The 60948-nt window shown below is 32.4% G+C and overlaps 2 long non-coding RNA genes across 2 annotated transcripts; one reads left to right on the top strand and one right to left on the bottom strand.

The window, feature by feature from the left end:
- Positions 1 to 709: 709 nt before the first annotated feature.
- LOC121214716 (uncharacterized) lies at positions 710 to 13146 on the bottom strand. Its single transcript, XR_005910417.1, has 3 exons — positions 13011 to 13146; positions 11005 to 11107; positions 710 to 958 (listed from the first exon to the last, which is right to left on the bottom strand). It is a non-coding gene; the product is annotated as an uncharacterized lncRNA (long non-coding RNA).
- On the top strand, positions 12700 to 13830 carry LOC107909906 (uncharacterized). The gene is made up of 2 exons (XR_001687398.2): positions 12700 to 13017; positions 13146 to 13830. It is a non-coding gene; the product is annotated as an uncharacterized lncRNA (long non-coding RNA).
- Positions 13831 to 60948: the final 47118 nt, after the last annotated feature.

Genomic DNA, 60948 nt, shown 5'->3' with positions numbered 1-60948 from the left:
TACCTTTAAGCTTTCACAGTGTTTACCTCAAATCCCAAAATAGCAAAAAACCCTAAACCCAAAACCTTAAATCTTAAAACTAACCAAACCTTAAAAATCGTAATCCTAAAAAACCCAAAAATACCTTAAAGAAAAAAAATTGGCCAAGGAGAGAGAAAGTAAAGTGTGTTCAACTGGGCGTGTTTTCCTACCAACTCAGAGGAAAACGCATTCAACTAGGCACACTTTCCTGAAATTGTGCAGAAAATGCGTCTAGCTCATACAGTCTTTTCAAAATCAACTTATTTCCTTAATTTTCAAAAAAAAAAAACCTATTTTTCTAATTACTTTTTTCCTAACATATATGACCCATTTAGCCAAGATTTTATGACTTGCTTCTTTTGATTACATTATTTAAATACCAATATTATTATTTTTCCTAAAATATTTTATGTAAATTTGTAACACCCCAAAACCCAGCCTAAAAGTTTAGACCGAATTTCGGAGGTTTCATTGGCCACCAAAAGTGGCGAAAACAAGAACTCTAATTCAAACCAAGAAAACTTTTTGTTTGCTTCATCTTTAGGAAATTAAATAATACTTAGCTATGTTGTGAAACAGTATATAATTGGCGTAAAAAAATTCAAAAATAAATCAGATTGATGTTTCTTGTACAGTTTCAAATTCAAGTGTTTAAAAACATCACAGTCTCAAAAATTCATATTAGTTTTATTTTCGTAAAAACCATGCATGAACTTCGTAATTTAGGTTCAATATAAAATCCATAGTTTCTAAAGTTTAGTCCAAATAAAATTTTACGAAAGTCCAATATAAAATTTATGCCACAGTTCTTATAAATACTTATAGTCCAAAAGAGTTCACTAATTTAAGAATTGAAGAAAACTTTATTTGATTATATCAAAGCTTATCCATTTGAGACATCTGGCCGCCGAGTCCAACTTTAGAACACGAAATTTACCTGAAAAGAAGAAAATTGAGAGGAAGTGAGCTACACGAGCTCAGTGTGAGATTGAAACATAAACAGATGGCAAAAAATGGAATTTAAAAAAATTAATATTCCCGATAAGGGCACACAGTCAAAGTATGAAAATTGATAAGCTATAAAAGAAACATTTTTTAATTCCATTCTTAACACGTTTTTGGATGATTAATTATGCAAATTAGTTAATTTGATGCTCCTAATCCTTTAAATTCATGTTTCTATACTTAGGAGAGAATTTGGGTTTGAAAGGAGTGAAAAATGAGTCAAAATCGGGAAAAAAGAGTTGTTTTTAGGATCCACATGTGCTGGGCATTTCCACACGGACTAGGCACACGCCCATGTGCCAGCCTATGTCGATTTCGTACTCTGCTTCCCAAATACGCGGAAAAAACAAAATTTGTAGGTTTTTTGAGCATTCTAAAGACTATAAATACCAATTAGAAGAATAGAGAAGATTGAAGAAAACACTCAAAGAACACTATCGGAGTCAACTCGAAAGTGGATCTCCATCAAGATTGAAGATCTCCTTTTAATTTCTTTCGAAGTTTTATTGAGTTTCTTTGTGTCTTGTGGTTTTTCTAACTTTGAGATGTTTTCATTCAGGATTATGAACTAATCCCCTAGATACCTAGAGGAGATGAAACCTATGATGAATCCTTTTATTTAATGTATGTTTTTATGCAATAAATACTTTATTCTTGTTCTCAATTATGTATGCTTATTTCTTGTTTTAATATTTATGGGAAATTAATTCATGTTTAATGTGCTTAATTTAGAGGAGCAAAAGTCCTTATTTAAGAGTAGATTTAGCGTAATTGAGTGGAGTTGCATGAAAGCCTAGAAATAGGATGACATAAATCTACTGTATTAGAGCAAATCTAATAAGGGAATCCATAGATCGAGTTAATGCAATGATAGGGGTTTTAATTAAAAAGAGATTTTAATTAATCAACCTAAAGTCAGTTATGGTTACTTTCGAAAGAGATATTAACATAATTTAGGAATTTCTATGGATCAAGATACAAGTGAATAAATTATTTAATTCAGATTCATAATAGTAGGTGAAGTTTAGGTGAATTCTTTCCTGGGTATTATCTATCTCATTGGTTAATATTCGATTATTTCTTTGATTCATTCTCTGTTGTGTTCATAGTTAGATTAGTTTAGTAAATTTAGATTAAAACACATCACCCTAAATTATCGGCTAAATAATAGAAAAACGGTAATTACTAGTACTTTTAATCCTTGTGGATACGATATTCCTTACACACCATAGCTATACTATTGTTCAATAGGTACGCTTGCCTTTGTCGTATTTATAGTTAGTTTAGTGATCATCAAGTTTTTGGCGCCGTTGTCGGGGACTAAAATATTAGGAACACTTTATTTTTATTAATTTAGCCATTTATTTTTTACTTTTTATTTTTGTTTTTAGTTTAATTTTTACATTCTAATTTTTCTTTTGTTTAGGTTCCTTTATTACTAAGGAGATGGGTGATAATCAAAATAATCAACTACCTCTTGCAGTTGCTAGAAATCTTATAGATCCTGCTTTTATTTCTTGTACTATGTATGATTATGCCAAGCCCACTTTAACTGGGTTGAATCGAGTATTGTAGGACCCACTATTGTTGCAATATAATTTCAAACTAACACCGAACACTATTCATATGATGCATGGGAGAGGTATAAGGACTCATTGAGAAGGTGCCCTCACCATGGGTTACCTCTATGGCTACAAGTTTAAACCTTTTACAATGGTTTGAATCACTCAACTAAGTAACTAATCGATGCAGCAGCCGGTGGAACTCTGACTAATAAAACACCCGAACCTACTTATGAATTTATTGAAGAGATGTCACTAAATAATCATCAATTGTAAGTCATGAGGACGAAGCCGATGAAGCATTCAGTGTCTTTAATTTAGATGCGATCACCATGTTATCAAACTAGGTAGAAATATTAAACAAGAAATTGAATGATTTATATCTTTTTGCGTAGGTAAATCTAGTGATGTAATGCGATGAAAATGGAGGTAGAATAAATAATCCATAATATATACCCTTCGATTCTAGCACGGAGAATGAGCATATCAATTATCTGGGTAATAATTCTAGAACTCAAAATAACCCTTATAGTAATAACTATAATGCTGGTTGGAGAAACCACCCAAACTTTTCATGGGGCATTCAAGGAAACTAAAGATCACAACCCCTTCCGGGCTTACAACAACCTTATCAGCTAGAAAAGAAGTCGAACCTTGAAGAGATTTTGGCAAAATTTATTTTGGCGCCGGAGACTTATTTTCAAAACACCGAGATAACTTTGCAAAATCAACAAGCATCAATTTTTAGGCTCAAAAATTAGGTTGAATAGCTTGCTAAATTGGTTTCAAAAAGGCAATAAGGTAGTTCACCTAGTAATATAGAACCCAACCTAAAAGTGCATGTGAAAGTAGTTACATTGAGGAGTGGGAAAGTGTTGGCTAAACCTGAAATGAAGCTAGAATAGGAAACTGATAAGGCAAATGATGAGGGAGTAAAACATAAAGAAATTCAAACACAAGTAGTTAAAGAATAGAAACCACCAACCCATATCTGGCAAAGTTAAAGAAAGACAGCATTGATGAACAATTTGGTAAATTTCTTGAACTTTTTAAATAATTACATATCAACTTACCTATTGTTGAAACTATTTCACAGATGCCCATATATGAAAAATTCTTAAAAGAGCTATTAACAAAGAAAAATAAGTTTAAAGAACTATCTACTATGAAACTCAACAAGGAATGTTCAGCTATTCTCCAAAATAAACTGCCAACGAAGCTGAAAGATCTAGGAAGTTTTATTATCCCTTATTTCATTAGTAGTTTATATATTGAGAAAGCATTAGCTGATTTGGGTGCTAGTATTAATTTGATGCCTTATAAAATGTTCAAGTAACTTGGTCTTGGGGAACCAAAATCCACTAGGATGAGTATTCAATTAGCCGATAGACTTGTTAAATATCCTAGGGATATTATTAAAGATGTACTTGTAAAGGTAGATAAATTCATATTCCCTATTAATTTTGTTGTGCTTAACATGGATGAGGGTAGTGAGGTGCCTTTAATTTTAGGTCACCCATTTTTAGCCACTACTAGGGTTGTCATTGATGTGGGTGATGGTAAACTTGTGCTTAGGGTAGGTGATGAAAAGATCACTTTTAAAATCTATGATGCCATGCGATTCTCTAGAGAATAAGATGATTCTTGTTATTTTATTAACTCTAATGATCATGTTATTCAAGATTCATTATAGGAAATTGTTTATAAGGACATATTGGAGCTGTGTCTTGTTCAAGGAGAGGAGGTAGGTGACGATAATGTTGTGATAAGTGAGACAAAAATTGATTTAGATTCTAATGAGTCTTCACCGAGACAGAAAAATTATAAGGGCATTGAGGTAAACAAGGAATTAAAATTAAAACCCTCTATTGAAGAACCTCTCAAATTGGAACTAAAGCAATTACCAAATCACCTAGAGTATGCATTTCTTGGACACAATTCTATATTAGCAGTAATTATTGCTTCAGATTTAAAGTCAAATGAGAAAGATGAGTTACTACAAGTATTGAAGGAACATAAAAGAGCTGTAGCCTGGAAGATTTTCGACATCAGAGGGATCAATCCTTCTTTTTCACCCATAAAAATTTAATGGAGGATGAGTACAAACCATGCGTGCAAGCTTAAAGAGGTTAAATCCTAACATGAAGAAAGTTGTTAAGGTTGAGGTAATTAAACTTCTAGATGCTGGAGTTACTTATCCTATTTCTAATAATACTTGGGTGAGTCCTGTGCAGGTTGTTCCTAAGAAAGGAGGCATGAATGTTGTGGCCAACGAGAAAAATGAGGTGATTCCAACAAGAACAATCATATGATGAAGAGTTCATATTGATTATAGGAAGTTGAACGATGCCATAAGGAAAGATCACTTTCCTCTATCATTCATAGATCAAATGTTGGAGAGATTATTTGGTCACATGTATTATTGCTTCCTAGATGGACTTTCTAGCTACTTCCAAATCCCGATAGCTCCCGAGGACCAAGAAAAATTGAAATTTACATGTCCATATGGTACGTTTGCTTATCAAAAAATGCCTTTTAGGTTGTGTAATGCTCCTGCTACTTTTTAGTGTTGCATGTTAGCCATATTTGATGAACTTGTAGAAAACATTATAAAGGTATTTATGGACGCCTTTTTAGTATTCGATAATTCTTTCCACCTTGGGCTTAATTGGGAAAAATGTCACTTCATGGTTCGAGAAGGGATTGTGTTAGGCCATAAAATTTCTAGTAAAGAGATTGAGGTTAATAAAGCAAAAATTAAAACCATCGAAAAACTACCTCTTACTAGTTCAGTTAAAGTTATTCGAAGCTTTTTAGGACATGCTGGATTCTATAGAAGATTTATCAAAGATTTTTCTAAAATAGCTAAGCCCTTAACTAATCTGCTAGAAAAAGATGTGCCATTCAATTTTAGTCAAAAATGCTTAGAAGCATTTAATATTCTTAAGGAAAAATTAATTAATGCCCCGATTGTTGTTACACCTGATTGGAATTTAACTTTTGAACTAATTTGTGATGCGAGTGATTTTGCAGTAGATGCAGTTCTTGAACAGTGAAGAGGCAAGCATTTTCAGCTAATCTATTATGCTATCAAGACTTTGACAGATGCACAAGAAAATTACACTACTACAGAAAAAGAATTGCTAGCTGTGGTTTTCGCATTCGATAAATTTAGACCATATTTAATATTATCTAAAGTTGTTGTTTACACTGACCATCTCACTCTTCGTTATCTTCTAACTAAGCTAGATGCAAAACCTCGACTTGTAAGGTGGATTTTATTATTGTAGGAGTTTGATTTGGAAATCTAAGATAAGAAGGGAGCTGAAAGTCTTGCAGCAAATCACCTTTCACGATTAGAGAATCCCCATATCAAGGAGCTTAATGAAAATGAGATAAATAACTTGTTTCCTAGGGGACAACTCATGGTTATAACCGATTCTAAAGTAATTCGCGATATCCACAACACTTAGAGCAAGTATTATGACATTTTTGTAATGCTCAATCTGATAAGGTCTTTAAGAAGTATAGGGTGCATCATAGAATAGCTACCCTTTATCACCCTCAAACTAACGGGCAAGTTGAAGTTCCGAATCGAGAACTCAAACGCATCCTAAAAAAAACTGTTGATTCAAATAGAAATGATTGGGAGATAAAAGTAAATGACACTTTATGGGCTTATAGGACTGTGTATAAAACACCCATAGGAAAATTTCCTTACAGACTTGTATATGGAAAGAGTTGCCATTTACCGCTTGAACTTGAACATAAAGCATGTTGGGCAATAAAATTTCTAAACTATGACCTTAAACTTACAGGTGAGAAGAGATTGATGCAGCTAAAAGAGTTAGACGAGTGGCGAGCTAATGCTTACGAGAACTCGAGACTATATAAAGAAGCGACAAAGCGATGCCACGATGCTCATTTGAAGTAGCTCAAACAATTCATAGTTGGGGATCGTGTCCTTTTATACAATTCAAAGCTCAAATTATTTCCCGAAAAGCTAAAATCAAGATGGTCAAGTAATTCGTGGTACAAACCATTTTCCCCTACAGTATAGTTGAGGTAACTCATTCTGAATTTGGCACATTTAAGGTAAATAGTACTTGACTTAAACCTTATTTTGATAATAGAATTGATAACAAGAAAAAGAAGCCTCAGCTCCACAAACCACCGTAATCATGCAAATACAAGGTAAGTCGAGCTTAGACTTTAAATAATCTCTTCTCGGGAGGCAACCCAAATGTTTAACTTTTGCTAATTCCTTTAATTCCATTGCATGCTAATTTAAAATCTAAAAAAATATATATTTTAACCCACACGGCTTGGACACACGGTCGTGTGGCATACATGGCCTGGACACACGGGCGTGTCCCAGGCCATGTGCACAATAAGGGTTTGATAGTGAGTTACACGGCCTGGCGACACGGCCATGTGACCCACACGTCTTGGACACACGGGCGTGTCCGTGGTCGTGTGGATCCTGTGACTTAATTTTTCAAAAAATTGAAGGTTATACGGCCTAAAATAGTCCACACGGCTGTGTGACACGCCTTGTGGCACACACGACCTGGACGTATGAGCGTGTCTTAGGCCGTGTGAATCTTTGAGCTAATTTTTTCAATTTTATTTCAAGTTAGAGAGTTACATGGGCAAGGCACATGGTCGTGTACGAGACACGATCGAGCCACATGGGCGTGTAGGATCTCACATGTACGTGGGAGAAGCAAAGGAAATCACACACGGGCGTGTGGGATTCCACACGAACGTGGGAAAAGCGAAGGAAATCACACACGGCCTAGACTCAGGGGCGTGTCCAAGGCCATGTGAAGACTGGGTTTAATTTTTAATTGCACACGAGCTGAAAACACCCCATACGGTTACGTGGCCCAAACCCTAAAAATTCTTCTTCAATTTGTCTTTTTCTTCTTCCCCAAAAAAGCCAACCCCTTTCCCCCTCATCACCCACCTCATTTCTCCCAATAGTTGACCAACCCCGCCCCCACCCATGTACAACACCGCTTTCCACACATGATCCCCCGTCATAACTCTGGCCACTATCTTCTGTCGGTCTTCCCCTTTTACCCTTTCATTTCCTTTATTTTATTTTATTTTTTATTATTTGTTATATTATTTATTTTATTTTACTAATCTATTTTATTTTATTTTTTATTCTTATGCTTATATTTTAATTTTAATTTAATTTATTTATGCTATTTAGTTATATTTCTATTATTTTTAATATTTTTGTTTTACCATTATTCTTACTATTACCTTTAATTTTATTGGTTTCTTTTCTTTTTCATTTTATATTTATATTTATATTTATATTTATATTTATTTTCTTAGACTTATTTCATTTATTATATTAGAACTATGTTTTTATTTTTATTTTTATAATTGTTTTTAATTGAGTTGTAACCTCTTAATCCTCTTCCTTATTTGTGTTTATTTTCTTCTTAGCTTGCACAGAATTATGCACTTCACTTTCAATTGCCTACAATTTCGCTTTTCACCATTCTGGGGATTTCATCCAATATTCAGGGCAGTTTCAGTTTTCTCCCTCTCTTATGATATTCTGCTTATACTGTAATTATATCTGTTTGTACATTGAGGACAATGTACATATTAAGTGTGGGGAGGTTATTCATATAATTATTAGAAAATCCTTGAATTATGTCTTGTGTTTAAGTAATTTTCTCAAACTTCTATTAGAATGATTTTTTGTCAATTTGGGATTTTTTTTGATGTGTTTTGGATTGATTTTTAGATATTTGTGCATTGGTTGATTTAAACTTTAAGACATTAGAGAATCAAGTATGATAAGTTTATTTTCAGAATTAAAAATTTAGGGTGTTTCCCTGAATTAAGGTATTATCTTAAAGTTTTAAATTTGCAAGTTTGACATCAAAAACCATGATTTTTGTGAGATTTTGAGTCTTTAGAGCATACATTTATCTTGTTCATTTTATTATTGGTTATGAGTGTGTCAATTTGATTTTTTTATTCTAGAACTTGCTTCGATTATACATGTCGAGACCACACCTTTGATTTGATATACTGAGATGATAAATGCACTTAGGTTTTAACCCACTTATCCCATAAAAAGCCTATCTTCGTAATTAACCCTTAGTGAACCCCATTGAGTCTAACGCACTGTTTCTTGATTTTTCCATTAATGTTAACCCATAACTCAAATTTTAGTTGAGACTTTTTCCTGTTTTATTGACTCCCTTTCTGTCGAGATTTGATTTGGTTAGTTGCCTAACTATACTCTTTTGTTTGATTTTCTGAATTATTTCTAATTGTTCTAAAGAAAAGATCGAAAAAATATATATATCGAAAAAAAAATATTGATTATTAATTAGTCTTATTGATTGAGCTTGAACAGTTAAAATCATATTTTGAGAAGGAGCTCATTTTATTATTCTTGAATGGTTCTTAATTCAACATTTGCTTATTTTTCTAAATTGGTATATTATCAATTTGATTTTTATTTTAACTAACTTTTTCAACCTTTCTCCACACCCTGAACCTAATCCCCACTACAACCTTTTAAAGACCTTTTGATTTGTGTATCATATCATTTTATAGTGGTGGAGATTTGATTTTCATGCAAGCCTATAGTAATGACTTTTCTTGTTTGACTATTGAGTGCTTATTCTTGAACCTTAAACACTTTGAGTGATTTGAGGGAATTTTTAATGAGGATGTCAATTCTTGTCGATTTCGAATTAAAGATAATTACTTAAATAAAAGGGAAATACCTATGTTTTATTACTTTAAAAATTTTTGACTTAGATTGCTTGAATCTTTAGTGCTCTTTTAGTTGAATTTCCAATGCATGATTATTTGTGAATTATTTTGAGACATTATTGATAAGAATTATAAGTTGAGAAAATTAATTTTAATAAGAGTTGAGGATTTTGCTTGAGCACAAGCAAACTCTTAAGTGTGGGGATATTTGATAAGCTATAAATGTAACATATTTTAATCTCATTCTTAATGCATTTCTGGATGATTAATTATGAAAATTAGTGAATTTGATGCTCCTAATCCTTTAAATTCATGTTTCTATACTTAAGAGAGCATTTGGGAGCGAAATGAGCAAAAAATGAGCCAAAATCAAACAAAAAGAGTTGTTTTCAGGATCCACACGGGCTAGCCACATGCCCTTGTGCCAGTCCATGTTGATTTCGCACTCTGCTTCCTAAATATGGGGAAAAAAACCCAATTTTTAGGCTTTTTGAGCATTCTAAAGACTATAAATACCAATTAGAAGAATAAAGAAGGGAGCAATAAGAGGAGATCGAAGAAAACACTCGAAGAACACCATCAAAGTCAACTCAGAAGTGGATCTCCATCAAGATTGAAGATCTCCTTTTAATTTCTTTCAAATTTTTATTGAGTTTTTTTATGTCTTGTGGTTTTTCTGACTTTGAGATGTTTTCATTCAGAATTATGAACTAATCCCCTAGAAACTAGAAGAGATAAAACCTATGATGAATTCTTTTATTTAATGTCTGCTTTTACGCGATAAAATACTTGATTTTTGTTCTCAATTATGTGCTTATTTCTTGTTTTAATATTTTCGGGATATTAATTCATATTTAATGTGCTTAATTCAGTGGAGAAAAAGTCCCTATTTAGGAGTAGATTTAGCATAATTGGGTGGAGTTTCATGCAATCCTAGAAATAGAATGACATAAATCTACCAGATTAGAGTCAAATCTAATAGAGGAATCCATAGATTGAGTTAATGCGACGATAGGGGTTTTAATTAGAAAGAGATTTCAATTAATCATCCGATAGTCAATTGTTCTTACTCTCGAAAGAGATATTAACATAATTTAGGGATTTCTACGGGTCAAGACACAAGTGAATAAATTGTTTAATTCAAATTCATAATAATAGGTGAAGTCTAGGTGGATTCTTTCCTGGGAATCATCTATCTCATTGGTTAATATTTGATTATTTCTTTGATTCATTCTCTGTTGCGTTCTTAGTTAGATTAGTTTAGTAAATTTAGATTAAAATACATCACCCCAAATTATTGGCTAAATAATAGAAAAACGGTAATTACTAGTACTTTTAGTCATCGTGGATACGATATTCCCTATCCACCATAGTTATACTATTGTTCGATAGGTGCGCTTGCTTTTGTCATATTTATAGTTAGTTTAGAGAACATAAAAAATACAAAACCGATAATCAGAAGCACGAACACATGTACAGAGGCTTTTGAAAGAAACACATACGTTACTCTAAACACGCAGATGTACTAAACACATAAAATTATTATTATGTTCGCAAACAATTTGAAGATTTCATAATTAGAAACAACCATGATATTCCAACAGTTTTTAAATAAAGGAATATTCAATTATATAATAAATGCAATGAATACGAAACCCACCTCACCAGCCGAACACCACTCTGACTCCCTTGCACACCACAACTGGGCCATAATAGACCCATCCACCTTGCACACCACAAGAGTTTTGATAAGCCTATCCATCCTACACACCACAATAGTAGAACTTAGCCACTGAAATAATGATATGCAGCGAAGTTGACATATATGAAATAGTGTAGTCAATTGTTGTACAGAAATATTGCAGTTGAATTGCCCAATCAGTCTTTTTTCTCTTCGCAACCAAAAACCCCGATTTTATGCAATTGCATGAATGCACACCATACACTAATAGACCCACAAAAATAGTCACCCATATTTAGTCAAACAATTTCATAATCGATAGCATTTGTACACATTTCAGAATTACGATAACAGGTAAGCATCTCAAGCTCATTCATCATAACCCACTAATACATTTCCCGGTTATCTAAACTTAACACACACAAACACACATACATACTGTGATTCAAGTCACATCGGATTCCCAAACACAGTTACCAAGGCTTAATCGAGGGTCGAAACATATAAAAACACAAAACGAGCCAAATTTCAACATAGAACACAAATTTGCGAAACAGGGCCACACGACTGTGTGCCCAGGCCGCGTGGGAGGGTATAGGCCGTGTGGAGGTCTACACGCCCGTGTGAAAAGAGGCACACGCCCGTGTAATAAGATGCACACGCCCGTGTGAGTGAGTTACATGGTCGTGTGAGTGGCCCGTGTAACTCACTGTGCATTTTGTACAAAATAAGCAAAATTAATAGCAGAGTAAATATGGCCGTGTAGAAATCTCACACGCTAGTGTGGCTAAAAGACACGACAGTGTGTCCAAGGTACACACTTCTGTGAAAATCGACAAAATCCCCTAACAGTAGCCACACAGCCGTATGGCACTAAAAATCATTAAAACCCTAATTTCCCAAAGTCTTACAACCGTGTGGACACATGCTCGTGTGGCCACCCGTGTAGTCACGAAACCACACCGAAACGGGCTGAAAATAGTGAATTTCTTCAACAAAAGGTCCCTAACCTCTAATAGTTTAGAAACACACCTTAAAACGACACCCCGACACCAAGAACTGATTGATTCATCCACAAAACTGTAACTCCATTACAAGATCATAAAACCATTTTAAAACCTTAATAAAAAATAATGAAGATACTAGAAAAACCAAATCAAAATTCAAAGGCACTTACCCGTTTTCGCACCTAAACAAACTAATCATGCAATTCCTCTATTGAAATGCCAAACTCAAATCTTTAATGCCGAACAAAATTGATGCAAAAACTCCCCATCAATTTAATACTCCAACCAAAAAGAAAAACAAAGGAAAACAAAAAGAATAATGAAGGAAGGAGAAAGAACTGACATGAGAAATAAAAAGAGAAAAGAGGAACGTGTGAAAAAGATTTTGGGCTAACTCTCTCTTTTAGGTTAAAAAATTAAAATAAAATAAAATAAGAATGAATTAAATATTTAAAACTTATAAACAAAACTCGAATAAAATTAATTCCTCTAAAACACTCGGAGTGATTCAAACACAATACCCAAAAATAAACTATCACACCCACAAACACTAAACCAATAAACTCATTCTAACATTAAAACACGAAAATAGGCCCAATTACTTAAACTACTCACGGACCCTAACTACAAACTTTAAAACTTCTAGTGTTACAAAATTCACCAAACAGCAAAATTTTGTATACAAAATACATATTCCCGCAGACAACGGATATTAAGACTGGACTGTCTCACAACACCCTCTCCCAGCAACATTTGAGTGTAAAAAAAGAAAGAAAAAAGAAAAAATACATAGATATATATATATAAAAAATAAGCAAACAGGATCATAAACTAGAAAATAGATGCCTAATAGCAAAGAAAAATGCGAGAAGTGGGGGTAGTGGTGTGACTGAGAGTAAAAAGGTGCAAAATCCAAAGATTTCAGAAGGGAAAATAAGAAGTTTCCGGGAATCAAGGGTCAATATCATGTGACCTCACCGATAAGGTAAGTAGCACCCATAGTTAATATCCCTTTTCTTCCCTCTCTCTCTCTCAATTTTCTGAAATTCTCATACTAAGTTTCTACTCGATTTCCGAGATTTAGAGAACTAACAAAAAACCACTTCCTTTTAGGATTATCCCATTTGGTTTTTTATGATCCTCTCTTTTAGAGTCGAAAGCTACTCCAAGAAACAGCACTGTGTTCCAGTTTGGGGGCGCCACCAGAATTGATCTGCTCACTCAGTTGCAATGACAATATTTAGAGGTGGCATTGGCAGATTTAGTGGTGGAGTTAGAGCTGCAGTTTTCTTCTTGTGGATCGTTATCTTGTTCTTTTCCCAGTTAGGTTTGCATTTTGCTGTTCATAATAATAACAGTAATAAAGACGCCAGTACCAGCAGTGGTAGTCATCAGTCATTCACGTTTCATCCCCCAAGGAAAGCCTTGTCTTTGGACACTGCTTCTTTTCATGCTCCCTCAAGCCTATCTCAGTTTACTGTGAACGAAGATGATCCAGACACTATATATGAAGATGATATGAGAGTAGTTCATACAGGTCCTAATCCTCTTCATAACTAGGGAAGCTTAGCTTTTTTCTTTATTTGTATTGTTATTGATATTAGGGTGAATGAGAGAGTATTGACTTTAGCCTTTTCAGTAATGTTTAAATGAGGGTTTTATAGGGCATTGCAGCTTTAGCAATGGTCTAGACAATGATGAGAAAAAAGGAAAGACGAGGGAAAGGCTAGTGTTAATGCTCTTGTTTCTTCTGTACCTGCTCCTCTTATAAAGCTAAATATAATTTTGCCTTTTACTATGTTCTGCAACTAGTATCCCTTTCCTTCCTTTTTTCTTTATTTATGTCATGGGATTGGAGAGCTTGGAAATTGCAAAACCCTCCCCCAAATATGCATATGCTCCAACACTGGAATCATATAAAATAAGGAGTGCAAATATATGGAAAGTATGGGACAAACCCAAACCATTCTTTCACTCTTTTCAATCAATTTTAATTCCCCAACAAGGCAAAGATAAAAAGTTGAAACATGTTGCAGCTGAGGCATTTCTGACATTTTAGAATACTGCTATTATTAGGGTTTCAGCCTAGAGATAGTGAGTACTGTATCTTAGTTGAAACTTTGTATAAAGTGTATCAATGTGGGTTACTTATGTATATATATGTAATATTAAACACTGAATTCTACTGATCAATAATTAATAAACACCTTCATGGCTTCATCATCTAACTTTGTATTAAGACTATTTGAATGGTTTCTGAATTTTAGCATACTCAAAATGTCTGAGAGTGAGACGAGATGATCTAACGGTGAATAAGTTGGACACGTAGGAACTCAGCTGATGAGGAGAATCTCCATAGCTGGAACTAAGCTAAGGTTTGATAATTTTGGTGGTGGGGGAGGGAGAGGAACTCGTTTGATTGATTATTCCCAGAAGTAACTTAAATGCGTCCATTTTTCTCAAAGAGGAAGCCTGTCTCGCTGATACAACGCGCCTTCTCATCGCATGGGACACACCACGCGTCTTCCATCATATATTAATTCCTACTTATTATATGATCTTATTTAATACTATGCAGTAAAGGAAAAAAAAGAAAAAGACACATAACTTTTGACTCAGTTAAGGTACCATACACAATTTTATTTAGATATTCTAGTGACTCCATGTGTAATTACTATATAGTTTTAGTCCCGTTAATTCAATTTATTAATTTTAATTTGAATTGTATCTATTTTCAATTTATTTGTAATGTAATAGTTTGATAGTTGTGATTATTTGAATTATATTATATTTGTTACACTTTAAAAAATCACTACTTAAAATAAACTAGTAATTATAATGATGTTAGTAAAATTCGGAGTAAAATAATAAAATATTTTATATTAAATATTCAGTTGATATATTTTTAAATTAGATTTTTCAATAATCTCTGTTCTGACTCTAAAAATAATAATCTTACATGTTAAAAATTTGTATTAATATTATGACCTAAAGCTTAGTAAAAAGGAAAAAAGAAGATTGTATTCTATACATTTGAGTGCTAGGGTGCCTTAGAGAAAGTCATCAAAAGTGGGGCGAATTTAAGGGGTTTGGAAAGGGATCGACCCCCTAATTCTTTCAATTTTGTTTTTATTCTTTGAGTAATTATCTACAGATATAGTAAATTATATTTGCTAATAATTTAGTCCTTTTACATTTTTTTAAAAATATTTATTTCTTTTCTATTGTTTTTGTAATTTGATATTATTTTTAATTTAAATCTCATTAGTGGTATGACAATATGCTTTATTACATTTTCAATCAATCATCTGGCTTTTCTCTTGTCCTCAATGGTTAAGTGCTTCTCACTTAACTTTGACATGGTTGGAGAGCCAATAAGCAAAACAATTTCAATCAATTAAACGTCTACAATATTAATTAAAATATCAAAAATTTCATTATATACTCAAAATAGAAAAAAATCAGTACAACATATAATATAAATTTTGATTTGTATAAAAAAATATAAATTCTGATTTTATTTTTTAATGCATGTAGCATTATTCTTTTAATATAAAATAAAGCACACATGTTTTAATTATTTTACTTAATATTATATATTTTTAATAATTAAACTTTAATTCGTAAAATTTTACTTATGATATTAAAAAATTAAAAGTTTATATTTTATTTATATGTTATTACATATTTGAAATAAGCTATATTCTTATAAGGGTTTTTTTTCTATATTTTTAATAAAACTAATATAAAATTATTAAGATTTGAACCCATGCCACTAGCATTTATGAAAAAGAAAATTACCACCTCAACAAAAGTTTTATTTTTGAAATTTTATACATTTCAATTTTATTGCACAAATTTACTCACAATTTAAACTATTTTTTTTGAATTTTGATTTTGTACATATTGGATATGTGTTATTATAATTGTTAGTTTCAAACATTATATTACATTATTTATTGTATATTATTTTTAATCGTATATCTATAATTCAAATGTGTGGTTTCACGTACATATATTTTCATATTTAAATCGTTAATAGTAGGACTAAGTGAAACTGGTATAACAAATGATTTTATTTGTCTAAACCCAATTTAACCTTTGGCTTTTGTTTACTATTAACAAAATATTTTGATAAATTTAAATATAATTTATAATTAAAGGAAAATAAAATATAATTTATAAATATTGTGTACAAAAATTATTTAAATACGAAATAAAATTAATTCAATTTCAATGTCATGAATGCAAAATAAGAAGTTGAAGCTGAGATGAGAGCTATAGTAGAAAGTTCCTTAGTATAAGTTTTTGTGTCAAACTAAACACATAGAGAAAAGAACCCTTTGAAATATAATATTGGCTTGAAAAGAGAGAGATCTTTCTTCTCCAATTAATTAATTAATGTGTATACATAATTATAAAGTTTTGTGAAGTTCAAAAGATTCTCTGGAGGAATGAGAAGAAGCAGATATGAAAGGCAAACTATATTAGTTTCTCCAAGGAAAGTGTATAGTATTCTTCCCCAATGAAATGAATGTTTGCTTGGGAGCCATTATAGAGGGGATGGGAGCATTTAAAACAGTGGAGTTAAAGGGGGGGGGGTGCTTGATGAGGCTCCAACTACCTCATCCCTCAACTTCCATAAACCCCTTGTTTATTACTTTCACCCACTCTTTTCTATAATTAATAATTTATATATTTGCATTGCACTCATATTGTTTTTAAATGTTATATTTGTGTGTATAAAATTTAACATGATATTATATATTTTGACGCAAGGGCTTTGACCTCTTTTAGTTAAGGGATAATTTTAGTTTTAACCCTCCCTTAGTAATTAATTATTCAATTTAAGTATTTTTAGTCTCCTGTTTTACGTTTGTGTATATAGCATTTTACCATTTTGTTAAAATATTGACACCCATATATGATACATATCATTGCTATCGACCTTTTTTATTTTTATCGCCAATATAGAAAGCATGGCTAATAAAAGGAGGTCCTACAAAAGCAGCATACTTAGCTGGAATTGCTAAATTTCATCACAATATCACCGCCCAAAGGTCACCTTGAATTAATTTTAATCAATGTAAGTCGCATTCATGCAGCTCCTTGATGTATTACATGCTGGGTTGGTTGATTTTCGTGTTCATCCTGACTTTCTTTTTCAAAAATCAAAGGGATATTTTAATTGATGATCAGCTTTTCCATGAAAAATCGGAATTATTGATGAGAATGTATGTTTCCATTCTATTGTGAAAGTCTTATCATATTGGCTTAAAATGAAGTTAGGTATACAATGATAGATTTGACTCGCTGTTTATCAAGCAAACACTCAATCACTCATATGCCCAAACTAACGATATTTGAATTCAACCATTATAAAATAGTTACCCATATTTTATTAATAACATAATACACTGCCATGTCTGCCTTGTCAAGGGAAAATCAAAACCATTTCCCCACTGTCAACACCAAAACAGGTTTACAGATATGTTTGCTGAGACCCATCAGCAGTAAACCAAGACATACTGCCCGGGAGATACAAACGCCCAGAGACAATATAAACACCATTACACTGAAATAAAACAAACACCGTCATTACAGCTAGTTCGAAAAATCCGAATTACGTGCCCCAAGTTTAAACGGTTTTGAAGAGATTGTTTAAGTTAAGAAAATAATAAATCCATTCAAAATATGAGGTTAAGCTTGAATATCCAATTTGTTTTTTAATTTTATAAAAAAATATTTTTATAAAATCAAATATAATACTGTAATATAAATACAAAAATTAAGTTGTTTATATTAAAATTTTAATAAAAGAAAAAAGAAATAAAATTAGTAAATAATAATAAATATTTTTATAAATGAATTAATAAATAACATGGTTGAGTTTAAATTAGACTTGTCCATGGATGAGGTGGTTTGCTTAGCTTGACTTAATTTGGGCTAGGCTTGGACAATTTTTTTTTATCCTCAAGCCAACCTAGCTCAGCCCAAATTTAAACTAAATGTTTTTTTAAAAATATATTTGATCATTTTATTATTTTTAAACAATAATATGAGATTTCTTAACAGATCAAGTTAGGTCGGGCTCAAATCAAGGAAATAATTTAACATAAACCCGACCCATTTACACATCTAGCCTAAATGGATTTGATTTGGGCATTTACAGATATGGATAAAATTTTTTAATGGATCATTGTTGTGATATAACAAAACCTCACACTTAATTAGCTTGGGTTTGTGTTGAAACAAGTATTTGAAGCGGTTGCTATGTGCCAATGCAAGTGCCCACTCGTTACCACTATGCCAGTGTAACAACCCGTTTTCACTGGTGTCGAAAACAGTGATTTTGGGATCATGATTCCGACAAGCGATTCAGTGTTTTATCATTTATTTAATGTTTACGAGTATTTATTAGAGTCATACTAAAAATTGGATAAGAAATTTTAACGTTTAGATAGTTAATTAAGTGAAAAGGACTAAATCATAAAAGTTGAAAAAGTAAGTTTTTATTAGTTAAATGTGTCAAATAGTTATGTAAAGGTGAATCACTGGACTTAGTGGGTAAATATGCCATATGTTTAGTTAGTGGACAATTATGGATAAGGTTTAGTTGTAATTTAAGTTAATTAAGGGTAAAATGGTAAAACAACAAATTAAATAACATAAACAAAACAAATGAGGGATCATCTTTTTCCTTCATCCTTTTTGCAACCAAAAATGCCAGAGAAAAATTGGTCCAGGGAGTCGATTCACAACCTTTCTTGCATGGTAGGTGATTTTGATCCCATTTCTAGTGATTTTTATATTTTTGGAATCGTTTTAGCTTAATCTAGCTAATACGAGGGTTAAATTGAAAAAAAATTAAATAATTAAAATTATGACATTGATGATTTAGAGATGCTTGTGAAGTTTTATGGTAGAATATTAAGCTTGATTGATAAATAGGTTTATCTTGTACAATAATTTTTAGTAATTTTAATGTTAAAGGATTAAACTGTTAAAAGAGTAAAATTTATTGGAGTTAATGTGAAATTATGATAAATATGGATTGAATAGGGACTATGTAGGATTTAGGTAGCTGGTATTTTGATTGAATGCGGATAATTTGTAAATTTCGGGATTTTGGACTAATTTGCATAAAGATTAAAATGTCAAGGGTAATTTTGTAAATTCACAAGGGTTATAGGCTTGAATTAATTATGTAAACTATCTTAACGGTTTAACTGAATGAAAATTATTATTTAGGTCAAGAAACGAACCAATCGAATTTAGATCGAGGAAAAACTAAAGTTTCGGACTATTTGTCAGCTTTGTCATCGTAAGTGTTTTCGTCGAGGTAAGTTTGTAAGTTAATTTAATAGTAAATTGATTGATTATTGTAGTTTAATTCTTATCATTATATGATTGATTCATCAAATTCCTTGGATTGAGAAAAATGAAAAAGACCATAATTGAAAGATATTATGACATTTTACCCGAAGTGAGAAAAGACCATAGTTGGAAGATACTATGAAAATAAACTAAAAACTATATAAGACTATAGTTGAAAGATATTATGACATTGAATCTGATACAAATAAGACCATAGTTGAAAGATATTATGGCATCACATCGGTAATGATCAAGACCATAGTTGAAAGATACTATGACACTACTTTGGAAATGCATAAGACCATGGTTGAAAAATGCCATGACATTCTTTGGAACGATGAATTATTCGGAAAGGTACACCATTGGAGTAAATACTTCATTGAACTATTGAGGTTTTTTGTACGAAAATGTATCAAATGAACATATAAATACTTTATGACTCAATGCATAATTAAGTTAAATAATCTTGAATTAGAAAATTATGTTACATACTATACGAGCCTACTAAGCGTAAATTGCTTACTTTATCTGTATTTTTCCTTGTAGATCTTGACAAGATTTGATAGTTGAAAGATCGGGTCGGAGCACACACACTATCCGTTCATCATCTCGATAGATATTTTGATCTTTTGACGTTGGTTACAAATGGCATGTACTAGGAGGAACCTTTAAGCTATTTTGTTAATGTGATGATGTTTTATCCTTCTTTTAGCTATTTGTACATATGTGGTTTAGTTTGGTTTAAAGTTGAATACAACATGGTGTTTTGGTATCTTAATTTTATCTACTTTTGAATGGTTATTTTATGTTTGTGGTAAATATGAATGGTAAGAAAGAATGGTAAGTTTGATATGTGTTTATGTTAAATATTAGGGTTTGGAAGCAAAGTAGTTTAGGGTGATATATAAGTTTGATTTGGAAATTGAATTGTGGTGTGAATAAGGGCACATTGGTTAGACATTTAAGTGTTTAAATAGGTGTTGTCATTGTCTCTTGTTTGGTAAATGAATTTGGCATGAAATAAACTTTTAAAAGATGAGGTTTTTCCATTTTGGAATTAGGTATCGATATTTTAGCATTTAGTATCGATACTTGACCATATGAACAATTTTAAAACAAACAAAAAGCCAAAATGGTATTATTTTTATTTGAGCATCAATACTTTTTCATGAAATATCGATACCATCAAATAATTATCGATGCCCTTACTTTTGCAAGAAAACATAATTGAATTTTGGTATCAATTTTCAGTAAGGTATAGATTCAATACCAAACACTCTTGGAATTGATTTTCCTCCCACTTTTTCACTTTCCTCTTTCCACTTTTTCATTCAATCAAACACACTCTTAACTAATACCATCAAATCAACCTTACTAAGTTGAAATCAAATGTCTTTGTATACTTTCTGTCTTAAAGTAAACATACTGTATAGAAAGATTAGTAAGTAATGTTGATCTGACAATTCTGGTAATAGTTTCCTAGTGTGGATGCCTTGTGCTCAATGTTACCATGTGTGGATCAAAAGCAGTTGACTATATTGAAGATCAATGTTCAAGATTTGGGGTTTCTCCATGGTTAAGCTAAGTTGTTTGGTGGGAAAGTCCATGGCCTTTATTGTTTTTCAAGGATTCATATAGATGGAGCCAATTGTTGATGTCCAATTTGTTGAATATTGGCAATATCCCATATTAGGAAAAAATAGAAAGGGAGGGGGTTTGGTTTGTTATATATAAAACCCTTCCCCCTTAGGTTTTATCATCCCAAAAAATTCTCTTTTGTAATATTTCTAGCAGAAATATTAATTTGGTAGTGTCCAAGGACGTAAGCTAAATTGGCCGAACCTCGTTAAAACTCTGGTATTTTATTTCTTATTTGTTTGCTTATATTTAATAGCTTTATGTTGGTTATATTTATTTAGTTATTATTGCTATAAATATCTAAGTGAGTTCTGTCTAGTTGTTGGGTTTTAAGCGGGACCATTTGTGACCCCTCCAATTTAACTGGGAATTTTCTTAGTATAATTGTTGGCATAATAATTATCTAAATATTTCTGATAATATTGTTATTAATATTATCGTCGCTTCCGCAACACAATTGTGGTGGATAGTTGGAATAAATAAGATAGATGTTTTGGGAAATCTTCGAAGTAGAAAATAAGTTAAAGAGCATTGAAGTTTGTACTCCGGAGCACCCTTTGATGCTTAATTCAATGAGGATTTGAAGGGAAAGAAAATGGTGAAAAACAATCCATTGGTCAACACCATAGTCTTGATGTTTATATAATTCTGTGGGGATGCATAAAGCTACCTAGGCTTATGCTTGGATCTAATTGTTAATTCTTATTGGTTGGTTCATTCCTTAAAATCTTTAAGGGCATTATTCCATACTTCTATTTTGCTAAATGATTGAGCTAAAAAAGCTCATTGTAAAAGTTTCATTTGTTATTTAAGGAGAACATTTAAGGAGAAACATAAAGGGTGACATATGTACATGAATTGTGAGCTTGTGGGGATGAAATCACATATAAGGTTTTTTGGGCATGTTTCCATTTTATTTGGGCTAAACAACCTTTTTGAGTTTTTGTATTTTGAGCTGGCTTCCTCATTTTATTGAGCACATATTTCATTCCAAGACATGGTGTTTGGGTCTAAATCCATTAGGGTTGTGGTTTAACAAATGTAACACCCTATACTCGACCCGATTGCCGGGTCTGAGCTACAGTGTTATCACATTCGGTGCTAGAGAAACTACGATCAATTTGCAATTAAAAAATACACTTTAATGACAATATTAAATAAAATGCATTCCTTAAACATGCCAAAGTAAATCTAAGTTTCATTTATATATATGCACCTAATAACGTACCAAAAATTAACCATCAAATATCTCACATATTTATCAGCTATGAGAATTATAATTGGCATATACTTTTATACATATGCATATCAGCCATATATATATTGCCAAAACCATTTTTTTATTTTTGGAAAAAAAAAATTAGTTGTCGATGAAAATTTGGAGTCGCCACCAATCTTTTATTAAGGTGTGATTGGGTCACCTAAAAACGACTTTGGTCTACGAATTTTAGAAAAAAATGGGTCTGAGAGTCGGTTAAGTATGAGGAAGGATTAGCACCCTCATAACGCCCAAAAATTGGTACCTAGTTAAATAATTAATGTCTTAATGTCGAAAATTTGAAAATATATAATCCTTAGCAAAAACTTAAAAACGTTACGTATTAAGACCCTAATCACTTCAGAGAAAGAAAATGTCACACCCAATGCGTTAGGGCACGACATTCTAATTTCCTCAAAAATGAATTAGGCTAGAATACTCGTGTAATAAAAATTCAAAAGAATATTCATTTATTCAAGATTTAAGAAATCGCGGCCCAATACGTTAGGGCACAATTCCTCCAAAATCCCAAACTCGGAATATTTCCTTTATTATTTTTTAGAAAAAATATTCTTTTCGAGAAATCAATGCGTCACATCCAATACGTTAGGACACAACGTGTTGAATTCCCAATAATGAGTTCTTATTTTTTTTGATTAAAGAGAAATGCTCGATTGTTAGATTTAATGAAGAAAATCGAAACCCAATACGTTGGGGCTCAACTTCCTTGAAAATCCTAAATACAAGTATTATCTCAATTTTGAAAAGTTTGAAATCCAGTAAAAAAAATGATGTGATGCTACATTAAATATACAATACAATAATAAATATTACAATGGCATAAAAATAATGCATACAAATAAATAAATAAAACTAATATACATAAAAAAATAAACAATGACATGCAAAGTATCACATAAACGAGCAAAATAATATAAATGAAAACACAAATAAATAGAAAAAAAAAAGGTACATGAGGAAGGATTTTGGAGGTAACCTTCAAAAGGTTACCTCTTTCCTCATACGTTAGGGCACCTTCAAAAGGTTACCTCTTTCCTTTTTATTTGTTTTTGCTATTTATTTGTGTTTTCATTTATATAAGACCATAGCTGGGCTATGGCATTCTGATGGTAAGACCATAACCAGGTTATGGCACTATGAACATAAGACCATGGTTGCATCATGGCAGTGTATATATATAAGACCATAGCTGGGCTATGACATTCTGATAGTAAGACCATAACCGGGTTATGGCACTATAAACGTAAGACCATGGTTGGACCATGGCAGTGTATATATATAAGACCATAGCTGGGCTATGACATTCTGATGGTAAGACCATAACTGGGTTATGGCACTATGAACGTAAGACCATGACAGGGCCATGGCAATGCACATGTAATGTAACATCCCAAAAATTTAGGGTTAGTAGAATCGGGTTTGTGAATCGAAAGAGAGTGATCATGCCTTAATTTTTTTAAATTATCTATGCATTTTTAGGAAATAAATGAGGTATTGGTTTGTTGGTTAAGTGTTAGTGTAACGTTTCTTGAAACCCAAGTTCAAATCCCTTATCTTGCAACATTTTTATTATTTTGTAAATTTTATCTTAAACCCTAGTATGTGACATGCCTTGTTTTTTTAAATAAATATTTCAAATTATATTAAAAATGAGTTATTGGTTTGATGGTTAAACATTACTGAATTTATCCTTGAGGTCCTAACTTCAATTCTCTTCCTATGCAAATAATTTCATTTTTTTTTACAAAAACCCCTTGTTTTAATGTGTGGGCCATCCAAGCCTAATTAACCTAGGTATAAATATTAATTTTTTTACTAATAATCAGCCTTTAAGCCTCCTCCTCATTGCCCTAGTCGTTCCTCTCCTACTCTCCTTCTCTTTGATTTTAATTTTTTTTTCCTTTCCTCCATTGTTGTCCTCGCCTACACCTAGTTTTGCCATCTCTTTCTTTTTTTTTCTTTTTCTTTTTGCCACAAGATTTGTTAACATATTATTCACCATATTGCTGTCATTTTTTCTCATTAAAATCAGCCCCAAATTTGAAATCTTGAACTCCAACATCGATCCCGAACATTGCCAAGAAAGTGCCATTGCCGTTTCTCTTAACTAGCTTGGGTAAGGTCTCTTCTCTCTTCAATTTCTTAAGTAATCTTGTCCATTAAAATCCTAAATTTATAGATCTGGAATTTGGGGGATTTTAAATTATTTCAAAGGTATTTTTCCAGATTAAGAGATTTCAAACATTTTTAAAATTCAGCCCCAATTTTGGTTACCATGGATGGTAGTGGGTGCGCCTATATGCAAGAAAGGGGGCTGTTTTGTTTCTTGGTTCTTACCTATATTTTTCTAGCATTAATATGAGTTCTTGAACCCTACAAATCAACTTTTAAACCCATTTCAATTAGGGAAAAACGTTCTTGATCGATTGGCCATTCAGATCCCACAAATCGTGAAACGTAAGTGCAATTAAGGATAACTAGTTTGTTATTTTGACATAGTTGTTGGGTAAAGATTATGAATTGATTAAATGATGGAATTTAATCATTATTTAGCTACTGATTTTCCAGTATATTATTTAATTAGGTGCTGACCCAAACGCCCCAAATCATCCATAAAGGCGAAGAACGATTATACGTACAGTTTGCATCAATACAGTATAAGAAATCTAACTAGTTTGGATTCATAAAATAATTATAATTTTAATGATTTGTTTGAACTCATAAGTGGGTGTTTGGGGGCTGGTTTATTGGAAAATTGATTGAATCTATACTGAATTTTGGTTAAGGTTTGTTTAAGGAATTATTAAGGAAAATTGAAAGATTCGCTAATGTGATGCGAGGAAGCGAAAAATAAGGTGTGGGTCCTAAACTCATAAAATTATTTGAAAATGTTAAATATCATGTTATATTTGTTAAATTAGCTTACTGAATGGATTGTATTAATAACCAAATTATTAATTTTGTGAGTGGCCGAACCAAGTATGTTTCGAGCCTTAAAAGATTGATATGTTGGCAAAATTGCTAAATTGATAGTATAGAAGTTTGATTGAGTTTGTAATTGCATATTTGAGTTATGAGATATGAGAATGTTTGACTGAATGATATAAGATATGAGAATGTTTGACTGAATGATATAATGTGTTGAGATATTAAGCTTATGCATGATTTAAACGCATGAGATATTTGTTATATTGTGTACTGAAAATGGTGCAATTTATGCACAATGAAAATCCGTAAATTATGTGAAATTGAATGATATTGATTGATACCAACACAATGGTAATTTGAAAGATTGGAACACTGTTTCCATTTACTGAAAGTATGTGATTATTGAGGACATGCTGAGCATGTCAAATGAATGTGAAAAGTATTGAGATGTGATTATCTATGAGATTGTGTGACATATTGCATATGCATTGGGTTGGGATTTTGTGGTTGAGGGAGGAGTTCTGTGGAGTATCGGCGACATATTAAGTCCGCATTATTCGTAGTCAGTGCACTACAACTGGAGTATTGAGGGGATTGACAATTTTATCGCATATTATATGTTATTTGCAATTGTATCGTACTATTTGATATCCGACAGATTTTCTGCATTATTGATTGGTTTTACCACATCGAGCTATGCTCATAATGTTTTGGAGTTTGGCAGACGGGTTTTGGGGAACTCGTGGTATATAACGGATGGTATGGGTAGGAACCTTTTTGCATTACATCATGTGCACGACATATTTGAATGTTATTGATTTATGCTACGCATTGTATTTTGTTGTATTGAATGGTATCGAAATTAATGATTGTTACTCAAATGAATGGTGACATATGCTCATACACCGTTTGACATCAATTTGATAATGACTATGTAATGACATGAAATTCCTATGATGGTTCTGTTTTCTTCTGTTAATGCTAATATGTTTCACTGTATTTGATGTTTTTGCCCGTTTAAATAATTATTAGATTCACACTGAGCTTTTCATAAGCGCACCCCCAATAGTATTTAACTTTTCAGGAAAACCTCAAAATTAGGACTAGACTCAACATTCGGAGAATCAATTTGGACCTCAAATTATTATTTTTAAATAATTATTATTAAGTCTTTATTGGTTTTGGCTTGTAATTTTTAATTATTTCTGGTCTGTGGCTTGGTAACTTTTCTTTTGGAGATTTTTGCATGTATGAATTACTCAAGCATAATAATCGGATAATGCATGATATCAGGCTTAAGTAAAATTTGATATTGGTCTCTCGTTTCCACTACATTGCAAATGAACTGTTTTTGAAAAACAAATCGATAAAGCAACTAATTTTCCAAAATGACTTGAAAAATGGTTTTTTCGCTGTATTAGTTTAACTTCGAGTTTCTTTTTAAAGAAGAGTGACAAGCAAACAATTTTACTAAAACAACACTGTCAACAATAAATGAATCCTAAGCATACACCACCTAATGAATGAATGCTTTTAAGCTAACTCAAAGTACAACTATAATTTTCTCTAAAATGAGTTTATTTAAAGTCTTGAAAATTAACGTAAGTTAGCTTAGCCATTTCGGTGGCTAATGTAGCCTTCTCAATCTAACCATAACGTCTAGGCCGAGTTTGAGAGGTTACTTGTAAGACCATAGTTGGACTATGGCACAATATGAAATGTGTACCAGGGTTTCAATTGTCTTTACAGTATTCATTGGATGGAAACAAATGAGGATCTAAATGTGATGTGTGAAACGGTATGCGTTTCATAATAGTATATATGTGTGAAAGTGGTAAATGTTGTATTATTATTATATGTTAAAGAGATTATGCATTATGATAGTAAGAAATGCAAATGTTATTGAAATGTGAAAAATTGATTTGAACTAATGTTTGAGCATTACTCACCTATTGGGAGCTATGATTGACAGGAATTCTAATAATAACCTTGTTGAAAGGAACTCTGTAAATTTATCTTGTTATTTGAATATTTATATTTAATTCAGTAAGCTTTACTGTTTAATCGATGAACTTACTAAGCTTTATGTAAGCTTACTCGTGTCTTTGTCTTTTCTTTGTAGATTGCGTTTTGTGGAAATTAGGAGATTAGATCAACTCGAAGAACCACACTATCCGAGAATAATTTTGGTAGATTTTGAAATTAACTTGGCTTATATGGTATATAATAGGATTATTTGCTCATGTACATAATGGTTCGTAAGTATTTTGTAATATGTATGTGTTGTGCTTTGATATTGTGGAATGAATAACTAATATGGTATATATGTTAAGCCCTAAACTATAGCATAATGGATGAATATGGAATGGTAAGTTGGCATGAATTAAATATGGTAAGTAGTGATTGATTGTGAGTCATATGAGTATGTTTGTGGTTTGTCTTTTTGCTAAGGTATTGAAACTATGGTGCTGAACTTGGGGTGTCTTTGTTGACACATTGGTTTAACTTTTGGTTGAATGATTTAGTAAGCTTTGGTTGTTATTGAATGTGTTTTGAAATCTTATGATCATGTGTTATAAATTGGTTTAGGTACCTAAGAATTTGGGTAAAATTGAGCATATTTTGGGTCATTTTAGGCACACACGACCTGAGACACGGGCTGTCACATGGTTGTGTGTCACACACGACAGTCCACACAGGCGTGTGCCCAAAACATGTTTAGGTACAGTGTCCACACGGCCTGCAACACGGCCGTGTGAGGGTATTCTCGAATGTTACACGGCCTGGCCATACGGCCGTGTGACCCCTGTTTTGAAATTTTTCGTTTTTGTCCCAAATCCCTTATTTTGTTTTGAATTGGTCCCTGATTGTTCCTAAATTATTTTTAGGGCCTTGTGGACTCGATTTAAGGCCCATAAACATATGTTTTATTTTAATCATAATTTTTTATGAATTTCTGTTAATTAATTTTGTAAGCTTGGTGCTATCTATTATTGATTGTTTTGATTTGTATAGTAATACCCTGTAACCCTAATCCAATGACAGAAGCATTTATGGGTGTTACAGAAACCTACAAATTAGCATAACACAATATATGGCCTTACTTATAGTCTATTATTGACCATATGACTAGTTCATTTAATAGATATGATACTTTCTACACATTCATATTTCATGTTTTTAATATCAAGTCCATTTGATAACTCTATTGTTAAACCTTTCATATCAATTATACAAACATATACCAAAACTAATGTCCATCTCATAAATAATCTGTATATGTTATATTCCAATTTCAATTGCTTTCCTCAAGCCCTATCTAAGATACATGTACACTTTCTAAACACTATTCTCTTTCAACCATTCATCACATACCAATATCACTAATCAACTAACCACCTGCTAGCATGATTCATACAAATCTATATTTCAAATACTATTTCATATGTTTTATATATATTTCAACTTGTTATACTATACGTCGATAATAGCAGTAGGAATGATCGCAAAGCAATAAGAAAGAAAAATAAGAACATGCAGATTTTACATGGAAAATCCTTATCAAGAAAAATCACGGGCAGAGGAGGATAAATTCACTAATGTTAAAAAAAACAATACAAGAGGTTTTCTACTACACACATTTTAAGGATTAAACAACCTTGTTATAATCAATGCCTAATAGAAGTATAGTCCTATACGAAAGTACAAATAGAAACCTCGTGTCACTCATCGTCGACTCTCAACTTTCCTTTCCCTTTCAATGATCTTGTGTCGGTTTTAGTTATGAATAATAATTCAATAATGATTTAATATCAAATTCTATCCAAATCACATTTAATTACAAAGTTATACACATTTTGTAAATTGTTCAATTTAATCTTCTATCTCAATAATCAATCAATATCATATCAATACTATTGGATCAATCATAATCAAATATCAATTCATTAAATAAATTCAAATTGCGATTCATCATATTCAATTTATCAGTCAATTTATCATTTCTTTACGATTTATTCCATATCACACCTTTTTGTACCTACTTGTAAACAATTCAAAATACAATCACACAAAAACAATTTCATAAATCAAGAATATATTAAAAATACATATAACCATACCATATGAACTTAGCTGGTTAAATTAGTAAATAAGTTGAAGCTTTAAGGACTTTTCAACAAATTTGTGTTTTCCTCGATTATTCCAATATGCTCCAATTTCTGAGCTATACAACTATTCCATTCAATTTATTAACTCCAAAGATCTTATATTATCCTATTATTTGCATGAATCGGTTCAATTTTATCATTCCCCTAAATTTTTTCATTTTATTCAATTTAGTCCCTAAAACCGAATTTGCCATAACTTTCAAATTTGAGCTTCGATTTCAAAATCAATCTCAATTACATCCTTATATGTCTCTCTATTATCTATATTTACAAAAATATTACACCAATTTCAAAATTTACACACATTAGTCCCTATGTTGAAAAACTAACAATTAAACTTTACAAATTAATCTTCTTTTCAGATCTAAGCTTAAAATCTATCAATTTAAAACTAAAACTTTCAATTCTCAACTATAGAAAATTTCAAAACTTTAACAGTTTAACAAATTGAAACATGGGTTAGGTAGATTAAGCTCTCAAGATTTCAAAAATATAAAAATTACAAAAAAAGACTAAATTGAACTAAGCAATTGAAGGTTCAAAGATTGAATCCCTGAGACGAAACTCCCAACCCCTAGCTATGGTGATTTCGATGTTGTGGAGAATATTAGAATACGTTCTCTTTCTTCCCACTTTTATAAGTTTTATATTCTATACCATTTATTTATTTTATATCTCTTAATATTATAAATTTTAATAATACATTTACCGCCCACTAAGTCTCAATTTAAAAGTGTTTAATTACTAAACTGAACCTTTGGTTAATTGGACAATAAGCCCTGAAGCGTTTGGTCAATTAAAGCCTATAGTGATAGCCTTTTTACAATTTAGTCTGTGTATCTTAATTAACTATCAAGTTGGAAAAATTACTAATTAAAAATTTAATTCACCTATATATTAAAAATTTAGTCTGTGTATCTCAAAACTGCTTTTTTTTTGTTACCACTGGCTTTAGGATCAGTCCACTTATACGTTAATTAATTATCAATTAAACAAAATTAATAGACCAAACTTTAATATATTTCTATACTAGTCTCTTAAATATTAATTAATAATATTTATGAACACGATTTAAAAAAATGACAATTTGAAACCATATTTTCTGACACCATTAGAAATCGGGTCAATACAATAAAATTATAACTCATATGGAAAACTCACTTCCTCATATCATAATTTTTTAAACTTAGAACCTTAAAGTTCAAATAAACTTTTCAATACCTTTAAATTAAGTCCTCATCAACAAGCACAATGTTATGATACATATCTAAATCAAACATTTAAGCATGCAGGGAAATACATTAAGTTGTCATTGAATCAATTCGCAATATCTATTTAATTAATCCATTTCAAAATTTCCGACTTCTTTTAATGTCTATTAAATGGTTGATCCCAATTCTTTTTTAAAATTTCAAACTTCTCTTAATATCTATATTAAATTTCAATGGTTAATCTTTGTAGCTTTTTTGATTTGCTCGTTCCATGTTCTATTCAAACGAGAATTATTGTTTTACTTGGGCCATAGAAAGCATCTGACCTTTTTTATGTTAGTTGTTTATGGCTTCCAAGATTGTGGTATATTTGAGAAAACAACAATTCGGTTCGTCTATGACTCTCAAGTGTTTCAATCGATCCTTGTGACGACCATGAGGTTATCAGACAAGGATTGAGTTCTTATCCTTATCTTTTAAAGTGTTTCAAGTTGTTTGGAAACTTGTTTGTGAAGGCTATTGTGAAATAAATAATGAATGATAAACAATTGAATGGAGGAAACTGAATGATAAACAATTGAATGGAGGAAGCGGAAGAAGGATAGTATTCAAGTTGTTCGACTCAAAAAAGAAAGATTTGGATCTAACTTGAAAAGAAAACACTAATTAAATTTAGGAAAAAAATGACAAAAAAATAACTAAAATAAGAAATTTCAAAACAAAGAATAAATAAAAATAATAAATGAATGAATGAAAATTAGAGGAAAAAAAACAAAGTGGAAGATGAATCAAATAAACCGATGGATGTGATGGATAAATGGATAAGTGTTCAATTGAACCTTTTGAGATATAAATCCCAAAAAACTTAATCAACGACTCTAATAAACCCTCCAACAAATAATCCTTGGAAAATTGAAGGATGAAAAATGAATTCCCATGACTCCTTGAAGAAAATCAATAAGAAAACTACTCCTAAAAATCACAAAAAAATAAATCTTGCACAAATAAACTCTCAGAGTTGAAAACTTTATTAATGAAAATAATTGTATATTAAATGAACAATGAAGAAACATTTATATAGGCTACCTAAGTACATAAAAAAAACTCTAAAGTATACCGAAACTCCAGTTAATATAAACAAGAAGTAGTTTGAAACTAAACGTTCTTGTTTGACTAAGAAACATAAAACTGCTAAAGAACTTAAAATACTTAAACAATATCCAAAATTTGGAATATATAAATAATAAAATAATAAAACCTAATAAATAAAATATTAAGATTTAAGCCTAAAAATCAAACCAATATGATTTAATCTTGAATTAAAAGCTCGAAACTTGTAATTTCAATAATAATCCCGTCGAAAAATTTTGCTCACATAGTCTTCACTAAAACAGTCATAACTTGAGCTCCCAATTCAATATCGGGTGATTCAAAGTACATTAATGAAGATATTTTTAAAAGAGTGACACATGTCAAGTTTCACTAGGGGAAACATGGGTCTTGTCTGTAAGTATATATTAGTTAAATGGGCTAGAGAGAGGGATGTTTTATTTTCTTTTTTTCCTTTGAAAATGCTTTTATGGCTTTCTTTGGAAGTCATATAGGGTTTGTTGTCCTTGGGTTGGAACTAAAGTTTGGATCTAAAGTAGAAGCTTCCTTTAAATTCTGTGATGGCAAGTCAGATGGTTGGTTCTGGTATGCTAACTACTTTAGGTGAGGATCGAGTGAGTTTCTCCACTGACCCTTGTATATATATTTTTTTTACTGAAATATATCTATAAGAAATTGATGGTATGTGTGTTGGGTATGAAGCCTAGTGATTCAAAGTTTGTGACGAAATAAGTATTGAGCTAATATTAAGTTTAGGAATAAGTGATCTAATCGACTGTGAGTTCTCTTATATGGGTTCCTGTGAATCTTTTGGATAAGTTATTTATAATATAAGTTCTAGAAATAGTGAGTGAGTGCATGAATGATCGTTAAAGATAGTAAGAACATTTGATAAAGAATTTGACGAGTCTAGTACGTGATGCATTATGCTTGAGTGCTGTGACATTTAATCATGACTATGTATGTGTTCATTTGGAATATATTGTGAAATGTGAGCTATGGGTATAGATGATTAATTAATGAAAAAACTTGAGTATTGATTGGACGAGTAAAACCTAAGGGAATTGTGTAAGAATAAAGTTATTATTTGTAGAAGTTCATGAATAAAAAAGTAGAATAATCAGTAGACAAGTAAATTTTGATAAAAAGGTATAACTTAGACTTGTAATTTGATGAAAGGTTAGACAAGCCCAAGTGCATAGGTATTAGTGATGATGAATTATATCTATGATTGTATGAATGTTTGTTGAGTATCATATGTGTTTCAGGCAATGGATCCTGAAGTTAAAGTAGGGTTGTTTTAGTATGTTTAGAAATACATGATGAGATCTGAAATAGTTTGGGTGTCTATATGTGTCCAAAAGCATGAATATGCCTGTCAGGAGCAAGTTATTGTATGATGGTTCTATGTATGGTGAGTCCCTAGACTGACCCTTACATGTAGTATGTATGTTCTAGGAACTTTTGTGCTAAGTAACCAAATCGTAAAATAGAAACTAGTAAAGTATGATGTAATGGCTCTAATGAGGAATATAAGATTTATGAACTTGCATGTATGGATATCATGAAGTTTTGTGGTCAAAGTATGAAACATGAATCTTGAAGTTGAAGGATGCTAATGTTTGGTTAAGGAAATGTGTTAATGTGTCTGAAAGGTTTGGATGTGTCTGTTACGAGTAATAGAAACAATTGGTTCATGAAAGAGGGGTCTAAGTATAAGGAATCTGCGCTTGTCTCTAGAGTCGTCAAAAGGAGTCTGTTAGGACTAAAAACATGAATCTCTAAAAAGACAAGCCCATGGCCATGACATTTAAGGACCATATCATGTAAGATCGTAACTGGTGAGTTATGACATCATAAGGGAAGAAGACCATATCATGTAAGACCGTAACTAGTCGGTTATGGCATCATATGGAAAGAATACCATATCGTGTAAGATCGTAACTGGTGGGTCATGACATCATATGAGAAGAAAACCATATCATGTAAAACTATAACTGGTGGGTTATGGCATCATATGGGAAGAAGCCCATATCATGTAAAACCATAATTGGTGGGTTATGGAATCATATGAGGAAATTTAGTTTTATTACCTAATTTTGTTCTTTATGTGTCTCAGAATGATACGGGGAAAACCTTACGAAGTATGAGTTTAGGAAAATCCCTATTGTTTAAAACACCAGTTAAAGGAACACCTTTGTGGAAAAACTCTGGACAAGAAATCCTTTGTGGCAAGATTTAAGAAAGGTAAGCCTATGTGGCGAACTTCTTCAAGGAATGAACAGAGAAGTTAGAGTGCGCCAGTAAATGGCGAGCCAAAAGTATTCTGTCTATAAGGTCATCTAAAGTGGGAATGGTTAAGGGAATCATGAGAGGTAAGTTATGATCTTGGCGCGTAACGCGTCACCTATGGCATAATGAATGGAACCATCGACATGTATCCGTTGGAGACAAATCGAAGAAAGGATATAAGGGGATAGAAGAAAATGGAGTTTTCGAATATGATTTTGGTAAAATAAGGTTTACTCAATAGGTTCACATGAAATTACTTCTATGTTTTTATGTCACAGGTAAGCTAAGATGGGACTACTCTAGGAGGGACAATGGCAGGGCTATGCCAATGGTGTGGCGTGCTCAAGTCTGATGAGAATAATGTACAATTGAGGGAATAATTTATAAGGCTTAGGATTGTATACAGACCATGTAAGTAATACAGTCGAGCCAGGGATAACACCTAGAAATAAATGATTATAACTATGCAACTAAGTCATACTATCATTATGTAAAGCGCATCATGGTCAATGTAATTATATATCGTGTGTCAGATGCAAATTTAGTTAGAAGATCTTTCAATTGATTTGTAAAATTTTATAAGTTAGTAAAAAGTATGCAATTGAAAATGTAACACCCGAGATCTGGATCTGGCAAATCAGATCGGGTTTAGGGTGTTACACTAAGAGATATATCTTCGAATGCCATGTAGACATCTCAACCCAAAAATGCATGGATCCCATCCAAAGAGTCATTGCAAGTTAGTCGGTTTCCCAAACATGAAAATTGGCAGCTTTAGTGAATGAAATTTAATAAATTTCACCCCATCTATGCATGTATCATTATCCCTTTCCTCAAAAAGGTTCGTCCTCAAATCTTGTCTTAGGTGAAGCAAGAAAAAATATTTATCATAGGTGGAATGGTTTAATAAAGCTGCTCTCAAAGGATCAACAAATTCATAAAAGAATGAAACAAGTCTACTAGACAAATTCAAGTTAAGGTTAGTGAAAACATAATCATTCCTCTTTTTCGGATACTTTCTCTCTTTCTTTCCATTCTTTTTTTCGATGAGAATTGAACTCTCTAATTTTACCTCATAGGAATTTTCACTCGCCAAAGTTAGACTATCAAATTGACTTTTATTGCTCAAGGTCTCTTCTCTTTCAGTGTTTTGGTATGAACTTTTTAGGAGGTCATTAAAGGTCTAACTTGTCCAAATTCATAGACTCTAAAAAACAATTCTCACTATCAAAATTTTGTAGTTCACTATCATTATCATCATCATAGTTCACACTATTACTATCAATTTTTTTGACATAAACTTTGAAACAAGGTTCAGTGCTATATATAGACTCAAAAATAGGCACAAAAGATCACTTACTGTCTTCACAAATGGTATCACTTAAAGTTTCTTGCTCATTCATATCATTATCATCAATGATAACAGTAAAAAAAGACTCATCAATAAGCTCTGTACCATACACATGTTCTTCTTCGCAAATTTCATCACTGAGTGGATAGTGAATTAAACATTGGGACTGGAAATGATCTTTTTTACCATGCCTATAACATTTCACTAGAGATGAGAGATAAATCCTACTCTCTTTTGCTTGTTGGCATTTAGAGTCTTGGTGGTCCCCCGTGTCACACCGTATGCACATGCTAGCTCATTCTCTTTGTTCTGTCATAAGTCGTTTAAGCTCGCAAAATATGCTATGTGTTTTTTACCAATGCCTTTCTTGACAATTCCATGAATAATAAAAGGTTGAATGACATTGGAAAGAATTAGTCTGTGCCGATTTTTTACAAATATGACATCTATGCTTTGCCCAAGGTCTATTATTGTTAGTTTCCATTCGAGCCAAAGCATGGCTGAAATGTTGTTGAACCGCCACATGATGAAGGACTTGAGCTTGCAACGTGTCAAACTTATTTTCCAAATGCTATTGCACCTATTTGAATTCTTTCTAAAGTTCATCAGATATTGTAGTAATTTGGTCCATGGTAACCATGGATGGATCACGTTCCTTGTCCTTACTACGTGTACATACCACTATTTGAGGCTGAAATAAAAAAACACCTAAAAAGGAAAGTTAATCAAATAAAATTAAACCTCGGCTCTATACATACCATTATTTTAGGACTAGATTGAATAATGTGAGTGTTAAATAAGTTAAATGTGTTATTATAAACCAAGAAAGATGAGGAATTGACCTTGAAAGTATGATGGTAAGTTTGTATGTGAATAATACTTTGTTTTAATTTGATTTAATATATTGTTGAGATATGATTGAATATAGAATAAATATTTGATGTAGATTACAAGATGTGAATAAACTGGAAAAGTTGGTAAAATGTTGTGAAGTAAGGTTCCCGATTGAACACTCAGATTTGACCGAGATTATTTGAATGTAAGGGGTTACTAAGTGCAAATTCCTCGAATCATTGATCAAAAAGGGGTTACTATGTGCTGATTCCCCGTATCATTGATTATAAGGTGGTTGCTAAGTGCCGATTCCACCGTATCCTTGATTGTGAAAGGGGTTGCTATGTGTTGATTCCCGAAATCATTGATTATAAGGTGGTTGCTAAGTGCTAATTCCACAGTATCCTTGATTGTGAAAGGGGTTGCTATGTGTTGATTCCCCGTATCATTGATTATAAGGTGGTTGCTAAGTGCTGATTCGACCGGGGTCCTTTGAACATGAGGTGGTTGCTAAGTGTTGATTCCACCATGTAACGGTTTATATTCTGAAGTGTTCATCGGGGAAATTGGATAAGTGAAAAAATATGTGAATCGACTAAGGTTATGTGATGAATATTGGGTTCGATATTTAATTGACCCTTGAGTAAGATGAAAAGAAGTAATGAAATTATGAAAAAGTAAAATGTGCAACAAAATAGTTTTGGACAATAACAATAGTGTGATTTTGAAAAATCACCAAAAAGTTGTGAAAATTGAATTAGAGAGTGAATGAGATATGAAATGAAATCTTAAGGAGTCTATTTTTACATAAAAGAAACAGAGCAAGCAAAAGTGTTAGACATTTCGAGATATTTGAATTTTAGTGAGGCAGGGTCAAATTGATTTTGGAATCCCCTATTCTGACTTTGGAAAATAATTAAAAATTGTAAAAATATAATTACAAGTTATAATTTATATGGTTAGAATCCTTAATGAGTCTATTTTCAAAGGAAACAAACAAAAATATCATCCAAATTTTTTACAATGGGATAATTCATTTTTAGTGAAGAGAGGTCAGAGATGTTGAGTAGTGAAACAGGGGTGACTTTCAAGAATAAATTGTACTAATTGGCCAAGTAAAAAATTTTGAAACTTTTATGGTAAGAAGACATGTGAGTCTAGTTTTGGGGAAAATTAATGGATCTTAACTTGGAGCTCTGTAGCTTCGGATAAAAAATATTTAGTGAGTCTGACTCAAATAGACAGCTTTGAATTTAAATATAAGTGAATAGTGAAATTATGTATAATGCTATTTAAGCATGTTTTATACATAAAGGATGTGGAATCGAGAGAAGGAGGAGGAAATTTAATTATATATATGAATCATTTGTGCATAATTGGTTATATGCTCGATTATAATCGATAAACGTTAAAATAGAAATGATGCTTACATTTGCGTTTTATTGATCATGCTTTAAGCTCATATGGGGAAATAAAGTTTCATTGTATGTGAGTGTGGTACATTTGGTATATGATTTGGTATGAAGTAAGGCCATGAATGGTTTATTGATTAACTCATGTTGGTAAGTTTGATACATGAATAAATGTTGAACTCGGCCATACTTATAATGCTTACGCTATATGTTTATTTGGCTAACATGTGTGGTGTACATGCTTAAGCTTTGGCCAAGTGGTGGCTGAATTACACCATGTTAAATTTATAAGTTATGCATTGAAATGGTAAGTGCCTAGATGGGGATATGCTTGTGATCATGGAAAGGGTGGTAATGTTTAAATTATGTAAACTTACTTGAAATGGTTTACCATGTCATTAATTCCAAAAGGAATTATGTTTAAATGTACTAGCTTGTGACTATTGTTGAATGATATGTTATTGTTTTGTGAGATATTCGTAGGAAATGTGTGTGGAAAGGAAATGAAGTACTAAGCTCATACTTGAAGAATAAAATGACGAAAAAAGGGATGGGGAGTTGATTTTATGTTGTTATTTAAGCTTAAGTGATGTTTTCATTGTAATACTAAGAATTTTATAAATGTGTTAATGAATGGTATAATCGATAAACGTTGAATTAAATAGTGAATATGTATTATTATTGAACTTAACGATATTGAAGTGTACATGAATTAAATGGAAGTTTCTAATTATATGATTTGAATTAAAAGAATTATTGTGGTATTGAAATATATATATTGGATTGAGAAATTGATTTGAATTGTGAACATGAAAGATTGTGAATTGAATAAAATGGAAATGAAGCATTGAATTACATGAGTAAGTATCGGGTCTCGTAGGCCCTATTTGTTAAGAATATAATATTTTGAGGATATGTTGTAAAGAATTATAAAAACATCTTAAAAATTTGAAGAGTTTAAATTTGAATGAAATTTTGCAACTCGGTTTAATACGTTTACATGTGTATGTGTTCTAGTAATGCCTCATACCCTATTTCAGAGTTGAATATGGGTAAGGGGTGTTACATTTAGTGGTGTCAGAGCTATGGTTTAGTCGGTTCTCGGACCGAATGTAGCATATGTGAGTCTAGCTATGCCATGTTATTACTCGTGATAGTGTGATATCTCCGGGCTCTAACGAAATTGTTTTGTTAAGATAAAGATGATTTTCAACCGTGCTATTTTCGATATTGCTGAAAATGATATTGAGATAAATGAAATATGCCCACTTTATGTTAGAATTTGGAAAGGTAAGAATAGAAATTCGTGATATGTATGTGTTCATGTATGAAAAGAGATGATCATAAGTTGAAAAAAAAAACTGAAATGAAAGTTTATGTTGTGATAAGCTCATCCAAGTATGTTAGTGATCATATGATGTTATGTGCTCAACATATTTGATTAAGTGAATATGGTAAACGAATTTACTTAAATAGGTGGAATGTGTGTTTATGTACATTTGCTTGAATAAGTGAAATCGGTACGTTCATATGATAGATTCTTATTTTTAATTGTTAAATTAGATGTAATATGATATTTTGTTTTATTTCTTTATTATTGAATCATGAATATTATAATAGTATGAAAATTGAATTAGAAGATTAAATTGAGTAGAACGCAGGAATGAGTACTTTCGTTCAGTGATATGTGTTGAATTGACGAAAAATACCATGGTTGGACCATGGCAACATGTGATATGTGATTTCCGTATAAGACCGTATCTGGGATATGGCATTGGTGTGGTATGTGCTACTGTGTAAGACCATAGCTGGGCTATGACATCAATATGTAAATATGTGTAAGACCATAGTTGGACTATGACATAGAGAAAATGAAGTACTCAATTCTGTAAGGCGTTCTCTAATTGAATAAATGTCGGTAAGTAAAATGGAAGTTAAGTATTGGAATTTAATTAGATATTAATATTGAGCTCGAGTAAGTAAATTCTTTGTGTGAAATTGTAGGTGACAGAAAATATTCATGATAAATAGATGTGTTAATTTGCTTGGAATGAACTACGTGATTATGATGGTATTACATTGATGATGAAAGCAAAGTCATATATATGTATCTATGAGAGTAAGTTAGAAGCTTTATAACCTCACCATCACCCCCTTATCAGTATTGTTTTATAACGAAAATTATCTTGAAGAGACAGATATGTTTTTCAACTGAGTTAATTCTGATAGTATGAAGTAAACACTTAAATGTTTGAGTGAAAATGTATTGATTATGAGTTAAAACTCGTAAAGGTATGGATCAAAGAGTATAACATTTTGTTATTGATAAATTTTATAATTATATGAGCACATGAGTTATGATATTTTGATTATGATGCTATATAGAAATTTCGATTGTGAATTAGTGATTTGAGTTGACATATGAATTATGTGTTAAGAACAAAAGTGATTAAAAGCAAATGTTTATTAAATGCTTTGAGAATATGAAATTAGTAATAAATTGACTATTTGTGATAGTATGTGTTATGCGCATTTATGTGTAAAATAAATTTGAGGCTCTACTACACTCACCCGCCATATCAGTAAAATGTTACAATGAAATTTGTAAGATTTTGGTTGAATAAGCTTACGAGTGTAGTGTTACAGAAGTTTGTGTATGGAAGATTAATAATGTGGTCGGAAAAGTGAATGAATTGGCAAATGAAGACAATATAAAAAGAGAGATATTGGATAGTTATGAAAACTACTCAGATTCTGCAAAGTTATTGTTACAAAAAAAGTTAAATCTGATTTAATGATTTATTCAAGTATGTTATTTAAAGAAATAATTAATCGGAAGTTTTTCTGGATCGATTTCTGTTAGTAAAGAGATAATGTGAAAATTTTGATGAAAAAATTAGACAATTGAGTAATGTTTGTATTGTATTAATAACTGAGTACAGTAGCTATAATGGGGTACTTACTATGATTCCTTTTAGACATTCTGTGTGTACAATTATCTTCAGAAGTATATATGACTATTTAGTTTCAAAAAGAATTCTTATCGTATGAGAACATTATTTAAACATATTAATATACGAAAGTATTATTGATCTGTTTGGGTTATGTTCGACATTGCCAAGTCTTTTTATGGTAATTATTCCCTTGTGTGAATACCAAAATTGACAGTAAAGTCCGAGTGAGGCTAATATTTTGTTTCTACTGGTTATTGTTCTGTTAAATATACGTGAAGATTATATTGCCTCTGTTACTTTAGATTCCAGTATTTATGAGTGACATTTATCTTTCTAGACATTTTCTGGGATATCATCGAAATTGATATCATTCTATATGGGTTATACTTTTTCAATATTTTGTGTAGCTTCAAATGTTGAAATATCGCTGTCCTGATTTTCTTATGAACCTATGTGATTATTTGTAAGAGATATGAAATTCCAAAGTCATGTGTGAAATTGAAATGTACTGTGTGGAAGTAAATTCTTAATCTACTATCTGGTAAGATTTTTGGGGACGAAAATCCCTAAAAGGGGGAGAGTTGTAACAGCCCGATTTTGGGCCTAGTCGGAACAGTGGTTTCGGGACCACAAATTTGACGAGGAAAAATTTAATTTTTATTATATTTTTATGGTATAAAATTTCACGGAATGATTTCGTGAAAATTTCGTTCAAAAATTTCGACGTTTGGGCACTCAATTTAGCCAAAAGGACTAAATTGTAAAAATTACAAAAGTTGAGTTCTACATGTTAGAAGTGTCCAATTGTTATGAAATTTTAAATTGAAGGTCCTTAAATTGTAATTATACAATTGGTTACATTATGGACAAAAATGGACATGAGATAAGTGAAATAGGAAATTTTTAAGTTAGGGGTATTTTTAAGTTGGGTATTTTGGTAATTTGGTAATTAAAATGTATTAAAAAGACAAAATAGACCAAAAATCATCATCTTCAAGCCTTGGCCAAATTTCACAAGGGGGGAAGCCATTGCTAGGGTTTTCAAGATTCCAAGCTCCATAGTAAGTGATTCCAAGCCCCGTTTTTAATGTTCTTTACGTTTTTTGGAGTCTTAGTAACTTGATTTAGAATATTCTAGCAATAATTTAATCTAGAGTTTATATTTAGAAAAATACCCATAGGTGAAATGTGTTTATTTTGGTGTTTTATGGTAGAATATGAAGCTTGAAATTATGTTAAACAACTTTTGCTAAGCGATTTTAAGTGAAAACAAGTAAAACTACATAATCGGTAAAAATACCTAATGTTCATAAGTAAGTGTTAGAGTGGGAAATCGATGTTTCCATAGAAGAAAAAAATGTTCAGCATGTCATAATACATAAGAATAAGGGATGAATTTTAATTTACGAGCTTTGGGGCAAAATCATAATTTTGTGGAACTTTAGGGGCAAAAATGTAATTTTTGCCAAAGTGTGATTTTAGGACTAGGTTGAATAATGTGAGTGTTAAATAAGTTAAATGTATTATTATAAACCAAGAAAGATGAGGAATTGACCTTGAAAGCATGATGATAAGTTTGTATGTGAATAATACATTGTTTTAATTTGATTTAATATATTGTTGAGATATAATTGAATATAGAATAAATATTTGATATAGATTACAAGATGTGTATAAATTGGAAAAGTTGGTAAAATTTTGTGAAGTAAGGTTCCCGATTGAACACTCGGATTTGACCGGGATTACTTGAATGTAAGGGGTTGTTAAATGCAGATTCCCCGAATCATTGATCAAAAAGGGGTTGCTATGTGCTGATTCCCAGTATCATTCATTATAAGGTGGTTGCTAACTGCTGATTCCACCGTATCCTTGATTGTGAAAGGGGTTGCTATGTGCTGATTCCCCATATCATTGATTATAAGGTGGTTGCTAAGTGCTGATTTCACCAGGATCCTTTGAACATGAGATGGTTGCTAAGTACTGATTCCACCGTGTAACGGTTAATATTCCGAAGTGTTCAGCGGGGAAATTGGATAAGTGAAAATATATGTGAATCGAATAAGGTTACGTGATGAATATTGGGTTCGATATTTAATCGACCTTTGAGTAAGATGAAAAGAAGTAATGAAATTATGAAAAAGTAAAATGTGCAACAAAACAGTTTTGGACAGTAACAATAGTGTGAATTTGAAAAATCGTAAAAAATAGTGGAAATTGAATTAGAGAGCGAATGAGTATGAAATGAAAGCTTAAGGAGTCTATTTTTACATAAAAGAAACAGAGCAAGAAAAAGAGTTATACATTTTGAGATATTTGAATTTTTGCGAGGCAGGGTCTGATTGATTTCGGAATCCCCTATTCTAACTTTGGAAAATAATTAAAGATTTTACAAAAATAATTACAAGTTATAATTTATATGCTTAGAATTTTTAATGAGTCTATTTTCAAAAGAGACAAACGAAAATATCATCCGAATTCTGTACAATGAGATAATTCATTTTTAGTGAAGAGAGGTCAGAGATGTTGAGTAGTGAAACATAGGTGATTTTAAAAAATAAACTGTACTAATTGACCAAGTCAAAAATTCTGAAAATTTTATGGTAAGAAGACATATGAGTCTAGTTTTGGGGAAAATTAACAGATCTTAATTTGGAGCTCTGTAGCTTCGGATAAAAATGATTTAGTGACTCTGACTCAAATAGACAGCTTTGAATTTAAATATAAGTGAATAGTGAAATTATGTATAATGCTATTTAAGCATGTTTAATACATAAAGGATGTGCAATGAAGAGGAGGAGGAGGAAATTTAATTATATATACGAATGATTTTTGTATAATTGGTTATATGCTCAATTATAATCGATAAATGTTAAAATAGAAATGATGCTTACATTTGCATATTATTGATCATGATTTAAGCTCATATGGGAAAATAAAGTTTCATAGTATGTGAGTGTGGTATATTTGGTATATGATTTGGTATAAAGTAAGGCCATGAATGGTTTATGGATTAACTCATGTTAGTGAGTTTGATACATGAATAAATGTTGAACTCGGTCATACTTATAATGCTTACGCTATATCTTTATTTGGCTAACATGTGTAGTGTACACGCTTAAGCTTTGGCCAAGTGGTGGTTGAATTATGCCTTGTTAAATTTATAAGTTATGCATTGAAATGGTAAGTGCCTAGATGGGAATATTCTTGTGATCATGGAAAGGGTGGTAATGTTTAAATTATGTAAACTTACTTGAAATGGTTTATCATGTGGCTAATTCCAAAAAGAATTATGTTTAAATGTACTAGCTTGTGACTATGGTTGAATGATATGTTATTGTTTTGTGAGATATTCGTAGGAATTGGGTGTGGAAAGAAAATAAAGTACTAAGTTCATACTTGAAGAATAAAATGACGAAAAAGGGGATGATGAGTTGATTTGATGTTGTTATTTAAGCTTAAGTGATGTTTTCATTGTAATACTAAGAATTTTATAAATGTGTTAATGAATGGTATAATCGATAAACGTTGAGTTAAATGGTGAATACGTATTATTATTGAACTTAACGATATTGAAGTGTACATGAATTAAATGGAAGTTTCCAGTGATATGATTTGAATTAAAAGAATTATTGTGGTATTGAAATATATATATTGGATTGAGAAATTGATTTGAATTGTGAACATGAAAGATTGTGAATTGAATAAAATGGAAATGAAGCATTGAATTACATGAGTAAGTATCGGGTCTCGTAGGCCCTATTTGTTATTAATATAATATTTTTGAGGATATGTTGTAAAGAATTATAAAAGCATGTTAAAAATTTGAAGAGTTTAAATTTGAATGAAATTTTGTAACTCGGTTTAATACGTTTACATGTGTAAGTGTTCTAGTAAAGCCTCATACCCTATTTCGAAGTTGAATACGTGTAAGAGGTGTTACAAACTCGAGAGCCAAAAATTTAAAATCGAGGTAAGGATGAACGTTGATTCATATCCAGAAGCATGTGGGTAAAGGGAAAAACTACCAAGGTAAAAAAAGGTTTAGCAATCAACAAAACTAGGTTGTTGGGATATAATCTCGATCATGAACTCCTGGTATTAGTAGTTGAACTACCAATATAGAAAGGTGGAAGGCGTATGAGGGCCTGTCAAATTAGGCACGACAATGGACTCTGAATAAAACAGGGAGTAAGGTATTTTATTATATTTTAAGGTAAACGCCTAGCTAAGTGACTCATTAAGTTTGGTTAAACTTACAAATTTTTGGCTTATGGTTGTAGGACTTGTTACATAAAGAACTCGGGGAGGGATTGAGTCAAACTGGGTTGGACCAATGATCGTCGTCAATAAAGAGCCATGCACATAGGGAATGGGTACTTCAGAAGTCTCGCATTGGGGGTGAAAGTATTTGTAACTAAAAAATTTACCTTAGGGTTCGGAATATTTAGATAGAAAACTTTAAATTTAAATTTAAGATTTCCGTTGTAAGATTATTTATCAATGAGCAATAAAGTTTGTCTCTAAAATTAATAAAGTTTAAATTTGTGGTTAAGATAAATTTGGTTTAGTGTAACGCTCCATATCCGGATTCGGCGAATGGGTCGGGTAAGGGTGTTACAATCACCCTATAACAAAGTTGACCTAAGGATCTAAGAAACCAAAGAAAAATTCGACTCCAAAGAAAGTAAGTTGCATGAAGAAAGGAGAGGCGACTCTCTTTTGGAATATATTAAACAACATGAACAAATTCGACCATAATCAATTTTGAAATTGTAGTACGATGTTTAATTTTAAATAACATTTACATTATACTTCCAAATGAAAAAGAAAAAGACTGATTTAGGGAAGATCTGAGTACAGGAATAATGGTGATTCTGCAATAGTACAATGATGATCTCGACAAAGAAAAAAATGCAAATGGTAAAAAATAGAAAATAAATAAAAAATTGATATGAGAGGAAGAGAACAGAGAAATAAAATTGAGGAAGAAAAAGAAATGAATGAAGGTGGCAATGCGAGGGCGATGGACAGTGATGCAAGAGAAATTATAGGGCAGAGGAGAAAATAAAAGGAAAAGATGGTGTTTTAGGGAGGAATAAAGGAGTTGAAGTTGTGGTAACAAGGGAAAAGGAGGAGAAAATAGAGAAAAAGAAGGGCCAACCAATAGAGAAAGAGATGAAGAAAAGTTAAAAGGATATTAGGGTTTGAGGGATGGTATAGGCGGCACACAATACTTGAAGAAAAGAAAAGGAAAGTGGGTAGAAAATGGAGAAAGATGAAAAATGAGGGAGAGAAATGAGGAGGAAATTAAGGAGTTTACAACTCATATGGGCGGCAAAGAGGGTTTGACCACTAGGAGTGCCAATCATGTTTTTTTACCATCAAACAAAGAAAATATTTTGTTGCGAATGAACAAGATATTGAGTAATTATCCATGCGTAAAATCATAATTATTGATACGGGCCTTTTCCACATAAAAAGGGAATCATTTGTTACAATAGAAGCAGAAGTGATGTGGATTATTCAAGAATCAAAGTCAATTTGCTTTATAAAAAGAAAATATCAATGAACTTCTATGAAATGGTTTCATGGGATTCAGCCAATTGTCTTGGTCGTGGGATATCATTGAGAAATAGGAATCCATTTTATCAAGCGATTTCCTGCGATTATTTCTAGTATGGGATGAATCTATCATCCACTTTGGCATCTTATTGACCAAAAATGGTGATATTGTTCCCCCATTGATCAAGAATTTTGGTTTTTGAGAAGTATTATGACAATCCAATAAGAAAGGTTTCAATTTTTTCAAATGAAGGATTAGAAAACCTATTGGTTCTAACAACTTATTTTAAAGTTGATCATTTAGACCTTTCAATTCATTGATATGGATCTTAGACCTATGAATGGGGATATTCTCGAAACTCACAAAGAAAAAAGGAAGTGAGTTAGACAAAAAAGAGAAGCAACTTGGACAAAAAGAAACGAAGTGACTGAGACAAATCTTTTTCGTCAATAACCTCAGACCAATCAATCAAATATTGATTAATATGTAATCAATCGAACACTACTTGAAAAGGCTCTACTGCTCAGAAACGAAATGTTCCAAATGCTCTTGGAAATTCTTACTCCCATTGGACCATTTGTATCTATATACATTAGGATCCCAATTCATGGATCTCTCGGTCTTAACCACTAGGCCAGACTCACTTTTATTTAAATGCTAACAACATTAAAATATAAATTGAGCCGTGACAGGAATGATATTTGTGTTCACCATAACTATACTATTAATTGATAGGTGCACTTGCCTTAGTCGATTTATTATTTAGTTTAGTAGACATCACCTTATATAAATTTTATATAATTAAAAATTTTAAAAAAATAATATTGGCTTCTGATCACTAATCTAACTGTAGTTAGATATCTTTGAGCTACTCACATAGTCCTATATAACTCGGGCCATGGTTCCACCTATTCAAACAATTTTTTTTTTCAAAAATTGGCCTAATTAAATAATCTTATGATAACTATATTATAGAATTAATTTTTCTTTGTTACGAGTGGGAAATTATAAGGGTAGTTGGCTTGAGGGCGTAAAACTGATAACTAGAACCATGCCCATGACTGCAGAAGAAGTACACAACCACCAATTTTAATTTTTTGTAGTTGTGTTTCCCCAAACATCTCTCAATTCAACGTCGCCAACACGGCTGACCCCCCAACTAAGTCGGTTTGCTTCTTTCAAGTCAAAAAGTTTTAGCATCCACCTTAAATGTAAAATAGTCCAAGATTTAGTGGGAATTAGAACACCTTCGGTTAACCTCAGGATGTATGTTCGGTTGTATTATTATCTTTCAAGGGGACTCGAAGTCCTGTGGGGATATTTGATATTTTCTTGCAACTATTTCATCTCTATCTAGCCATCAAGAAATTTTTTCAGCACCTTGCCTAACGGTTGCTCAAAAATTTCACTCCAATCGCCAACGACCATTGATCCAGTAACGACTAGCCCATCCACTGATAAACTGAGCTATAATTGAACATTCTCGAGTGTGATTGTACGCTCACCGCATGGAAGATGGAATGTGTATGTCTCGAGTCTCCATCTTTCCACCAATGCACTGATAAGTATAGAGTCCAATCTACACCCCAAAGAATATGGGACACATGTAAGAATCTCGTAACTTCCAAATAAGGTTCAATCATATGCGATGGCCTCGTAGGTAGATTGTATATACATGTCTCCAAACTTCGACCTTCGACCTGATTATAAAAAAATTTAAATTTTAATCTTTTTAAAAGCTTAATAATGAATGTCACACCCCAAAATATATGCACGATTAAGTGTCTAAATTAAACAAGAAATGATTGTTAGACTCAATGGTTAAGTGTTAGTATATCCTCCCTAGAGAACCTAGGTTCGAGCCATATAGTCCATGTATAGTCCCTGAATTATTTTTAAAAGTTTTGTACACTCAATTGAGTCCCAGATATCTTGTATATTCTTGAATTTGTGATTTAATGACTGAGTTGCTACTATTATAATGTATGATATGTAATTAATACATGCCTACTGCCATTGTAATTTTGATAAATTGCTACTGTTATTATTGCTTCTGTCTTACTAATTACTTTTTAAGCATGTCTACTGCTACTATTGAATTGAATACATGTTAAGCATGTCTACTTTTCTGCACTGTTCTATTACAAGCATGTCATATTGCATTGCATGGGGTGGGACAATATGAACGGAGGAAATACTAGAAGTTTAATAATATACAAATACTGGTGGTTCATCCACAACTTACTAGCAGTTTATCTACAAATTACTGGTGGTTCATTCGCAATGCAGTGTGTAAGGATGAATGAGTTTTAGAGAACTCTTACTATGGGGTGTAGCGGAGTTGGGTAGGATCTTTTTTGATATACTGAAATTGCATTTCTAAGACTTCGATATTGATCCTAACTTAATTACCGTTGTTTCTTAAAACTATACTTAAACTTTAGACTGAAAAAACTATAAACTTTAGATTGTAAACACTCAGAAAAAATAGCTAATGCTTGAACTTTTATATGAAAACTGTAGATATACTCTAAACTTTAAATTTTAGGAATTCTTTATGAGCACCCAAGGTGGACGTTGTAAACGTAAAGGTTGGTCACGAAGGGTCGCTCTTGTTGAGCTGCCAACCACTCAAGATGAAACCCCAATTCCTAAGGCGGACTATGTATAGGATTTATCTGCCATGGTGCAGAGGTTATGAAAGTGATGATAATGCAGCATGGCAGGTGATGCAAAGGGTAGTTGGAGACCAAAATAAATCTTGGAACCATGGATCCGTTACTAAGAGGCTCTAGTCTAATGAGGCTAAATTATTTAGGGGTTTTGTTGGAACGACCCTTACTATGGAAGAGTATTTTGGATTATAATACAGAAAAATAGTTAAAGGGTATTGTGTCCTCGCTGAGGGATGAGGCTTGCCATTTGTGACAATATGTGGTAAGATGTACATAGGTTGAACGATTAACCTATGAGTATTCCCAAAGGGCCTTCCAGAAAAAGTATGTGGACACGAGGTATGTTGAAGCCTATAGCCTCGAGTTCAATGAGTTAAAATAGGGAGATATAATTATGGCAAAATTTTTTAAGCTCAGTCGTTATGCTCAGCGGATGGTCACCACTAAGCAGGTTAAATGTGTGAGGTTCGAGGACGAATTATGTTATGAATTTAAGATTTAGGTTGCTTCACATTAGGAAAGGGTGTTTGAGACCATAGTGGAGAAACAAAAATCGTGGATGAAATCAAGCATTTGGAACAGGAAAAATAGGAGAAAAATAAGGTATTGGTTAAGAGATATTCTGGTCCCACTGGTTTTGTAACACCCCGCCCGACGTAGCCTTAGTGTCTGAATATTGATTAAGGAAATATTATGGATAAGATAAGTTCTGATCATATAAGGTATTAGGAGTTTACATAGAATTAGAATTTCTTGAGCATGCCTACGACGCTTCGACGTTGTAGAACATAAGCACTAACACATAAATAAAAGTAAATGTTTGACAAAGTAGTATTCACCCAAAAGCCCTCTTGGCCTATAGAATGGACAAACTCTAATATGGACAGAAGAGGATAAGGGTTTTATATCAGGTTTCTAGGAGAGAATGAGTAGGACTTGGGGTTAAGTGAAATGACTTCTAAGGTATGAACTTACGACAACGATAAAATGTTCCCTATAACTATAGCTTTGTGTCGGTTAAGCTATAAGATAAGCTAGTTAGGTATCAACTGGACGTAAACCGACTTATTTATAAAGAAAGAGAAAATACTCATTTAAGTTTCTCGAGAGTTGAAGACCTTGATAAGGCAATTCAATAAAAAGGTGACACTTGTTAGGTTTCAATAACGTTATAGGTTATATAAATAGATATGTTGGATAGGATAAGGAAGCCCTTCTTCACCCTTCTAACAGTATTGTTTTAAGGGGTAGGAAGGAGGATTTCTTCATGCTAGAACTAAGATCCTAGATGTCACCAGCGATTTCTCCTTGACAAGGTAGGGTTTATAAGTTAAGAAAACATAGATCTGTAAAAGTACTTGAGAATATAAGACCCATTCGAGTTTATAAGTTAAAGAAAGGTTAAGGGTTAACAGATGAGTCTTAATGACATTCCTTCATTCCATTAAGTAGTGGTTGCTACGGTACCAAGTTGACTGATCGAACTAGAGTTTAAGCTGCTACTCGTAACCATGACGTGAGTCTCTAGACTAACTCTTACATACATGTTTGTAGTATAGATATTTCTATGCTAAGTGACTAAAGCATAAAATTGAAATAGTAAAACATGACTCTATGACTCTGATAAAGGAAGGAACAATATGCATGCATATATTTCTAATATCATGAATATGTCTGTCGTGAGTTAATCAATGTTTGGACAAGTCTGATGTGAAGTGCATTCCATCTATAAAAAATGAACACATTTTTCATAAAAAAAAAGTCTGAAAAGAATAAGTCTTTCAAGTATAAGTCTCCATGATGAGCATGTGTCTATCTCTGGAGACGTCTAAAAGGGTCTGTCGTGACTAAAAACACGAATCTCTGATAAGGATAAGTCCATGGCCATGGCCATGGCACTCTGAAGACCATATAGTGTAAGACCATGGTTGAGCCTTGGCATCATATAGAATATATGAAGGACGATTGGCTGAGTACTAGCAGTGAGTGGCAAACCTTACAATTGTGAGTTTAAGTGAATCCCTATCATAAAAAAACTAATTTTCGTATAGGTAAGTCTTTGTGGCTATATTTATTAAAGGAAGCCTTTATGAATATCTCTGTTAAAGGAAGCCTTTGTGCCTATCTCTGTTAAAGGAAGCCTTTGTGGCTATCTTTATTAAAAGGAAGCCTTTGTGGTGATCTCTATTAAAAAGGAAGCCATTGTTGCAGTCTCTATCGAAAGAATGCCTTAGTGGTGTAACATGAAGAATGGTTCTCATGATGACCATCTGAAGACAATGCCTAAAGGCGAACTCTGAATGAATGGCAAACATAATATTTTGAGAATTTAGTAAGTGTAGATTCGCTCTAAAAGGAAAGGCAATATGGAAGGTTATGGTGAAGTTTGTACAATTGATAAGGTCAAAGTTATGAACAAGAAACAAATGATGAAATCTTTGATTAAGGATTCATGTAAAAGAGGGTTTTCTCACTAAGTTCTATTGAACTTACCCTTCTGTGTTTTATATCTTAAGCAAAAGAGGTGCTAGGAAGGACGACGATAGGGCTGCGCCAAAGGGGTGGCAAAGTAGGCACTTATGCATACAGAGCGGGGGTTGCACGGGCGTGTTCAAGTTCGACGGAAACATTTTGAAAAATTCTCAAAAAAAAATTTATAAGCCTTAAGATGACTCAATTGTGTTGGCCAAGTAATCTAAGTCAGTAATATTACTTAGAGGTTAAATGAGAGGGACAATATAAGCAAATGTGATGAATAATTACCCTTGTAAGTTCTGTACATAATGTACACCCAAATTAACTTTGACAACAGTATTACTAAATAATATGTATTTCTTTGAAAATTTGTATATATTAAGAATGTATAAGTACGTAATAGGAATGTAATACCCCAGATTTGGATCTGGTAAACTGGGTCGAGTTTAGGGTGTTACAAGTTTTTGTTTCAAAGCCTATGTTTAGGCAGTCCTTGGACTATGAAGAACGAAAGAGCCCTGTATGCATAGTGTGCCAAGCCTGACTTAGTTCCTCAAGTATGTTAAAGGTTTCCCCTTATTGTAATGTTAATATGGAACTACCAGATAATAAATAGAGATAATAAGGAAATAGAGATTTCTCCCCATCTTTTCTTTTACTTATTACCTTTTATAACTTCATTGATAAAAATAAAGTTATAAAAGGTAATAAGTAAAAGAAAATATGGGGAGAAATCTAGCCGCCTCCTTCTGAACTATTCTCGGTAGATTGGACAATGACCTCTTCTGTTGGTTTTGTTTATCTCGTAGACTGGTCTGGTTATTAAGGACCTGAAGATTCTCTTCGCCTCCCCTTTTGGGCGATTCAATGATGAAGAAGCCTACTATAAGCTTCCACTTCGTTTGAAATTCATCTCATGACCTACCCTTAAGATTATAAACGTTTAAGCCCAAAGAATCGGTAGGAAGGTTTTGTAAGAAACCAAAGTCTACTCGACTTAATTCCAAAGGACCAACAACCACTGGGGCGTGAAGAATTAGGTTGGCCTTCCATTCAGGTAATGTCTCACTCAATTTCCTAGTTGTGGGATAAATGTGTGAGGCTCGAGGATAAATTACATTATGACCACAAGATTCAAGTTGCTCCACACCAGGGAAAGGTGTTTGAGACCTAGTGGAGAAAACTAAAATCGTGAAGGAAATCAAGCGTTTGGAATGCAGAAAACAAGAGAAAATAAGGTTTTAATTAAGAGAGATTCTGGTCCACTAGTTCGAATACCCGACCCATGAAAAGGGCTAGAAAGGGTAGACCACAGAAGGAGGTTGTTGTATCTAGTTTTGACGGTAGGACTCCCAACTATACATGTTGTGATACGTGTCACTCGGACGTGTGTTGGAAAAATTTAGGTGCTTGTCTGAGGTGTGGTTCAATTGAGCATAGGATAAGAGGTTTTCCTCGTTGCGTTGATTAGAAGCAAGCTTTAGCCTAGAATCAGAGACTGAATCAGCTACCTCTGAGGGGCCCCGGTCAGAATAGGACCGTAAATACTATTACGATGAGTTGAACAGAATTGAGGCTAAGTAGCCGACTCTTGTATATACTGCTAGGGGTAGTGAGGATAGAGATGTTTCCAGTGTCATTTCAAGTGCTTTTACCATCCAATATGTTTCTTATTTTGCCTTGATTGACATAGGATCTACCCATTCATATTTTTCTTGCGATACGAGTCATAAACTAGGTATTGGCGTAAAGAAAACTACTATCAATGTTACTGTAGTAACCTCTTTGGGACAATCGGTTGTCGTAAATAAGATCTATAGGAGATGTCTATTGAAGATTCAAGGTGTAGTGTTTCCGGATGACCTTATGAATTGCCTTTCGGGGAGTTCAATTTAATTCTTGGAATGGATTGGTTGGTAGAACATGAATTTAGTTTGGACTGTGCCACTAAGAGAGTGACCTTGAAAATGGTTGAGGGTAACAAGATCGTCGTGGTTGGTGAATGAAAAAATTACTTGTCTAATGTGACCTCCACAATAATAGCAGAGAAATTAGTTGGCAAGCATGTGAGGCCTATCTAACCTATGTGTTGGATGTGACTACTAATAGTGTTGCTATTGATAGTATCTGAACAGTTAAGGAGTTTCTGGATGTTTTTCCCGAGGAACTGTTAGGGTTACCTCCAGACCGTGCTGTAGAAATTGGAATTGAGTTGTTGTCTGGAACTGCTCCGGTGTCCGTTGCTCTCTACCGCATGGCGCCTAAAGAGCTTAAAGAATTGAAGGTTCAACTTTAAGAGCTTCTGGATCGAGGTTTTATTAGACCTAGTGTTTCTCCGTGGGAAGCTCTAGTCTTGTTTGTAAAGAAGAAACACGACTCCCTAAGGCTATGTATTGAATAAGCTGACTGTTAAGAATAAGTATCCTCTGCCTAAGATCAACGATTTGTTCGACCAATTCTGAGGTGCAACGAGTTTTTCTAAAATATTTGCAGTTTGGGTACTATCAATGAAAAGTGAAAGAGGCGATTTTTTTTGAAAAATTCCTAGTTTGAAAATAGTTTTCTTGCTCAACGAAAAATTAAAAAATTTAAAACCGACTCGGTTTGTGGTATTTATAGCAATAAACCTTAACCGAAATAATACCTGTGCTTTTGGCTTAGTGGACGTTTTTTATTCTTGACTTTCAACGAAATGATTTTCTCTGCTATTCTCTTACCACGAACTGCTTCGAGTGTTGACTCGAACCAATTGAATCAAAACACAGAAGTAGAAAAAGTTTTTTCCTTTTGGTGTGAAAATGAAAATTCTCTAAATAGAAATAGGTAGAATTTTTATTCTGGACAAAAAATATATGAAATAGTTGAGAATAAATTCTCTTTATTTTTTGGCATAATAACAATCACTCAAAATTGTGTTAATCATTCTACCAGTGCCATATGTTTATACGAAGAGAATGTAATCGAATTATAGTGGTTTATATGAAATACAAAAACAATATCCTTCTTAGAATAGGACTAGGTTGACAGAACACCCTAGTATTCCTACTAGGGTTGTCGCCCCATTCATGTCCATGAAGGATTTTTGGGCCCCTCTTACATCGAGTCCAATTACAAGTACTTCCTGGGCCTTTTTGACCCAATACTCCATAATGTGATCCAATCTGATTCAATTTTCTATTTCCCAAAATTAAACTTTAATATTTATCTATAAAATAATTTTCTCATCCCTATTTTACCCCCAACAAAATTTTGACGTAAAATTTTGATGAATTTGCCTTTGATAAAATTTCAAGGAAATATGTTCAATATTTCACAAATCAACTTGTTCATTATAACTGAATGGTTTATTTTCATTTTCGGGCTTCAAAACAATCAAAAAACACAAACTCATTCCTCCAATCATTTTTAAGTAATCTATATAGGATTGCAACTGGACCATTTCCATTTTTGGAAACCTGCATTCATTTCCAAATGGTTCCATTTCTCCATTTTAGAGGAAAGCATAATCATTCCTGAATGTTTCTAATTTCTCTTTTCCTATTCATATCATTCATTTCTATTCAAACACATAATTCATTTTTTGTTTCTACGAGTTGATGGAGGGAACGATTGGATATATGTAGTTGGGGCTCAAATGATTTATAATTAAGTTCTGAATTTTCACCTATTAATTATAAACTCATTTAGTCATGATGTCATTCTACTATAGTATCGTGACTGAGCTCTCCCCAATGACATACCATTACGAAAGTAACTACTTAGAGCTCGCCTTATGACCTTGTCATAAGTGTGTTACCCTAATAGGATATCCTTGATCTCTTTGGGATAATATTCATTCTCCTAATATGTTACTATATTATCTCATGGTAATCATTACATCTTCTTTCATGAAAATTAAATCACTATCACATCATGATCAAGTCATCCATCACAAAGACAGACGACCCTTGGCCATGTTTATTTTTCATGAAACATGTAATGCCAATAAGAGGATATCATTTACCCATGTTCTCGACTATGAATTCCACTCTTTTGAATGGCACTACATACTACAGAAGTCGTACAACCAATGTTCTAGCTTTTAGTCTCCAATCTATTTGAACTCAGGCTATTACTTACATCAAAGTGTACGAGTCACACATACATAATCCGCCATCCACTTAGGATTTAGGTATGCCACGCTATGAACGTCATAAGTAAATAAACCCATAAACAAATTCAAGATATATTCTTCTTGGATCCTGTCTGAGGTACTGTCAGTCTAGTTAGTCACATCTATGTCTCTATCTTCTGGGAGGTATTCGCTCCGATGACCAAGACAAAACATCTTCCCATTTTTACTTGATAGATGAAATATTAGTCTTTTAATCAATTTGCTCATTTTTCATTAGACTAAAGACATGTTTAGGTTTATCTACTAATAAAAGTTGTCATTCCTTACTACGATCTGACAACACAATACCTCTTAGTATTAGTTAAACATTTAAATAACCAATGAGCAATATTTGCTCCCATTTTACTTTACATGCAAAAACAATAAGAGGATAATTATACAAAATATATCGACGAATTTGTTTTATTAACCAATCTGTTCAAAATATTTAATAGTTTACAAACGAATATACTACACTTAAGGCACCAGATTCAATAGTCTGCCACTTGCCCTAGTGATGTATATGAGTCATATTTTGTATTCTCATACTCTTTATGTGTTTCTTAAAACTCCTAATTAGTAGACTCTTGGTAAATGAGTCCACAAGTTTTCCCTCAGATGCAACCTTGACTACATCCACGATTCCATTTGCAACTTCCTCCCTTATGATATGATACTTTTGATCGATATGTTTTGCCCTCTTGTGGTGTCTCGTCTCCTTGCAATTAGCTATTGTCGAACTGTTGTCACAATAAAGCGTGATAGCTTTTTCCATACCAGGAATGACTTCAAGATCCGTGAGGAACTTTCAAAGCTATATTGCTTCTTTGGTAGCCTCAGAAGCATCCATATATCTGGCCTCTATAGTGGAGTCAGCAGTACAAGTTTGCTTTACACTTTGCCACACAATAGACCTTCCACATAGGACAAAAACACAGTCCGATGTCGATTTCCTCAAATCTTGACACTTTTTGAAGTTACAATCAGTATATTCGATAGGAGTAAGGTCTTCTCCAAAATACACAAGCATATAATCCTTCTTTCTCCATAAATACTTGAGCATATGCTTAACTGCTTGCTAGTGCCTTGGTCCTGAATTTTCCTGATATCGACTTACCAACCCCACTGCAAAATAAATATCTGGGCATGTGCATAGCATAACATACATTAGACTTCCTACTATCGAAGCATAATAAAACTTTCCTATATTCTCTCTTTCTTCTGCTATCTTAGGACAGTCCTCTAAAGAGAGATGAAATCCTAATATGGAGGGTTGATTTCTTTTCTTGGTGTGGGTCATTGCATAACGCTCAAATATCTTGCCTATGTATGAAGCATGACATAGTTTTATCATTTTTTTCTTTCGATCCCTCAGGATTCAAATACCTAGAGCAAAATTAGCTTCTCTTCATGATAAATTGTTGGGTTAACCACAGTTTAACCAATGAAAATGTCCTTACATCATTCTCGGTGAGTAGAATATTATCGACATATAGAATGAGAAAAACCATCTTTCCATCCACTAAACATTTATAAACATATGGTTCACTTACGTTTTACTCAAATCTAAAAGTCTTGATCGCTTGATCGAATATTTGATTCCATGAGCGAGACACTTGCTTAAGTCCATATATGGATCTAACTAGTTTGCAAACATTATGCTTGTTTCATGTAGACACTCACTTCAAGATAGCCATTCAAAAATGTTGTCCTGACATCCAATCGTCAGATCTCGTAATTGAAAGCCATCGCAATGGATAGTAATATGCGAATTGACTTGGGCATGGAAACCGAAAAGAAGGTTTCTTTGTAATTGCTTCTTTCTGAGTATAACCTTTTGCTACAAGTCTGGGCTTATAAGTTTCTAGTTTTCTATCTGCATTTATTTTCCTATTTTAGATCCACTTACACCCTATGGGTTTTATCCCTTTTGATTAGTCTATAAGCTCCCACACTGAGTTGGAATACATAGAGTCCATCTCAACTTTCATAGCTATTTCCCGAAGCTTGGAATCAGCATTTTGCATCGCTTTGTCATATGTGAGTGGGTCATCATCTTCTTGTTCGGAAGGCTCAGTGTTAAAAACACCTCCTCTAGCTTGGAAGAACTCAGGCCTATAAGATACCCTCCTACTACGATGAGGCTCCCTATGTTGTTGATCATTTGCAGGTCTACTATTAGGAGTTGGTTTTGGAATCATTTCTAAAAGGTTTTGTATATTTCCTAAAAGCTCCTCAAGTACCTCTTTACTTAGAGACTTGAAGTCATTCATGTAACTTTTTTCAAGGAAACTAGCATTAGTTGAGACTATTATAGTTTGCTCTTTTGGGTTATAAAACAAACCACCATTTGTTCCCTTTGGATATCCTACAAACATGTAAAATTCGATCCGTGAGTCCAACTTCCTCACATCTTTATCCAATACGTGGGTCGGGCATCCTCAAATCCTAAAATCATTAAGATTCAACTTCTTTCCACGCACAAATCGTATAGGGTTTTCGATGCTACCTTAGTTGACACATCATTCAAGATATAGCAAGTTGTTTGTAAAGCATATCCCCAAAAAGAGATTGGCAGCTTTGCATAACTTAACATCAAACGTACCATGTCTAACAACGTTTGATTTCTTCTCTCTGCCATGCCATTCTATTGTGGAGTACCCCACGTGGTTAATTGGGATAGAATCACATTCTCTATGATCTACCCTAAGAACTTATGAGAAAAATATTCCTCACCTTTATAAGACCTGTAACACCCCTAACCCTTATCCGCTGCCAGAACAAAGTTACAGAGAATTATCAGACTTTTCAGATCAAATACAGGCATTTCATATCATTTAACATACATATCAGAAACAAGTCATAATCAATCATATTGTCCCTAAAATGAGCCATCAAGGGCCAAAATAAGCATTTGGAATAAATTGGGACTAAACCGGGAACTCAGAAAATTTTTCGAAAAATATCAAAAATTTTCAAAGGAGTAGGGGACACACGCCCGTGTGGCCAAGCCGTGTGGGCATTCAAAATTAGGGCACACGGTCATGTCCCATCCTATGTTCAAATTAGGGTGCTTACTGACTTGGGTCACACGGCCAAGCCACATGCTCGTGTGCTAGGCCGTGTGAGCATACTACTTGTAATATTAAGGTGCAGGGGTTACACGGCCAAACCACACGCCCATGTGCTAGGCTATGTGAAAAATCCTGGGTATTCTGTTTTGCAATTTAATAGATGCAGGGTACACACGGCCAAACCACATGCCCATGTGTGAGGCCGTGTGTCACACACGGTTGAGACACACGCCCGTGTCTCTGCCTGTGTGGACGAAAATAGGTCATTTCAAGGCCACATTTCTCACCCATTTTGATTTCTACCTAAACACAACATTTTAACACATCAATAAATCCCAATTCAGAAATCAAAACAAGCCAAAATCATGTTTTAGACATAACATAATATCATATATACCAAAATACCTAAACTTACCTATTTAATCCATCTAACTTGTTTACTAAAGTTAACCACAAATTGAATACAATAAAAATATATCATTCACATCAACATCACCAATATGTCACATTTCCAACCCAACATATATATATAGAAGCAAAATTATAATTATTTACATTTAAACCAGAAAAACTTTGATTAAATCCACACAAACCCTATACATGCCAAACAAACTGTATTGAACATACAAAAACTACCAGAATACGCTAGATAGTGTGACTTGATGTACTGATCCAATCTTCCGACCTCACGAAAGCTCTACAAGGACATTAAACCACACAAGTAAGCTTAACGAAGCTTAGTAAGTTCGATGGGTTAAACATAAGTCTTATAGTGCCTACTATAACAAATTAATTAAATTGATGAAAACACTTATTTCAGATCAATTCTAATAACAAACAATATGTCTCTCAATTTCAATTTCATAAGTCCCTTACCAAATCTTCCCAAATCGGAGAATGACTTACGGATAAGAGTACATCATTTTCAAAAGCCTGAAGGCTGAACAGAAGCTCATGAGAGCTAAATAGAAAACCATAAGGGTTGAACGGAAGCTCGTAAAAGCTGAGTGGAAACCCATAAGGGTTAAACAAAAGCTCGATAGAGTTGAACGAAAACTCATATGAGTTAAAAAGAAGCTTGTGAGAGCTAAATGAAAAGTAAACACGAAAATTCGCAACAAATTCTGAACCTCAGTTTACTTGGGTAATTTGCCAACATCTTCCTCCAATGGCATCAATTCGTCGAATGCTAAATGTACTCAAATCCCGCTTCCATTTCATCAAAATATTAAATTCAAATTTATAACTTTAACAACATTTCATTTTCAAAAATAGAATAAATACATAATACCATTCATCACATCAATTTAAGTATTAAAGTTTAACTGTACGAACTTACCTGGGTTAAATTGTAATATTTGTAGGAGTTCAGGGACTATTCCACTAATTTTCCTTTTTCACGAGTATCTACGGAATCCTGTTCTAAAATATAAAATTACTCATTCATTAGCATATATTTCAGTTCTAATTAATTTGACAATTAATACCCTTTAATTTTTTCAATTTCCATAATTACCCCAAACTTTCACAACTTTTGCAATTGAATCCTTAACTAATTAATCTTATCAAATTAACTAATTTTTCTCAATTAATAATTTATTTAAATATTTTAAGCTATCATACAGCCCTTGATAAAACAAAGATTTAATACCAAACCCTAATTCTTTAATTCTTCACAATTTGATCCTAAAATCAATATTTAGCAAAATCACTTATAAAATCATCATATAAAAAAATTAAAGCCCTAAATACTTGTTATTTCATTAAAAAAATCCAATATTCATCAATGGTAGCTTCCAAAATTCTCAATAAAATCAAAAATAATGAAAAACTTATTTGGACCAAATTGTGACAATCTTAAAAACACAAAAATTACAAGAAAAAGGCAAGAATTAAATTCACATGGAGCTAAAATATGAAAACTAGCTTTAAGAGCTCTTCAATAGTGTTTCTGGACAGAAAATTGGAATAGAAATTATCTAGAAACTTTTAGATTTTCAATTTACAAATTTTAATTTCCTTTTATTTACAATTTTTTCATTAAATGGCTTATTTTATTATTTTTTTCTCTGCTTATGCTGTCTCATGCATTTACTTTAGGCTTAATTACTTTTTAAGTCCTCCCTTATTTATTTATCAAGCCATTGAATCACTATTTCTTATAATTCACAAGTTTTGAACCTTTTTCAATTCAGTCTTTTTTAATTAATTAACTATCAAAACGTTAAAATTTTCTAACGAAACTTTAATAATACCTTAAGGACACTCTGTAAAGATTTATAAAAATATTTACAGCTTGATTTATAGAAACGTGGTCTTGATACCTCATTTTCTAAAACCACTTAACCTAAGATTTTATCACTCGAACCTAATAATTCATTATAAAACTTAAACTGCCAATTCAAAATCTTTCTAAAACCA

This window comes from Gossypium hirsutum, chromosome D02 (genome assembly GCF_007990345.1).
Source record: "Gossypium hirsutum isolate 1008001.06 chromosome D02, Gossypium_hirsutum_v2.1, whole genome shotgun sequence".
NCBI lineage: Eukaryota > Viridiplantae > Streptophyta > Magnoliopsida > Malvales > Malvaceae > Gossypium > Gossypium hirsutum.
The sequence above is the reverse complement of the archived record's forward strand: the minus strand, read 5'-3'. Positions and strand labels throughout refer to the sequence as shown.